Consider the following 72,089-nt stretch of genomic DNA (forward strand, 5'->3'; position numbering starts at 1 on the left):
TTACATATATAAGCAAAATCTTTTTTTATCTCCTTTACACTTCCATTTTTTATCTCCCCTACTTTTAGACTCTATAGCTCCCCTCCTGCTTTCTCATAACAGGAAAATATGTCTCTGTACATATTTTAACATTTACATTTAACACACACACATATATTATGTTTATTTAGATCTAGGTACTGCAATGAGAGACATGAAATATTTGTCTTTCTTACTTATGTTTTATTTTGCTTAAATTGATATATAGTTATATCCACTTTAAAATTTAAAATTTATTTATTATTGCTATTTTTTATTTATTTACCTTATATTCCACTCATTGTCCCCCTCCTGTTCACCACCCTTCACAGTCCTTCCTTCATCCCCCTCCCCTTCTCCTCTGAGCAGGTAGGGGCCTCCTGGGTAACACCCCACCCTAGCACATCAAGTCTCTGCGACACTAGGTGCATCCTCTCCCACTGAGGCTAGACCAGGCAGCCCAACTAGAAGAGCACATCCTACGTACAGGCAACAGCTTTTGGGACGGCCCCTGCTCCAGTTTCTCAGAACCCATAGGAAGACCAAACTGCACATCTGTTACACATGTGTGTGGAGGCCTAGGTCCTGTCTGTGTATGCTCTTTGGTCCTGCCTATGTGTGCTCTATCAGAGTCTGATAGCTCTAAGGGTCCAGGTTAGATGACTCTGTTGGTCTTCCTGTAGTATTCATGTTTCCTTAGGGACTGCAGTCCTTCCTCCTATTATTCTGTAAGAATCCCCAAGCTCCATCCAGTGTTTGGCTATGGGTGTCTGCATCTGTCTGGGTCAACTGCTGGGTAGAGCCTCTCAGAGGACAGCTATGCTAGACTCCTGTCTGCAAGCATAACAGAGTATCATTGACAGTGTCAGGGATTGGTGCTTGCCCATGGGATGAGTCTCATGTTGGGCTGGTTACTGGTTGGCTATTCCCTCAGTCCATTTCTGCTCTATCTCCCAATCTTGTGTTTCTTGTAGAGAGTATAAATTTTGGGTTGAAAGTTTTTGTGGGTTAGTTGTATCCATTTTTATTTTTACAGGTGCCAATTTTATTCTTTTTTATCATTTAAAATTTTTGCTTTATTGTTATTTATTTGTGTGTATGTAAATAAGAAGACAACCCATGAGAGTCAGTTCTTTTCGTCTGGCATGTATGTCCTGGGTATGAACCTGGGCCATCAGACTTGAAAAAAATCTACCTTGGCTGAGTCATCTCATCCTTGATAGTCCAATTTCATTCTTTTTAATGTAGCTTTGTTGAGAGATATAGGTATTATGGGGACAATAGACTGCTGGAGGAGGACAAAGAGTGTTTGTTGCAGGATTTTTCTGTCAACATAAGAAGATGGCAGTAGGAGAAAGTTCCTCTTCTTGCTGTTGACTTTGTTATTTGTCAACTCCGGCTTTTGGACACATTATCAAACCTGTTCTGGGAAATAGGTATCATCTCACTGGGATCCTGTGGAGATCAATGCGATGACACATGGGAGGTGTTGGAGAACAGTGGGTTGGAGGGAAAGGGCAGAGTGTATTTGCTCCATTAGGCTACATTGTGATGCAGTGCTTCAGTGTGTGACATCCTGTCAGCCTAATTTAGAATTGCTTTAGCAGAAGAGAGATGCCTTTCCAGGGTAAGGTATCTTTGGGGAAAAGTCTGATTTTTTTTTCTAAGAATCTAGGGATCCCTAGGACACCATGAATGGCACCCAGCTCAGGTTCTTCTGTCAGGTGAGTTGAGGACTTTAGGTCCTATCACAGTTTGTCTACCTCTGCTGTTTCCTGATTCCCTGTGTCCTGGTGTTGTCTGGGCTCTTGTAAAGGAACATCACTTACTTGCTGTCTTAAAAAATGGTAACGTTATTGCAGTTCTAGAGATTGGAGACCCAAGGTCAAGAATTCAGCAGGTTGTTTTCTGGTGAGGTCCCTTTCCTGGTTGCCCACTGGCAGCCTTGTGTCTGAACTTAACATGGCCTTTCCTCTCCATGTGTGCAGGAACAAGGATTCTGGCCTCTCTAGTTCTTATAAGAAGAGCAGTCTTGTGAGATTACAGTTATACTCACATTTAATCTTAATTCCCTTTTTAAAGATCCTATGTCAACACAGATCAGATGCGAGGTTTCAGCTTCAGGATATGAACTTTAGACCACTTCACACCACTTCACACATATAGATCCTTGAATAACTTCCTCTTACCATGCTTGCCTCAGCCTCTTCCTTCCAGAGAGTCTGAGATTTGCATTCTTCTAGACTCTCTCTCTCTTTCTCTGTTTCTCTGTTTTTCTCTCTGTCTCTGTCTCTGTATCTCTCTCTTTCTGTGTGTGTGTGTGTGTTTCTATACATGTATGTGGAATCCAGAGGTTAATGTTAAATGTCTTCCTCAACTTCTCCCAACTTTACTTTTGAGTCACGGTCTCTCCCTGAACCTGAAGCTCACTGATTTGGCTAGCCTGGCCTGGCTAGCAAGCAAGCTCCAGGGTTCCTCCCTTCTCTATCTTCCTAGACCTGGAACACAGATATGTATCATTGCAGTCAACCTTTACTTTTTGTTACCCATGGGTTTGAGAGAACTGACCTTCGCTCTCATGTTTGTATACCGTGCACTTTACAGGTGGGGCTACTTCTTCAGTCCCCGTATCACTTGTGCATAGCACTCAAGAGGTAGTACCCATTTACTGAATGGGGACTGTATGCATGGTTGCTTGTATCTGAGTTAGAGTATATCACCCATAACTGCTGTTGGCTGAAGGCTAGAGAGAACAAAAAATATTCCTGTGCCCTTATGGGCTTATGTTGAAGTGTACAGACTCCATGGACTTGAGGGCCAAGAACCTTTACTGATTTAAACAAGGACTCCTCTGATCATTTTAGATCCTCTGTTAAGAATGTCTCTATTGCTGGAGAAATGACTCAGGGGTGAAGAGCACCTAATTTGCGCCCACGTGATGACTCACAACTGCCTGCATCTCCAGTTCCAGGTTGTCCAGTGCCCTCTTATGGCCTCTACAGGTAGCTGCACTAATGTGCACATACCTGCATGTACATGCACACATCTGGTGAAAAATAAACATTTTTTTTAAACAAAGGAGAATGTCTCTAAAGATTTGACTATCAACTACCATCTGTGTCAGAATCTGTGTCGACCCCTTGCTGAGGTATGCCTTCCCCAACTGTTCTGTGAAGCACTCTTGTTTGTTAATCCCATTACATAAACATAGACACTGAGGCTTCCTGCACCAGCACAAACAGTGTCACCACTGAGAGTCCTATCATCCCATAGCCTCAAAATCCCTCAAAAGGGGGCATATCGTCTCTCCATCAGCAGATGCATCCTGCTTCCCTCTAGCTTCCAGGCCCCACCTCAGCTGCTATTTCCCAGAAGCTCTTGCAAGACTGAGGAAGCAACCTCTGGGGATATGGCTGACACTGGAAGTTAATGACTATCAGTTGAAACAAAACACTTGTTTACATGCTGCCATCATTAGAGGCTCCAGCCTTACCTCTGCTGGGCCTCCTGCCAGATGTTTAGAGGGGCTTTTCACAAGCTGTGCAGTTTGCTAAATACAAAACACACTTATTAAGGCCTTTTAGTATTAGGCGGTGCAGCCCTGATAACCGGTAATTGAATTTCTTCATCTGGGAGATAAAGGACCAAGACAACTCTCAGAAGCTGCTCATCTGGGAACACAGATGGTTGCTAGAGACATGGAGCTCCCCTTCTTAAACTCTCTGAGGAGGGCAGCTTGGTTCAGTGGTCCTTCATGGCATGTGGCTCCCGACAGCCATTCTTGAAGCAATCAGGGGGTAGTTCATGGGTGAAAGTGGCTGGAGTCCTTGATTCGAAGATAAGTGGAGATTCTTCAGGTAGAGAGAAGAATGAAGAAGATCACTTCATCCAAAGTCCCTCAAAAGAAGGCAGACTATACTCTATAGTCAAAGATGTCCTGCCTCCTCTTCCCTCAGCATCCCCTCCCGACCTTTGCCCCATGCTGGATGCTATTTTCCAGAAGAATTTGCAAAGCTGAGGAACCAAAAGAACATACTCAAAAGCACAGAGACACAAGAGGTGAGTGCAGAAAGCTCTCATGACGCCAAGGACCCCCTGGTCTCACTGCTTGCCACCTGGACCAGTGGCTCCCAGTTGTAGTTGTACACCAGAATTGCTCCAGAGACTAAAAAAGTTATTCCTGCCCTGGACTTTAGTTTGTAACCTTACTCCAACATCAGCATGTTTGCAAAGGTTTTCACACTGTCCTAACATACAGCACCAGTGAGGATGAAGCCTGGCATCTCAATGAATTCCTGCCCTTACAGACTTCGGACAAGTGCATCGGGGAGAAGCTTTGGTCAAGTCTTAGATTCGTTACCATGTGTGACTGCAATGCAAGGTGGAACTTTTTGAGTGCTCAGCCTTCAGGGCAAACATTTCCCTTTGGGCTAGTGAGGCGTGCGAGGCACCCTCTTTCCTGTCAGAACCTGTTAGGGAAAGAATTGTTTGCACAGGGAGCTCCACTTTGACCAAGTCCAGACTCCATCAGTCACAGCAGTAAACAAACACCAACAGGCCTGGTGTCTTTATCCGCATCATTCCTACTGCTGACTTTTCGGCTGAAGGAAAAAAAGAAATGGTGAATTATTCAAGATCGGGGAGATTGGATTTTGTAACTGTGAATTGTAAGATGGCTAAATAGGAAACTATAGTGGCCTATACATATTTTATTCCTATGTTTTCACTTTCTTACAGAAGATTTCAGTTTCGTTTCTCCCAAGCAAGACTGCTCACTTTGACATTCCCCGGGTGTCTGTAGTATGAGGCAATAATTAAATATCAGGTGCATAAGTTGGTCTTTAATTTGACATGTGTGCTCCAGGCAATAACGGCACGCAGTGCCATGTGGGAGTGTAATTGCTAAGGAATAAAATCTTGTAGCGGGTGAGATCATTGTATCAGGTACGGCGTGACAGCTCATTTGATCATTATGCCCAGGCTAAAGAGTTTGCCTAATTAGTTTCCATTAAAACTCACCCTTTAATCAAGAGTTATTCTTGCATAAAGAATGTCACTCGGTCCAGATGAATGAACAATGGTTTCCCCTTACGATGGACTCTCAGCTGCCCTGGGATGCCATATGTCTTTTCAAACAATCCATACCCTACCTTCAGCTGGGAACCCAAAGCTAGAATGGCTGGCATGGATGGAAGGGAGAAAAGGCATTGGCAGAAAAAAGCTGGAAGTTGTCAGTCTTGGTGGGTGAGTCTTGGGAGTGTAGAAGGCACAGTGGCCTGGAATTCCCTCAGTCTTCCATCTGTAGAGAAAACAGGGACCACATTGGAAAAGTGACTTGGTCACAGCTGCAAAGCAGGTCCCACAAAACTCCTGCTGGGAGTCGGTGCTTGTGGATTGCTGTCCAGGGCTTGCTCTTCCCATCCTATGCCTAGTTTGATGACTCTCAAGCTTCTTAGGATGATGGCATAGACTTTACCTGTTGACTTCTTCAGAGTTAGGCTTTAAGAGAGCAAGAGTGAGTGTGGTCACTGCAGAGTCATTCCTCAGTCTGGTCCTTACTTGGTCTCTACAGTCAATCTGATTTTCCTTGGAGTTCAGACTCTGTATCTTAATATCTACGTGATCTTGTTTAAGTCACTTGACCTCTAAGATTTAGATTTTCATCAATAATGTAGAAGTTGTGATGTTTCCCCTGTGCATAAAAGAATTCAAGGTTCCTACTCTTGACTTTGGGTTTCTATCCCGAGGAAATGTTTACCCAATGTTGTGTAGAGTGTTACTGTTACAACCCAATCACTCCCCCCAAATGCACAGGCCCCTAAATACCAATGAGGCTCAGATTTCTGCCTTTAGGTTTGATCTTCTTACTTTTAATCTCATATGACTCATTACCAAATGGATCATCTCTCTTTCAGAACACTCACATGAAATAAGCTCATAGCTCATCTATTCTCCATTCTTATTTACTGTCTTCATTATCATCATCATCATCACCACCACCACCACCACCTTCACCATCCTCATCATCCATCATTATTTTTATTTTGGTGATCAAATGCAGACCCTTGAGCATGCTGGTGGAGCACTTTACCACTGAACTCCACTCCTAATCTTTTGCTCTCAAATCTTTAAATGACCTTCAAATACTGAGATTTCCAAGCTTCAGATATCAGAGCCACTCTTGCATGGGGAAATGAGAAGTGGGAAGTCCTGGTATTGGGTAGGGCAGCTCACCTACCCTGTTAGAGTCTGGCTTGATTTTTCTCATAGTTCTAGTGGAGGAAAACATCCAAAACTTTCTGGTCTGATCCTAGCTTTCCTCTTGCATTTTGACATTGCCCTTCACATTGATCTTTACAGTCTGCTCTTCACAGCACAGGTTGCACACTCAGAAGACATTCTGTGTTTCTGCTCATGACTCCTTGATTGAGGTGTCATTATTACTTTTTTTTTTTCTGCCTGGAATGTGCTTCTTATTCATTCCATCCCTCCTGACCAATTCCTACCATCTTTAATGACTTAGATTGAATCCTTGCTCTGGTAGCTTAAAAAAAAAAGGCCCTCATAGACTCATATATTTGAATATTTAGTTTGTTATCCTGGATAGCATTATTTGAAGGGGTGATGAGGTGTGGCCTTGTTGGAGGAAGCACTTCACTGGGAGATGAGCTTTGGAGTTTCAAAAAGCCAATGCCAATCCCAGAGTCTCTCTTCCTCCTACTCGTGGATCCAGATAGAAGACTCTTAGCTATTTCTCCAGCACCATGTCTGTTTGCATACTAACATGATTGCCTCCACAATAATAGGAATAGACCTCTGAAACTGTAAGTAAACCCCAGTCAAGTGCTTTTTTTTTTTTTTTAAGACTTGTGGCCATGGTGTCTCTTCCCAGCAACAGAACAGTGATTAGTGTACTTGCTAAGGCTTTTTATTTTTTTTTAATTTTGAGTTTCCCAGAGTTAGAGAGTGATCTTTTTCTACCTACATCTCTGGGTTCCTTGTTTTGCACAAGGTCTATTCTATCTTTCATATCTCCTAGCCTCCTTTCATGTATTTGTCTGTCATTTCCTCAGAACAATATACTAGTTCATTAATTTGTTTTGCTTCAGTCAACTTCAGCTCATAATTTATTCCACTGACTGTCTTGTTTACTTTGAGAATTTGTATTGTTTACACGTACTATTTCTGCTTGGTATTGTTTGTTGATGCCTAACGCTTGCTTCAGATTACCAGTAATTCTCCCTGTGCATCTTTAAGTGTATTTACCACATGTTATACCTCTGACTCTTCTGCTTCAGGTGTTCTTCTATTTTTTTTTTCATTACAGCAACTGCATCTTCAAATCCACTTTTTAAAATGACATAATGTTTTCCCAAGCCTGTCAATCAAATACTTTGATAGTGTAAATTGAGGAAATGGTCAAGGTCAAGTGTCTGTCCCATAGGAGAGGATTCGAGTATGACCCGGCTATAGCATTATTTACCCTATTGATTGCCGGGGTCTAGTGAACTGATCGGCTAGGGAGGTAGGTGCCCCTTCTTTCCCTCACTGCTTAATGTGCTTGCCTCCTGAAGCTCCTTGATTGACTGAAGTGGACAGCAGACCTCCCCGATAGAGGAGGGCATTCTTCAACCAAAAGTATAGCACTAGCTGTGCTTGCCTGGAAGAACCCTCATAGATGTTCTCAAAGAAACGGGAGCATGGATCTCAGGGGAGAAATCCCAAGACCCCCAGGCCTATTTTTTGGGGGAGGGGTTACTTTTAAATTTATATGCAAGAGGAATGGGTTGTGTTCCAACAGCCTGAGTCTGAGAGGGTGTGTGTGGAGTGTGAAAAGGCGAAAACAGAGAGCCCATTTTCAGCCTCACAGTCTGGAAGGGCTTGCTTGCCATATGTGTTGGCCTGGATGAACTGGGAAAGGATGGGAATAGCTTGTCCAAGGTAGAGAAGGAGGAGGAGGAGGAGGAGGAGGAGGAGGAGGAGGAGGAGGAGGAGGAGGAGGAGGAGGAGGAGGAGGAGGAGAAGGAGAAGAAGAAAGAAGAAGAAGAAGAAGAAGAAGAAGAAGAAGAAGAAGAAGAAGAAGAAGAAGAAGAAGAAGAAGAAGAAGAAGAAGAAGAAGGTGGTGAAAGAACTCCAAAGCATCCATCCCAGCCCCTGGCTGGTTCCGCATGGTCCACAGAGATCTATGCAAATATCTTTCTCCTTGACATATGCCAGACACAGACAATATTCCCAAGGGGATCACACTGTATTCTTGGGACCTTGCTTCTATGGATTTTCCAGTGCTAACTTTGATAAAAGGAGAGAAAACTATGTAATACCTTGACTTAAATCAAAGCATTATATTTCGCAGTACCTGATACAATCCCTACAAATGTGTGCATTGCCCTAGTCTGGTGAGGCCTTGTTTAAAAGCAAAAGCTCTGAAGTTAGACTGCTTCAGCTGCCCCTTTGCATTTGAGAAAGGGTCCCATAGACAGAGAAGGAGGATCATCCCAGGCCCCTGGTATAGCCCCAGGTTCATGTCTAAAACCTATGTAAATATGGACAAGGAAATGGAGACTCACTTAAAAACAGCTGAGATGAAGAACAAAATGCAGAAAAGTTTTTTTTTTCCTATTTTAATCTTTTAATTACGAACTCTTTGTTTTAGTTATAAAAGGAGTGAAGAGTTTCCGTATGCTGAAAATCCTATGTGTGGTGGACTGGTCTGAGTGTAGGTTATAAAAAAGGCTTTGCCTGGAAAGCCTCATGGGGCTCACTGCCCTGCCAGATTTATGCACAGAGCCAGGAAACCAGGATAGGCAACTCTGGAAGGAGCTTTGGTCAAGGCCTCCAGCCTCCTGGCCTGTCATAGCCATTCCTGCACTTGTGTTCCTAGCTTAGGCATGTTTATTCTTTCTTCTCCACTGGAAGCTTTGGCCAAGGCCCTTTTCAGGCCCTCTCTCTCTGTCTCCCTGTCTCTCCCTCTGCCTCTCTCTGTATCTCTGTGTGTATGTCTCTCTCTCTCTCTCTGTTTCTCTCTGTGTGCATGCATTCATGTGCATGTGTTCATGTGTGTATATGTGTGTGTGACTGTGTGTGTGTGTCTGTCTGTGTTAGATGATGTAACCATTTCTCTCACTGACTGTACCCAGTGCTTTACTCCTATCCTCTGTGCACCCAAGTCCATGTAACTGCTGGAGCCTTGGGTGCAAGTCTCCCTCAGTGCTGAGAGGTTTATTGAACCTGCTGCTCCACTTGATTCTTCTCCCAGTTACAAGTGAGGAAATGGAGCTGGGGAGTTCCTGCTTTTCCCGGCACCAGCTGTGGTTTAGATGCTATTTGAATGAGTTCCTGAGGGTGAGAAGCTTGGTCCTCAGCAAGACGATGTAGGAGTTGGAAGAACATCAAGAGTGGAGGCAACGTAAGACTTACAGTTTTCCATCAAGGCACCAAATACCAAAGGTAAATAATTGGGAATGGCAGAGGGGTGGTGGTTCTTGTAACTCATCATTTCAGGCAGTAGTTCATACAGAGCAGGCCATGAACCTATCACATCAGGAAACAAGTTGGACGTGCAAGCCAACAAGAGCTATACCAGACCTACTGACTCAGAAACTCTAGGATGGGACCTGATACCTGATGAATCTGGAAAGCCACAGATGTAGGGGATTGTTGAACTGATATCTGTATGTACTAGTATTATTCTTTGTAGAACATATGTGCATTGAAATCATTATCTTTCCTCTAGCTCTATATGTGGTAGTTTCAAGTTTCTGTCACCTTAATAAATGTACATGGAGTGTCTATTCTACATCAGGCATTGTACTATATACAAAAGATATCACCAGCCTGATTTTGGGATATTCATAATCTAGTGTGTAAAGCATATATAAAAATTAATTCACCAGCATGCTACAAATCTAATAGGTTGTGGGAAAACATTATATAGGATAGGTGATTAAGTCAGGCCTGGTAGGAAAGGCTTACATTCTCAGCTCTTCAGACCTGGGTGTTGAGATTTGTAACCTCCCCTCCCCAGCCTGAAACCTGTTTGCTCAGGTTTCAGTGTTAGAGAGCATCGGGGCAGAGCTTGCCGCCCTATCGTCCTGTCACTCCCACTGCCGCTGCCTGCCAACTAGCTGTTCCGGAGCTATCATGTCTTCACCTGCAACCTTACTCCAAGATGATTTGGTGGGAATCAGGCCCCTTCCTCTCCTTCATAACTCAGTGCACGAATTAGTAAAATTGAGCTTTGATCAGAATTTTTGTCTTAGCTTCATCTTTCTCTTGTCTACCTAGCTCCCTCTTCTCTTCCAGATTCCAAGATGCCTTCCCAGAACAGAACCCAGACATGTGAGCCGCTGCCTGGACACAAAGAGATTAAAGTTCAAGATCAGCCTGAACTACAAAAGGAGTTCAAGGCCATCCTGAGTGATTTAGTGAGACCCTAGCTCCAAATAAAAAGAAAAGAAGAGGCAGTGACTTAGCTCACCAGGTAAAGGTGCTCACTTTATCTGGTGATCTGAGTTCAATCACACATGGTGGAGGGAGATAACTGGCTCTCGAAAGATGTCCTCCAACCTATGTGCACATCCTGCTACATGTACACATGTGCCCCACACAAATAAAACCAATATGATAAATTATATATAAAATTTAAAAAGTAGTAGAGATGTGGCACACATGCATGAGGCTTTAGATTGATTCCACACCAAGTCACAGACACACAAATACACAGGCACACAGACCCAAGACCCAGACCCAGACACACACACACACACACACACACACACACACATACACACACACACAGAGTGGGGGAGAGGGAGAGAAGCAGACAGAGATACAGAGAAAGAGAAACAGAGAGACAGAAGAGACAGAAACAGAGAGACAGAGAGAGGCAGCATGTTCATAATGCCTATTAGTTCTTGGCATCTATCATATGTTGGGTAGTTTTGTCTATGTTTTGTCAACCTTTATCAAATATAGTAAGGAAGATACAAGTTCCCTTGTCTAGGTACCAACATGATCTTTGAGAAAGGATTTTCTAAAATTATAGAGTGTATAAAGTGTCAGGAATGGGAATAAACTTTTGTTTTGCTGATGCCAGCAACCATCTTCGGGTTATGAGCCAGGCTCTGTCAAGGGTCAAGGTGGTGAGGGAACACAGAGAGTGAGTTGTTCCAGGCGAAGGCACTCACCTGAGAAAAAGCAAGGACCTGAAGGTGTGGAGCCTGTTTCTCAAAGGCAGGAGACCCACATGAGGCAGTAACAGCAGTGACTGGGAGTGAGGACAGTGCGGGAAGAAGCAGAAAGGGCAGGGAGGGCACATGACAAGAGACAGGCAGGACAAGGGGCGGTAAGGGATGGCTCATGACAAGGGTGGCACCTATGTCTCAGCATTCACTCCATTCATTCATTTGCCCCTCTTGCTGCTGGCAGAGAATGGGGCAAACTGATAAACCGAGAGGAAAAATTACTTGAGAGTCTTCCCAGAAGGAGATGGCACAGCAAGGTAACTACTAATTGTTTGGGACACCATATAGAGTAGGCTCACCCCTCGCTCGCTCTTCTGAACACTGAATTTTTAAACTTATTGATTTCCATTCACTTTCTTTTTTTTTTTTTTCCATTTTTTATTAGGTATTTAACTCATTTACATTTCCAATGCTATACCAAAAGTCCCCCATATCCACCCACCCCCACTCCCCTGCCCACCCACTCCCCCTTTTTGGCCCTGGTATTCCCCTGTACTGGGGCATATAAAGTTTGCAAGTCCAATGGGCCTCTCTTTCCAGTGATGGCCGACTAGGCCATCTTTTGATATATATGCAGCTAGAGTCAAGAGCTCCGGGGTACTGGTTAGCTCATAATGTTGTTCCACCTATAGGGTTGCAGATCCCTTTAGCTCCTTGGCTACTTTCTCTAGCTCCTCCATTGGGAGCCCTATGATCCATCCATTAGCTGACTGTGAGCATCCACTTCTGTGTTTGCTGGGCCCCGGCATAGTCTCACAAGAGACAGCTACATCTGTGTCCTTTCAATAAAATCTTGCTAGTGTATGCAATGGTGTCAGCGTTTGGATGCTGATTATGGGGTGGATCCCTGGCTATGGCAGTCTCTACATGGTCCATCCTTTCATCTCAGCTCCAAACTCCGTCTCTGTAACTCCTTCCATGGGTGTTTTGTTCCCAAATCTAAGGAGGGGCATAGTGTCCACACTTCGGTCTTCATTCTCCTTGAGTTTCATGTGTTTAGCAAATTATATCTTATATCTTGGGTATCCTAGGTTTGGGGCTAATATCCACTTATCAGAAAACTGGACATAGTACTACCGGAGGATCCAGCAATACCTCTCCTGGGCATATATCCAGAAGATGCCCCAACAGGTAAGAAGGACACATGCTCCACTATGTTCATAGCAGCCTTATTTATAATAGCCAGAAGCTGGAAAGAACCTAGATGCCCCTCAACAGAGGAATGGATACAGAAAATGTGGTACATCTACACAATGGAGTACTACTCAGCTATTAAAAAGAATGAATTTATGAAATTCCTAGCCAAATGGATGGACCTGGAGGGCATCATCCTGAGTGAGGTAACACATTCACAAAGAAACTCACACAATATGTATTCACTGATAAGTGGATATTAGCCACTTTCTTTTCTTTATCTTCAAAACGCCTTACTAGAGGCAGTGCTTGATTGAGCAGTTACCATGTGACAGGTTCTTTCCTAAGCACTTGTGGGAACTCACCTACTCTACTGCCATAACTTTCTTCAGTTATTTTTCAGCACTATATTTTTTTCCTGTGTTTTAAGGAGGAACCTGAGCCATGGATAAGACAAAGTCACAGAACAGTTGGACAGGACAGTAGGGTACATGTGATTCGAGTGTGAGCTGTCTGTCCCAGGAGCCGATATCTTCCTTAACTAGCTTGTGTGGAATTACTTCTCTGGCAGTATAAAAGTTCTGTGCAATTCATACGTACTTTATGAAAATGCTCAGTGCCAGTTTGTACCAATAGCAAGCCTCCAAGGACAGCAGCAGTGAGGAGTGGCCACTCATGGAAGGGGCAGGGCGGTGAACCTGTGGGGAGTAGAGAATTGTCTATCATCTCAAGTACCCTGGTACAGTCTTCCACATGCTTCAGGATTATAATTGCTCTTCAAAGGGTCTCCATGTAGCTGGACTGACAGAAATAAAGACATTCTAATCAGAATTTATGCCCTTCAATCTCTTGGACTGTTAAAACAATGGATCCAAAGAGGGAGACTTCCCCAGTAACTCACACTGGGCAAAAGAAATGACATCAACCAGAGGGGGAAACTTGTTTTTGTAAAAGAAATTTTACACAGTTTTAACATCTTGTCAGACCAACTTACAGGGTGAGTCTGAAGCAGACAGTCATGGGTCAGTGATGGGTGGGATCACACGTTGACCAGGACTGTTAGATGCACATGCCTTTGACCCTTGAGATTTGAACTTCAATCTCTCTTCAGGACTCCTGAAGTCACTGAATGGGAGCATCCCTGGGCCTCTTTGTCCCTCTTCCCAGTGTGGCCACATTGAGTAAATCTCCCTTTCCTATCTTTACTATTAATTTGCCTTTTAAAATTGGCTTTTGAGGATGGGTGACTGAATCTTGCTTCTGGTGCAAGCCCCTCCCCCTCGGATGAGCACTTTCCTCCTCCCCAGAGGTTTAGTAACATCCTGTCCACCCTGAATTGTTCAACATTGTGCGTCTCCAGGCAAAACTGGAATGTAAGTTCTGAGGAACAGTGGAGGAAGGAAAAAGTTCACCAAAGGAGTCAAGAGTTAGGAGATCCTGGTTCAACATCTGACTGTGTGTCTTACAACTGCACATGACACAGAACAAGGTACTTCTGCTACCTGGAGTTGGAAACAAGTATTCCATTTTGAAAAGGGGATACCAGCATAAAAATGTCAAAAATATCTAGCATGCTGCTTTGACACAAGACAGTGGTTTGTAAAGTCCCCCATCATAAGAAATTCACGTCCCCTTCTTCCATAAACCAGGACTTCCCCCTTCCCCAGTCTTCCTTCTTATTAGTTTAGCATACAAAGTGTTATCCAATGAACAGTTTGGGACTTGAGACTATGTGTCTCTTTCTCATTTTGGACTTGGTCACGTGGCAGAATGCCTGCAACTTCCCAGCTCTCAGAATTTTGAGACCAGCAGGGACTAGCTGTTAGTAAGGGTAAGGATGCCTCGTGCCTCTTGTTCAACAGTAATTCTGAAGAGCCCAAAGTCTTCCTCATGCTAAAATAAGCCATTATAATTTATTTCTTAAACCGAACCTCAGCTTCCCCATTCATGAGAAGAAGAGGTTGGACTTGTAGCTCTTATTTGTATTTTTTTTTACCTTTCTAAAAGCAACACATAAGAGCTTGCCCATGCTTATGGGGCATAATATGATTTTTTCACATGTATGCATCCCAGTCACATCCAACATGTCTACCTCCTCAATATTTACCTTGTCTTTTGGGTGAGAATCCTTTCTTCTAACTTTAAAAGCTATATACAATATATTACTGTCTTAGTATGGGTTTGTTGCTGTGAAGAGACACCATGACAACGGTCACTCTTATAAAGGAAAACATTTAATTGAGGCTGGCTTACAGTTTCAGAGGTTTATTCCATTGTGGTGGTGGGAAGTATGGCAGCCTGAAGGCAGACATGGTGCTGGAGAGGTAGCTGAGAGTTCTACATCAGGATCCACAGGCAGCAGGAAGAGAACACCATACTGGTCATAGCTTGAGCATCTGAGGCATCAAAGCCTGCCCCTCGAGGGACACACTTCCTCCAACAAGGCCACATCTATTCCAACAAGGTCACGGTCACACCTCCTAATAGTGTTACTCCCTGTGGATCTGTGGGCCATTTTTATTTAAACCATCACAATTATCATTAGCTATAGTCAAACTATATTCCAACCCAATGATGGAATGGCTTTCCTTTCAGCTATAATTAACTACCTATTAGCCAGTCCTCCTCTTCCTTTTTTCCAAACACCATGATATTTTCAAATTTTATAATGTCAACTTTGGATATTCTGATGTGTGAGTTTCTTCTTTCCTGTGAGGAAGAAAAATGTGCTGAGTGCTACTGGGTCCCAGGTGGATGTCCTCTGATGGTGGCATCATTGTCGAGGTAGATGCTTTCTCTGTTCTTTGGGAACATCTTTATTTTTGGATTAAGCACCATCCTTATCACATTTAATTATTGCTTAGGGACAGTCTAACAATTTGGCACCTTTCTACTGTGAGGCATATATGTAACCATACCAATGTTACTAATTGCCAGGCCTTACCAATTTGTTAACATGCTAATAAAGGCCCATTAAGAAACACCTTTTCTGATCAAGAAAATAGAATCTCAGGCCTGAGTGGAGCCCACTCACTATTCTATTAGGGTTGGGTCAATGACCTGCTCAAGTGTCCATGGCTGCACTTGCACACCTTTCGCCATGCTAGGGAGACGGGAGGGGTAACTTTCATGTCTGCACACCTTTTGTCATCCTAGGGAGATGGGAGGGGTAACTTGCACTTCAGTGAGATGCTGAGCTTGTCCTTTCTTGAGTCCCTGCCTCATCTCACAGTCTCTCACAGAGCACACCCATGCTAGCTTGTTAGTCTGACCACTTTTCCAAGTACGGCTTTCCATTTTCTTGCTATCACTGTTCTAATCATTTCTCTAACACTTGGGATGTTCCCACCATTTTGGGAATTCTTCCTCTTTCTCTAAGGCTTTTCCCATTCCATCACGTGGCTGCTTGTCTGCCATGCGTCTACCCTGAAGGTCAGCAGAAGAGGCATGACTCCTCTACTTCATCTTTCTCCTTCAGGCAGCTTCTGAGATTAGCAGCCTGCCTGCTCTGGGAGAATTTTTCTTTTAAAAAGAATAAAAATTTTCTCAAGCTTCTTAAATTCCTTTATTAATGAGGGTTAAGAACTCCAAGTTGGAATTCCAATTTCTCTGACATAATCTGATGTCCCAGATGGGACTTCCTAAAATTCCTATTACACATTTGGACTTAGATTCTAACTGAGTGAGAACTTTAACTTTAATAGTGCTAGGCTCATTCTGCATCCAGCTGCTTCTGAAGGCTAACCTTGGTTAAGCAAGGGAAAGAAGTGAAGAGAATCAGGAAGCATGGCAATGACTTTAAGTTGACCAGAATCACTGCAATCAACAGTTTTATTAATAATTGTCAAATTATCAGATTAATAAAATGTCAAAAGCCCCTTGAAATTCCTGTTTTAAAAGTGGGAGGAGATAATGGGATGGAGTCAAAGAGCTTATTGACTATGTCCTTGGTGATTAGAATGTCTTTTGAAAGGACCTGTGCTGGACAAGCTGCCAAGAATCTCAAGTCTGGGATTCCTTTAATATTTTGAAAGAAATAATGACAAATGCATCCTCCAAGACTCTACAGTTCCAACTGTGATTGACATAAGGACAGTGGTGATCCCTGACGGCACAGGCAATCTGAAGGCACAAGTCTCTGTCTTTCCTACCACGGTGGTCAACTTTCTGAAGGTTTTATAAAAGGCCAGGATGTTTTTCTTAGTCTCTTTGTGGCCTCCCAACTTGGGAGACCCAGCGGCCCCTCAGATGGTGGGAGGTGAAGGGGGAACAATTTTCACTCCATTTATCTCTTTAGCATCGCCATTTTCCTGTGTGTTCCTGACAGCCATGAATATCATGCTGTGTAATCCTCTTCCTGTTGAGAAGGGGCCTCAGCAATTACTAGTAAAGTATTCATGAAAGATCCAAGGGGAAAGGTATTTAAGGCCTTTTTATCAGCCCCCATTCATCCGGCAGTCTAGGAGGAAATGGGCTGTTCTCTTTGAGGGCACATCATGAAGGCTGTGTTATGTTTTGTGTATGTGGATATCTATGTTTGTACACTCTTATCAGTTGTAGTATTAACAATTCTACTTTCAGGGAAAATCCATCTTGTTCCAGAATTGTAGGAGAATAAAACTTACCAATCTTCCAATTTCTCTTATGTTTCCACACACACTGCTGTTTCCATCCTTAAGGAAACCAGAATGGCCACCTTCTAAATCATAAAACAGATAATTCCATATCCTTTCAGGTGTTTCAGGGGACCCAGGCCACGGGGTCAGGACATCCTCTACCCACTGGGTCTGGGCCTCATCATACTCTCCACCAGGCTGGTGGGATCTGGCATCTTTTGAGCAAGCTCCACTCACTTTCTGATCTTTAGGTATACCTGTGTGGACGTGAGCATCCTGGCAATCCTGTTTCTAAAGGACGAGCTTTCTTAGTTAACAGGCATAAAAATGATCTACCACGCTGTTCCTGGTCTCATTTTTCCCCTTTGGATTTGAAACTTCAGGCAAGACTGGAGAGATGGTTCAGAGGTAGAGAGTATTTATTGCTTTTGCAAGAGGACTCCTACCAGGCAGCTAATTACCACCTGTAACTCCAGTCTCAGGGGATCCAGGTCACAGGGCCAGGATACCCTCTAGCTTACAGGCACACAGTGTGCATAACCTCATGTAGGCCTACACATAGATGAAATAAAATAAATCCCCCCTATAACAAACAAGCAAACAAACAAACAAAAACCTTCCAGCAAAGTTGGTCTTGGTGGTATTCACATGCAATCCTGGTGCACAAGAGACGGAGATAGGAGGAATGTGAGTTTAAGGCCAGTCTGGGCTACATGGAAAGACCTTTTATAAAACAACAATAAGTAAACTAATTAATTAATTAACAAGATTTATGAAAACAATAATAAAAGACTTGGTTGTCTAACAACTGGCCAGCTGAATATGAGTGAGTATGTATGAATGTACCTGGAAATCTGTATCAGAGGCCAGCAATGAGCAGATGGGCCAGGTGAAGAGGCATTTGGAGCTCAGAGCCTTATACAGGGTATGAAGAATTCTCTGAAACACAAATATAGCTCACAGGTAGTATACTTCCATGTAAAATCCTAGGTTCTATTCACAGGACTACAGAAATAAAGAAAATGAATGAATGAATGAATGAATACAATTAAAGCAAACTTTAAAAGGGCATTGGAAACAGCCCAGTCAAGGAAGGTGCTTGCCTTTCAAGCGCAAGTATCTGAGTTTGATCACTAGACCCACATTGAAAAAAAAATCAGGTAAATGATAATGTGCACTGAAAATCCCAGCCCTGAGGAGGTAGAACTAGGGACATTCCTGGGACTCACTGGCCAGCCAGCCTATCTGGTGAGTTTCAGGTCAGTGAGAAACCCTGACTCGCAAAGAAAGACAAGGTGGATGGACCCTGAAGGTATTCTTTGGTTTCCACATTCACACACACAAATGTGCATGCATATCTACACACACACACACACACACACACACACACACACACACACACACACCACATACGGGGAGAGAGAGAGAGAGAGAGAGAGAGAGAGAGAGAGAGAATAAGGAAAATAAGGTAGAACAAAGAGAAGTCACCTTAGACAAGAAGAAAGGTTACAGAGGATCGGGGCCCAGGAGTCGGGAATTGATCCAGTGTGGTACAGACCCTGTTCACCTCCACAATCTCCATAGCTCTAGGCTACTGTCTGTGTGTTCTCCATGGAGGAGTTCATGGGCTCTTCACCTCTACACCATCTTGGAGAATGACTCCTCAGGATCTCCTCCAGGAAAGAGATAAATGAACTGTAATAAAGGCAGAGAATAAAAAGTGAAGGGGAAGAACTGTTGATCAGACCTCATTATGTGAAAATATGTAGAAGTGTGTAGTATTATATTATTTGCATTATGTGAGAAAGAAGAAAAGGGGATTTCCCCCATCTGTCTCCTCTTCCACGTACTAGAATTGAGCCTAGGACCTCTTCAAGTGCTCTCCCTCTGAGCTACATCTCCAGCCCCTCTTTTTTTTCTTTTTTTTTTTTTTTTGAGACACAGTATTGCTAAGCTACCTAAGCCAGCCCAGGGCTTACCCTGTAGCCCAGGCTGTCTATGATCTGAGATTGCCCTGCCTAGCTTTCCAAGAAGGTGAGGGTACATAAAGGTTTGTGCCACCAAGTCTTACACTGCAAGTTATTTGCTTCAGTGCACACATTACAAAATCTACTGACTTGGAAGAATTTGATATATGATTGGTGGGTGTGGCCAGTGCACACTGGGGAGGGATCTCCTGCAAATAGAAACATTTCCATCCATCACTCACTGCTTCTTTTCTTTAAAGAAAAGAAAACGAATATTTCTAACTTGGAGATAAAGTACCCCCTGCCCCCCAGATGCTTACATTTCAATCTAGTTACTTACTCTCCCGTTTCAGTTTCCCTTTTGTTGTGGATAGCCCTGGGGCTAATTATGTTTGATGTCAATTCCGTTCTCCTGTAAGGGGTTGTGAACAAGGAATGAGTCAGCACTCAGGTGATTCCCTGTAAACCTTCTTCTTCCCACCTTAATTTGTAAAATAAAGGAGAGCTGATGATTGGGTAGAAAGAGGGAAGGTGGAGCAGAAAGAAAGAAAAGAAGGAAGTTTGAGAGAGAGAAGGCAGAGGAGGAGGAAGAAGAAGAAAAGTGGAGCAGAAGCACATGGCCTGGAGAAACCGCAAGTTCTATGGGGTCTCATAGATGTGGAAGATGATAGTGTAGTGGTAGATCTGCCCAATCTAGGCACACAACATATATTCATATTAATTGTGTTGTGTTTTCATTGCCCGGGCATATTTGGGTTGGAGATTTACCGCAACACCCTTTTGACCTTGTTCAGTATGTTGTAATGCCAATTCTCCAGAACAACTTATTTTCTATACCTCAGTGTCTAAGGCAGTACCTTCCCTGGTATGCACACTTTCAATTCCTAGATCACCATTACAGTGCCCAGTTGACTTCTTTCCATACCAGGGCTCATCAGGGCCATGTAATAAACCCCAAGACCCTTCTTCAACAGCTCACTTCCTCTAGGTAGCTCCCATCTCCAAAAACAGTATGCTTGGCTGGTACCAAGTATCTAAACCCATGAGCCTGTTGGAGGCATTTTAAATGTAAATCCCAGCATACATGACTTAAATTGGGGGACTATGGCTAATGAAAGTTTGGCTGGAGTTTAAAGTGATTCAGGTTTTGTCTTTAGCCTCCTCCCCATTTTGGGATTGATGGGATCCATATCCAGTTATGGATAAAGCACCTTGTTTCTGTTTGGTTGTTCCAAGCACTATCTGTGTGGATCTGTGTCCATGGTGTTTGCCCGACTGCAAAGCCCCTTCCTTTGCCATGTCTGACTAAACTGTAGGTTTGTTCTTCATTGTAGCAGCCAGGGTGTTCTCAGTTGCAGAACCTTCTGAATAAATTTCTGTGGGGAGCGGGTGTGGCGGCAGTCCCAAAGGCGCCAGGGACTGCCGCTAAGTCATATGACTTGGCGGCAGTCCCAAAGGCGCCGGGGACTGCAGCTAAGTCATATGACTTGCACCTGACTTCCTCATATAAGACACAAACATCTTGAGTGCTGCGCAGGTGTACCAGGATACAGGTGAATCCAATTTGGTGGAGATTTGCCCCTGCTGCCCTGATTAGCTGAAGCCTCGTGACTGGCGAGGGGGCGTGGCCTGCGGTGCATGGATGAGAGAGAGTATAAAAGGAGTGAGAGGCCCAGGGTTTGGGGGAGATATAAACAAGAAGAATCAGGACTGAATAAACTGCTGTTAGAAGGAAAAAAAAAGGGGGGGGGAGATATAAACAAGAAGAATCAGGACTGAATAAACTGCTGTTAGAAGGACTGGTGGTCGCGTCGTTCTTGCTTGTCGAGAGCGGGCGCGACAAATTTCAACTACAGAGTTTATGTCTCGCTTACTGTTTCCAGTTGTTCTGTGGATGTCCTTACTCTGGACAGTTCAGCTACACAGATCATGTGTTCCAAGTACACCCATTGCTCCTCAGGGCTCTCGTGAACATTTGCTGTCTCTGCCTTCACTGATCTTCCTTCACTCCCAGATAGCACTATCTGGCCTGAGTTTGGGTTTGCTTCTTCTATTTTGAATCTCTACATGAGGCACTGGAGCTTAGATGACTTATTGCCAGTTCCTAGGCAGAAGATCACCCCTACCAATGTGGAGATATTTGAATAATTCTCCCCCCACTCTGTAGATGCCACAGGCTATGACTGTTGCATTATTAAATATGGTTGCAAAAGCAGGCGCTCGGGCTGCCCTTCTCTGTTTAACACTGTGAAAGCAATCTCTACTTGAACTGCTTAGATACTGCTAATGAGCAGGATGGGGAGGAGATGAATCTGCTGGCGAAGGTGCAGGCCTCTGGTGTTTACACAAACCTCTGGATATAAAATAGGTTAGTTAGGTGCAGCAGGTCCTACCTAGCAGAGGAATATTAACACCAGAAAATAAATGATCAGAGAAAGTACAAGCTGACTTAGGGAAAATGACCACTCTGGTTTACTGCATCAGGAGTCAGCTGTGGAAGATGCAGGACATTAGCAGTCAGGTATTGAAGGATGGGGCTGGCTGATGCTAGAATGGCCACAGCATGGGGGTTTGAAAGAGCTGGAACTAGAAGTTGCTCCCACCTCAGACTTGCAGATCATCAAACCCACACCTCAAAGACACTTCATCCCAACATCTCCTGAGACCTTCCTCTAACACACTGGATGGTGTCTGGATGGCAATGAAATATACAATGGCTAGTACTTCCAGGGGGCTTGGATCATTTGAATTCCTATTTGTAGCTTCTGTGATACATGCCTTTGGGCCTGCAGTGTGGTTCAGTTGGGGTATACTGTGCCATGACAAACAGCTGCTTTCTCTTTCTAATCCTCCTGTTCCAGATATAACATAGACCTTTGTTTGCATGGGCCCCTTTCTGACACCAGTTTCTCTGCTATAAAAGAGGAAGTGTTGGAGAGGTGCTGTCTGAATTTCCTGTTTCCTCCTTTTGGTTTTAATTTTTTAGTGTGTTGGTACCCAAAGCCAGAAAGGACTTGAACACCAACAAATTGGGAAAATATTTTCTCTGTCCCTGTACTTGCTGGAGTTATCATAGAGAAAGGAGCCTCCCTTGAGGAAATGCCTCCATGAGATCCAGCTGTAAAGCATTTTCTCCATTAGTGATTAAAGGTGGGTGGTGCTATCCCTGGGCTGGTAGTCCTAGGTTCTTTAAGAAAGAAAGCTGAACAAGCCAGGGGAGGCAATTCAGTAAGCAGCACCCTCCATGGCCTCTGCATCAGTTCCTGCCTCCAGTTTCTGCTCTGTGTTAGTTCCTGTCCTGTGAGTTCCTGTCCGGACTTCCTTTGGCAATGAACAGCAAAGTGGAAGTATAAGCTGAGTGAACCCTTTCCTCCCCAATTTGCTTCTTGGTCTTGATGTTTTGTGAAGGAATACAAATCCTGACTAAGATAAACTGGCACCAGGAGTGGAGTATTTCTGTGACAACCTGACCATGTTTTGGGGAGGACTGTGGAAGGGCTTTGTAACTTTGAACTAGAAGAGCTTTTAGGATGTTAAGATCTCTGTGGGATGTTCTGTAGGGGCTTGGAAGATAAATGTTGAGAACAGTGTAAATGATGGAGGCCTGGCTTGTGAAATTTCAGAGGGAAGATTAAAGACTCTTATCAGGGCTGCTGCTGTTTTGATTATGAAGATTCTGTGGTTTTGGTTAACGGGGGGGGGGGGGGGGGGGCGGGGGGGCTGAGGAATCAGCTGTGATTAACAAGATAATAGAACTACTAAAGCAAAACCTTTGTATTACTGGGATGATTGATGCTAGTTAGCTGGAGCTAAGAACTTAGCAGTGATTAAGAAGAGACCAGCATCACTAAGGTGAAATCTTCTGGGAAGTATTTCCTGAGAACACAGAGAAACTGTGTTCTAGAGGCAGCTATGGTTGTACCTTGTGTTGGCAGCCAGACTTGGTAGTGTATAAGAATCACTCAGGTCATACTGGTTTTGAAACATGAAGGTATAGCAGCAGATGCTTGGTTGGCACCGTGAGAAGCCAGAAGAGGACATTAGTGAAGATGCAGCCTCAGTGGCAGTTGAAGGCCAGGACTGAAGGGGTCATGCAGGGAAGTTGAGGCATAGCACCATGAAAAGAACCTATGAGAAGCTATTTGTTAAAGTTCAGTCAAGATGCAGCAGAAGACAGCAGTGTTTTGGAGATGCTAATACCATGAGATGACCACCAAGAACAGCAGCAGCAGTGTAGTACAGGCAGCTAGAACCTAGAAGACAAGGTGTGTGGTATAAAGGACAGAGCTAAAGAAGTGACCTAAGCCCTTGGAGGAGCCCAGATGATCGTGAGTGGATCCCAGGCATTAGCTAGTTAGAGTTTGATTTTGCTTTTGATTGTGACTGTGCCATGATATTTTTCCCTCTTGAAGTAACAAAGTATTTTAGTGGAGCCCACAGTTAAGAGACTTTGAGTTGTAAAAAGACTTTGAATTTCAAATGAGATTGGATATTTTAAAGGGATTGAAATTTTAATATGTAGGAATTTGTAAAGACTCTGAGACTTTTAAAGTTATTTAGATCTTGAGGATGAATAAGAAAGTAAGGGTTGAGGCTTAATAGTGATGTGTTTGTGTGTCCAATTGAAAAGGGGTCAGTTGTACTGGCTAGCTTTGTGTGTCAACGAACACAAGCTGGAGTTATCACTGAGAAAGGACCCTCCCTTGAGGAAATGCCTCCATGAGATCCAGCTGTAAGGCATTTTCTCCATTAGTGATTAAGGGTTGGTGGTGCCAGCCCTAGGCTGGTAGTCCTGGGTTCTATAAGAAAGCAAGCTGAGCAAGCCAGGGGAAGCAATCTAGTAAGCAGCACCCTCCATGGCCTCTGCATCAGCTCCTGCCCCCAAGTTCCTGTCCAGACTTCCTTTGGTGATGAACAGCAGTGTAGAAGTGTAAGCTGAATAAACCCTTTCCTCGCCAATTTGCTTCTTGGTCATGATGTTTGTACAGGAATACAAACCCAGACAAAGACAGTGCCCATTTATTTACATTTTGCCTTTCTGAGAACTGATGTGTTAACTTCAACAAGTAACTGCATTTAAATTGGCATTATTTTCTTGGGACCTGTACTTTGGCACAGAGCACAGTCACCCCAATTTTCTTCATAGCCTCTCTGCTGCTGACTGGGTTGTCTGGAGATAGCACTTTGAATGTTTCATCCAATTCAGGTACTAGAGGACTAATGGGAGTCTGTGAACTTGCCTTTGGATGTGCTGTGCACACCAAAGGTTTCTCCTTAGATGTGACAGGGAATGATCTGTGAATTTGCTGGCCATTCCAGTTTGGCTACGGCACCCGTCATTAATGGATGGATAGTGTCAGCTCTGGAGGATGCTAACAGTCTCATCCAAGTTTGAGTGCACCCAAGATCACTTAGAACAGATGTACATAGATTATTATGAGCTTCAGTGGCCAAGGGAGTCTCCCTACTAGATATTTCTTGGAAGGAGTTTTTCCTGTCTGTTGAAGGTAAAACCCTGCTAGTGCAACTTGGACCAGAAAGCATCTTTGTAAATGTGGTTAGTAAACTGTGGATATCAAGTTCCCCAGCGAGCAGTGGCTAAAGCTGACAGAACCCCTTTAACTCTAACCAAAACCATGTTTTAGTTAACTCTTCCCATTGCTATAACCAAGCCCCTGTCAAGAAGCAAATTCAGGGAGGAAGGCTTATTTTGCCTAATGCTTTAAGAAGGGATGCAGTGTGTCATGATGGAAGGAACATGGAGTGGTTGTGTAGTTGTAGTTCTTAGGGGGTTTCCTATATCTGTTTTGCTCCCAAATAACTGTTGGTTGTTTCTATATATCTGCTTTAGCCCAGTTTAGTTTCTGAACAAAGACACAAAGACCAGGTATTTTTATTAACAAACTGCAAGCACTAATAGCTGGACTGTTTCTGAGCTATTCTAACCTGGCTAAGATGCTACTACCCAGACAAATGGTCTTTTATCTGCATCTGGTCTTGCCCTGGCTCAATATAGTCCATGGCTGCTCTCTCATGGTAACCTCATGGTGAACCATAAGTCAAGAGGTAGAGAAAACAATCAGTTAATAGGGAGTGAACATAGGAAAAAAAAACCATAGAGAGTAAGAGGGAATCAGGAGGATGGCTAGAGAGATGCACAGGAAGTAGAAGGGAGGGATGTTGAGTTTAAAGTGTTTTTGCAATGGCATGGAAAAGGAGAGCTACCTATTAGGATGTTGGCTGATGAAGAAGGTCATCTGGATGCTTTCTCTGTCTGTCTGAGCTAGCAGGCCTTCACCCCAGCATCTGGCTCCCCAGTTTTTATCCATAAAATCAAATATTTGAGATTTTGTTAAAAACAACAGGTAAAGTGACATTGCCATGGTAAAAAGGAAATTGCAAGAAAAGTTAAATGATGGGACCAAGGTCACCTAGTTAGAAACAGACAAAGCATTACATTAGGAAGGAACTCCATGAGGTTGACAACTCTTATAAAAGCATCCCACCATGATAACAATGGACTAAACCTCTGGAACTGTAGCCAGCCCTAATTAAATGTTTTCTTTTATAAGAGTTGCCATGGTCATGGAGCCTCTTCATAGTAATGGATACCCCAATTAAGACAATCACCAACCATAACATTATTTTTGTTGCTACTTCAGAACTTTTGTTTTATTATTATTATTATTATTATTATTATTTTATTTATTTTGCTACTGTAATGAATCATGATATAAATGATAATCCAATAATCTTAGATGGCCCCTCTGAAAGGGTCATTCAACCCACAGAGGAGTCACAACCTACAGATTGGGAAATGCTGATTTAGACAGTTCCCCACAGAAATGCCCAAGGGCCAATCTGATATAGGCAATTCCTCAAATGAGAAATTTCCTCTCAATGATTCTAGCTGTATCGTGTTGACAATGGAAGGCAAAATGCACAGTCAGACACAAACATGGGGTGTGTTAACAATGATGACTAAAGATGAATAGAGCTGCTAATGCCTGAACAGAATGATCATTAGTTATGATCGATAGTGCTGTAAAGATTCTACCACTGGCTCACTGCAGGGGCTTACTGTATAAACATCTGAAAATTTATAATGTAATAGTACCAATTTCCAACATACATTACATCAAATTCACAGTCCTCTCAAACTGTGGTAAAGGGGGAGACTGATTTCCTAATAAGATTGACAGACAACTATACATTCCTTCAAAACTACCTGCTCTTCACGAACATCAAGCAATGGAAGCCAGTGAGAAACTAAATACAGGTTTCTCATATCCTTGTTGTTTTTTCCTACTAAGACGTAGTTTATTGATAGGGCACTATGATGCCACAATTCTGGTTAAGAGGAGCCGGGTGGTTGTGGCACACACTTTTAATCCCAGCACTTGGGAGGCAGAGGCAGGTGGATTTCTGAGTTTGAGGCCAGCCGGTCTACAAAGTGAGTTCCAGGATAGCCAGGGCTATACAGAGAAACCCTGTCCCATAAAAACAAAACAAAACAAAAACCAACCAACCAACCAAACAAGAGTGAATTGGAGAGTGGTCTATCAAAAGCTCTCAGAATGGAGGAACAGGACACTTGATATACTGAATAACTGGTCAATAACATCCATATCTACCTTATTCCATTTTTGCAAGTAGGCATGTAATTTATACATTTATATGGTCATTCATTTATTCAGCAAATATCTATGGAGTGTCAGTTATACAGTAGGCCCTCTTCTTTCCTAATGATCACAGAAAGGAGAATTCTATTCATTCAATTCATCTCCAATCATCTTTCCTTTGCATTAGCTTTCCCTAAGGTTTCTCAGGCAATACTGGCAGTAAGTGACAAAGGTACAGCTTAACTGTCACTATGGTGAGCCCCTTGGTTCCTCTTATATAATCGCCTTATCCATGCCCCCAACTTCTACACATTTTCCTCTGTCCACACTTTACTTTTCTTCACTAACTGCTTCTGGGATTGATTACAGACCCCTATTTCAAAGAAAGAGACTAGGATTAACTCCTCGACCTTACTGGGGTAGCAAACGAACTTTCTGGATTGTACATTTTAGGAAGCAGGATGGGAGTGGGGCTGGGGAGAGGGCTAGGGTTAACAAAAATACCAGAAGGATCTAGCAACACTCACTATTAATTTCTTTTCTTGTGGCTCAAAAGGGCTATGAAAAAGCAGCGTAGTCTGTCTTACATGTTCTCAGGATAAAGGCTGATGAAGCCATGGCAGTCTTTTTCCATTAATTCTTAGCGAAGTCAGCCATCTCCCCTGATTCTCCACAACTCAAGCTCTTTGAATAACATTTAGCAGGATAAACATTTTCCTCCCTGTGGTAGAATGTGGTGAGGAATAATAGTAATTTACAACACTCTAATCCAAGCAATTAGTTGTAGCATTTCATTAAAATGCAAGTATTCTCTGAGTAGAAACTTGGGGGGCCAAGGGAGGACTTGGTGGGTCTTGTGTAGTCACAAACATGCTGCTGTCTTAGATGGGTGGAGAACATTTCTGTTTGCTCTCCTCACTCAGCCTGGCACACAGAACAGCCTGGGCTAGACCGACTCTGCATTTAGCTTTAGATAGTGTTGACAGGCAAGGCTTACAGTGGAGACACCCTAGATGGACACCTGCTATTGTTCAGTTTTCAACTATGTTTGAGAGCTTCTGAAAAGAAAATGCATGTTCTTTTTCTGGAAAACTAAATCTTCAACTTGCTTGCTGAAATTAAATCCATATATGCATGTATGTCTGTACATGCACACTAGTGTTGTAAACACACACACACACACACACACCAGAGCTGTTGGCCCTGGAGAATGTCATTAATAATATAACCAAGTCTGGGTGCTTTTTAAAAGTCTATTTCTTGCTTATAAATAAATGGTAATTTGTTTAAAAGCATCATTACACACAGTGTTCAGTCAGATCCCATGCATTCGATTATTTTAAATAAATGGACCATAAATGGAACAAGTTCTTTCTAATTTACAAATGATAGGAAACATTTTTCAAGAAAAAAAAAGGAAAAAGTGTAAAATTTGTTCTTAACTACATCTCATTAATGTGGAACTGTTCAATGACCTGTAAAGATTAAAGAATTAGTGAATTGGTAGAATTATCAGAATGAAAAATCTGTATAATTTTGGTTTCAATTTAAAAATCTACTAAACAGTCTAGCGACTTTAGTCTTGGATATTACTTTTTAATATCGGCTTCTATAAATGTGGTGACATCAGGGTTACAAATGAACAGAATGGAAAACAACCAATAGTGTTTAAATTCCCAGCACAACAGTGGAGCTAAGTGGGAAGGAGGGATGCTGGAGGTGGAGAGATGGTTATTTTTTCTCTAATAAAACAACTGAAGACATTTAATTAAGTGACCACTCTGCTAAGTAGAGCAAAAATTAATATACATAAATGCATTTGCGTCCAGGCAATGGTGCAGAATTAAGAAGTCAGTTTCAAATGGAGAACCAGAGACAGAGCTATTTAACCAGAATTGCCAGAGCATCTTCCCAAAGTTGTTTCAATGGCCACACACAGAAGCAAGACCTGCAGGAAAGGGTGGGGAAAGTCTAACTCATTAGATGGAACCCTAAAACCCCATCTTTCTCTACTGATGATGGTCTGCTCACACAAGGACCACATATTAATTAGCTTTCTACTTCTGAAACAAAATATCTAAGGCAATCAACTTAAAGAAGGGAAGTTCCTTTGTGTCATTATATCAGAGTGTTCAGTCCATCATTACAGAGCTCCATTTCTGTGGGCTTGTGGTAAGGGACAAACAACATCATGGTGGAGCAAAGCTGTTTAAATCATGACACCCAGGAAGCAAAACCAGAGAGAGTTAAAGGGCCAGAATCATTTATACTTCCCATGAATGATACCTTCAGGAACACATTTCCTTCAACTAAGTCCCACCTCCTATGTTTCTATCTCTTTCCATTAGCCCATCACATTATGAACCCCTCCGTTGATTCATCCAATGAAGAAGTCACAGTTCCCAGGGGTCAATTCCTTCCTCAATCCTCCCTTCTGAATGCTGAACTGGTGAGTGACCCTTTAGTACATGAATCTGGGGGATGTTCTAGATCAAAACTGTAACGTGATTTAGTTCCCCCACTCACAGTGACCTTCATATCATACTTACAGAAAGCATTGTCTTTTTTTTTTTTTTTCTGAACTAAGCCCATGGATCCATCCACTTCAGATCACATAAGATGTGATTGAAATAGGATGTAATACCTTTGAAGTGATCTGTTATTTCTGAGTCTTTCAATGACTATCATCATAGAAGATCAGAATAGAAGTAGAATGTGTGTGTGTGTGTGTGTGTGTATGTGTGTGTGTGTGTGCATAAGAGAGAGGGGGATTGTGCTTATCATGTATGTGTGGAGTGTGTAGAGGTATATATATATATATATATATATATATATATATATATATATATATATATGTGTGTGTGTGTGTGTGTGTGTGTGTGTGTGTGTGTGTGTATGTGTATGTATATATATGGAGAGATAGAGGCCACACATTGACTTCAGTGTCTTCCTCTACCTCTTCTCTGTGTTTTTGAAACATGTTTTCTTGCTGAACACTGAACTTATTGATTCAGCTAGACTGTCTAATCAGCAACCACCCTGTATATTTGTCTATACCTACTAGCATTGGGATTATTGGTACATGCTATCTTGCCTAGTTTTTGCATGGGTGCCAGGATTGAAAATCAGATCCACGTGCTTTTTGCTTCATTGACTGGACTACCTCCCCAATCTCAGAAGCAGATTCATCTAATACAAAATTCCTGGACACATCTACTTTGAAGAGACTGGCTAATGTTGGGCCTTTGCTACTTGCCTAGAAGAAATGAAGTTCCTATAGGCATGGTCTCTGGACAGCTTGCTTGTGGAATGAGGAGTGGTTGGTTTGAGGCTAGGTATATTATAATAGTCTAGACCATACCCATACTATATAGCAAAGATTCTGCTCTGTATAAGGACATGGAAGAATGGAAGACCCTCTGACTTGAGGGTAACTCTGGAAATTCTTCTAACACGTGATTGTCCCATGGGACAGACAAGCAAAACTAAGGTCCATAGCTTTAGGTTCACATGGTAAATCTCCATGGATGCCTCTGGGCATACACTAGGGATATGACATACAGTGTTGCTTGTCAATTTGATAGAATCTAAAGTCACCAAGGAGATAAATCTTTGATCATGCCTCTAGCAGATTATCTAGATTGTTGGCCTGAAGTCATAGGACTATCATCATAGTTAACTGTGGACAGCAGCATCTCATAGGCTGTGGTTCTGGACTGAATGAAAAAAGACAAAGCAAACTGAACATACACTTCTCTCACGTTCTTCTAAGGGTGCAATGTGACCAATGGACTCAAGTTCTTGCCATCTCCCTGATGGACTCCTTGAAACTGTGAGGCAAGTGAACTCTTTCTCTTTTGAGTTGCTTTTGTCAGGGTATTTTCTCATAGCAACATGAAAGAGGCCAAGAGACCAGGCACTGAGAACATGTACAAACAGTCCCAGAAAAAATATCTGTCTTCAGGAGGTGTTATGATAATCTGAAAAAGCTATCATGGACAGAGTTATAAAACAGTGTCAGAAAACCAAGTCGGCAGCCTGAGAACTTGGGCTGGATATGCCCTTCCTCCATTCTGACTCCTTCAAACAAACCTTTGTAGCTAGTGCAACGACACTATTACCATTTTATTTTCAAAGTTTTCCAAGGACCTTCCTGATGCTTGATTCTGGCTGTTTCCTCAGCTCTCGTCTTCCTGGATTCTTTTTGTACCTTTGACTATGTTCTGACCAGAGGAGGAGCCCAGAAACCATCTAACAGATGTGTGCGCGCTCTCTCTCTCTCTCTCTCTCTTTTTAAATCTTGATTGACATTGCTTTTTGTCCTGCCATCTGCTCACTTCTGTTTCCATTCTGCTCTTGCGTCTGGGGTCTGACCCATCACAACTGTTTCAGTGTCTACCTTGCTTCTGGAGGAAGGATAAGGCCCACGAGGGAGCACAGTTCAGGGATTAATTCCCTGCTCCCTCCTTTCCAAATAGCTGTGAGTTGGCTGAGGATCACAGCCCCCCTCAGAATCATCCCTTATGAAGCTATACTGTGAGAATAGCTCCTGTCTTCCCTTTGCCTTCTAGCCCAGGAGTGATGGATAGCTCACATGTTTCCAGGCCTAAGTGTATCACTTTCTTCTTTACTCAAACCTAGTTAAGGACCAAATGGATCACACTGCCTTTGAGACATAGTTGTACTTCCCACAGATTATACTCAAGCTGCTAGCTCTTTGCCTTCAGGTCCATGACTCTCCCAAGACAATTCCTTTTGGTAATTCTTCTTTACTCTTGCAAACCATAGCTCTGGATAAGAGGAACATTTATTGACTTACCATATATATTGGATCTTATGGAAAAAAATTACTAGATTTTGTCTTGTATAGTACAACAAAATCAAGTTAGTTAATGGCATATACCATGAGAAACATCACATCTCTTGGTATCCATGGAGAGGGACTTCAATAGGTAATATTGATTGTTTGTTTAATAGGATTTAGAATCATCTGTGAGACACACCTATGGACATGTCTGAGAGAGCTTTTCTGGAGAGTTTTAACTGCAGTTGGAAGATCCACCCTAAACGTGGGTGGCATATGTGTGTGTGGGGGTCCTGGACTGAATTCATCCTTGCTTCGTGACAGTAGAGACAATGTGATCAGACCTCTCATGGCCCTGCCTCCATTACTTTCCCACCATGATGGACTGTATCCTTAGGGCAGGAATGGTCCATGTGTTATTTCTAGAGATGTAAAAACTCCGTGCCCAGAATTACAAAAATCATTTGCCTCATCATGTAGACAGACATCATTGCCTTTTATGGAAGGAGCATCAGAGTCAAGGAGGCCACTGAGATAATAGTAAGCCTAGGGCAAAAGGAGTCAAGAATGCTCATGTAGAAACTGGTGACAATGGGATTCATCTGTGGGTATTCTCATTTCTACATACTCAGTGGTAAAAAACAGAAGAAATCACAAAAAAAGGAAGGTTGAGACAATTTGGCTGGGAGAACTTTAATTTTGATGGGATAATCGAAGGCAGCAAGATGCCTTTCAGTTGGGCATAAAGTATGCCTAGAAGACTTTGTTCAGCTTTGGAAAAGTCAAAGGCAAACATTCTGGAGAGTTTTTCAGAGGAGGCTGGATTATACAGTCAGGCTGGGGTTTTTCTGTAGCCTGCCATTCTTTAGAACAAGATGTTGGTGGGATCTTCTTGTGACCAGATTGTCACGCTGGCCCTTATGGGAAGGGAGGACTGATGTAGACCTCAGTTTCTCATCACCAGGAGGTCTCCACTGCTCCCTGGATCTTTCTTTGAAAGTAGCAGCTCCTTTCTTTAATATTTGTGTAAGCTTCTTGCCCTTGTGGAATGAGCCTGGCAGTCTTCTGTCTCCCTGCCACATTCCGTAAAAAAGGTCTGCTTCTTGATGAGGCCTGATGGAGCTATAGGAACTTAAATAGGTCATCATTAAAAATATGTATAAATTCTTATAGATGAAGGTGGCTTAAAAAGTTTTGTTGACCTGGAGACTCTATCAATAAAAGGAAGATTTATTTATTATCTTTCTTTTGTGTGTGCAGCTCAAATGCATTCTTGCAAGTGCTCATGTACATGTGGAGGCCAGACTATTGAGCATACTATTCTATCACTCTCCACTGTATTCCCTTGAGACAGGGTCTCATATTGAATCCAGAGCTAGACTGCTGATAGAAGTTCTCCTGAGCCTCTTCCCTGGCAGTGCTGGTGTTTTAAGTATACATAGGCATACCTAGCTTATTTTAGGTCTGGGGATGCAAATTTAGGTACTCTTGCTTGCAAGTGGTCTAACCAATTGAGCCATCTCCCAGCCCTAGATGGTATAATTTTAAAGGCAGATATGGAGAGTCTGAGGAAATGGAGAAGACTAGCCCACTCTCTCCTCCTTCCTCCTCTCTCTCCCTTCTCTTCCTCTTCTCTGTCTTTGTCCTCCCTCCTTCTCCTCTGCCCATCTTTCTCCATGTAGCCCACCTATGACTGGTCTGGAACTCAGTACACAAGCTGGCCTTAAACCCAGACATATGCTTCCCTCTGCTTCCTGAGTGCTGGGATTAAAGACAGATATGTAGAAACTACATAAAGTATAGGAAGCAGCACACACGGTGGTTGAAAAACTAACTACTGGGCCTTGTTGGCCTTTAGAAACTTATTTTAACCTTTATAAGCATTGTTTTCCTATTTTGAACACTAGAGATTATAGCACCAGCTTATCAATGTTTCTAGGAATAGCAGAGTTGCTGCTATGAAGTGAGTTTAATTTAATACAGTAGTGGTAAAATCAATTACCAAAGGGCAAGGAGAATGTTGAACATCCAAGATACAAATGTAAGTCCATATTTCGTTACGTTAAATGGGAACATGGGGGACATGGGGGCCAGATGCAGTTGCCTGCTATGTAACTTTGGACCCAGGAATGGGGAGAGTAGATAAAGCTTATGAAGCATAAAGGGAGCTGGGAACATCAAGAGGTTGTGAGGCCATAACTGACTAGGAAATTCGAGTGGCTTGGAGAGTCTAGAACAACCATTTATCAATGTCTATGAGGATCTGGCCAGACTTGCCTTGGTGTTACAGACATGCGATGTGGAGGTAAAGCAAAACTAGATTCCAAAGACACAAGGAACAGTCTTTTTTTTTTTTTATCCCCCTTCAACAATGAAGATGGTTCTTTTGAGGAACTTCCCTAGTGGATACATGGTGTCTTAGGAATTGATCATAATTATGCCCAGTAGAGTTGAGTGCTTAGAATGGGTTGACCTGGAGAATGGAATGGATGAAGGTCACAGCAGAGGAGCTGTAGACAAATATATTATCTCCCTCCAAGTGTGTAAGGCTTTCCAGCATCCTTTGATATCAGTCAGTGGTCTGCCTGCAATAATTGATGTGCACAGCCCCCTAATCAGGGACCAGAGTCTGATGCCGATTGTTTCTTTTACTTTTTAATGGATTCGAACTCTATACCCAAGCCTAGAAAATCAAAGCACTTCTGGAAGATATTTATTAGCGGCCAAATTATAAAAACACACAGCAAACCTTTAGTTTGCATTATAAGTGTTAATATATGCAGAGCCCCGTGAATAGCTCGTCTTTCTGCCTCTCTTGTATCTTAAATTTTTCATTACAAATTTCCAGGGCTTCAAAGTAGACTCTCACAGCCAGCGCCTTTTTTCTCCCTTGCATGACAAAGAGCTGTCAAAAACGGTTCCTGGGCCTGTGAGTTTCTTCTCCTTTTTTCTCTCATCTAAATGTCAAACAACTTAGCTTAAATAAAGCCCAGCATTCTTCGTCTGGTGCTTCTCAAAAGAAAAACACCACCACAGAAGGCATCTACAAAGGCCCTAATTAATGTTTCTCATTGATTTGGTTTTAGTGTGATGTATTTTATGAAAAAAATATGAATCCAGAGGCACTCTCATTAAAATCATTAGCGGGTCCACACTGGCTGCAAACAGGCTGGTGCGTGGTAGGGCTTCAGAACCCAGACTCACATAAACATGCAGACATTGCACTTCCACATGTACTTGTGCATGCACGTCACATGTTTGTAGATCATGCTCACCACACCTGTGCACACATACGGGATCATATGCAGGGTAGGTACAGAACACCTCCCACATACATGAATCACTGATATACATATGCATAATCATAAGGATGATTACTTGCATATTGTACAAGCAAGCATATCAACATATGTGGATCCCGTGGTTGTACAGGATGCCTTTAGTGTCTAATCAGTATGATAGTGCATTCCTTTGACTATGGTTATGAATATCCATCTATTAGAGAGATTAGAAAGGACTATCTCAAGTTCCTTGGCTTTATTAATGGGGCAAGGGAATCTAGAAATAAGAGGCCATTGGCTTTCCATACCAGCGCATTGTTCCTTATTAAAATTTTCTTTCAACTTTTTTTCCCAATGAGGTCTTAATGCTACAGGCCAAAGCTACTAGGACATGTGAGGGACACGTAACTGTCCCTTCTTCTATTGATACCATTTAGATGGTTAGATTGCTTCATGGAGCACTTTATTCTGATTGGTCTTTTGGTTCATCCTCATGAGGATTGAAAATGGAGAAGAGAAGAATTAGAAATCTTGATTGGGCAGTGGGAGGAATGGCCTGACCTGGGACTCCTGAAGATGACATTTAGGCCCAAAAGCCTCCCTGGTATCTGAATATCATATCCTGTTTCTGTTTGTCAGCTCCTTTCTAATCTACCTGCTTCTGTTTCATATTCCACTTTAAGTACCTCCCTTGTTTTCCAGGAAGGACTCTTGATTTTACTGACTTGCAGAGAGAGACAGGATGCTCTCACCTCAGCTTGCATCTGTCTGTTCTCCCATGACCTGCCTACAGCTACTCCTGCCACTGGGTAGTCAGCAGGAGACTGTGGCCCTCAGTAGTCATGCTTGGCAGTGTAAATATGGGGAAGTTGAAGCATGAACCTTAGGGAATGGATCTCTTTCCCTCAAGGCAATTCAAGTAGGGTTTAGCACTGGGGATTAGAGGCACAGCCAGTGCTGATACAGGGGAGTTAATTTACTCTCAAGTTCAGAGGCATTGTGTTCCTTGGTGGTCATGGATTTCTCTAAAAATTTTGCAGGGAATCAGTGCTGGGTTTATGTATTTCACAAACTGTGTGGCCTGATTCCCCACAGTGTTCTATGGAACTTAGACTAGGTAGTGGAGAGTTGTGTTCAAAGTCTTCTGAAATAATGAGATTCAGCTTTCCACCTCCCAGGGTATTTTCTTAGTAGCACAGGAAATACAGGCTTTCCTTTCAAGGACCTTCTGTTTTCCTTCACCCTGGGTTCTAGAGAGGTCCTGGTGCCCCCTGTACCATGGATACATACATCTCTGTTACAGAGAAGTTGCTTACCCAAGTGTAGAAACTTTATGTTTCAAGGCCATGACACTGGTGCAGAAGACCTCTGTGTTCAAGTTCAGAGGTCATTGCAATGCCCTCCTGACCCTGGTTAGAGATTAGCCACTCCTCTTCTTCATTCCATCAACACATGGAAGTCTGGGAACCCATGGTGTTTTAAATTTGGAAGAAAGAAACCAGTCCATACTGCCTTGGTAGTACCAAATTGGGGGGCTTTGGCTACTCATGGGCCATTAAAATATAATTGAAGTCGTGTTTTCCATTTGGAACATGACCATAGCACACCATTCTTAAGAACCACAGAAGAGAACATGGTGAGGGAGTTTTCATACTCACAGCACTTGCAGACATAACGCTCAATGGTGACACATGGAGGAAAATAAGTAGCGGTTACTTTAAGCATTCAAGAGAGGGTAGGCAGGGGGAGTTATGCGCCAAAGCTCTCCGAGTAATTAAAGTGCAGTCTACATGTCTTGCCATTTGTCAGAACAAAGTAAATATTGGAATCTTAGTGCTTGCATCCTCTCGGCTAAATATCCTTCTGTGGCTATTGCTCAAATATTGAAAATCCTCATAGAAGTTCTAGTGCGAAACTGTCACTGGAGTAATTTATGTGGAGACATAACCTGCTGCCTCCCTGAACTCATGCATCTACCACCGGGGCTCATATCAATTTTGCTTTGGTCCCCATTAGCAATGTTGTCAAAAAAATTCACAGAAAAATAATGACCTTGCAAGCCAAGAAATTTAGATCCGGATATGAGCCATAAATCTGCATTAATTTAATAGTTAAAGTGCGTTAATGCTTTGTAATATTTTTTCTTTATAGAGAACACAATAGTGAGGTCATCTGTAATAAAGATGTTAGTTCTGAAACACCTGCTAGTTTGTTTTGCCTCTTGGGGCAAGAGGACATTAATGGATGAAATATGGCCTGGAGCTCCTTAAAATGCTGTTTTCTGGCAACCTCTATACAGAGCTATAAAACACTCACTCTGAGTGATAAAGGGTCTGGAGAAGGGATATATGCTCTCTATCATGCTTGATCTGACGTGAGCTTTGTTAACCTATCACTCATCCAGTGACGCCTACTGAGCAGCATAGGAAGTCAGGGACAGCCCCAGGGCTCAGTGAATAGAGGGGTCTGCCTTTCTAGACTAGTTCCTGGGGCTTGACTCCAGAGAAGGCACCCATTCTGGAATGTGTATCTACTTTTTCTCCTGTCATTGTGGTTCAGGAGAGTGGCTCACTGCCTATCACTGAATCTCTGGGCAAGTTTCAACATGTGCACAAAACAAAACAGTCAGACCTGTCATTTCTATAAGTAATTACTTTTCCATATTGGGGAAACATGTTTTGCTTCAATTTTATTTATTCTTCCCATAATAAAAGCTCTAAGTCATATATATATATATATATATATATATATATTCTTTCATATTCCTTTTTAATATTTATTTTTTTTCTTCTTACTGGAATAAATCTCTTGCAGAAATACCCAACAACCTACATAGATTGTGCCAACCCCAACTGAGAAATCTCTACAAACTCCATAGGATTCATAAAATTTGAGGTCTATAATTGACTTTGGAATCCAAGAGTCTTGTATCCTCCTGGCTAAATAGCCTTCCATGGCTATTGCTTGACTATTGAAAATACCTGCATAAGTTCTAGTAAAAACTCATTAGTGCTAGCAGTCTATTCAAGCAACAGCTCCAGGTGAAATGACTCACATATCTGACCTAAGTTTCAGGTTGGTGGAGCTGAAGGAAGGGCAATGCTGTTCAGAGAGCAAGTGTCAATGGACTCTCAGGAGGCTTGTTCTATAAACCAGCTCCTTAGGAACCATGGGGTATCAGGACAGAGGTACAGCCCTGTCGGAGGAGGAAGTCTATACTAAGACTTTCAAAGGGAAAGCAAGTCATTCTCTTGTAAGTAGGAGGCAGGCACAGGATGATCTTTCCTCACTCTAAGACCCCAGCGCTGAGAGCAGAGGGCAGGAATGCTTAGAGGACAGGTATCCTGGTAGGATGAGGGGGACAACCTAGTGTGTTCCAGAGGGTACTGATGAAGTACACTGTTGACCAGGAGCCTTAGCACTATCTCCAACAATGCTTATACTCTGCTTGAGAGCATGGACTTGAGGAGTTCATGCAGGGACTGTAGGAGAAAGCAGAGAAATATGTCTTTGAAACACTGTAGATGCCTAGGCAGGACACAGGCCAGGTGTGTGGTCATAGCCCCTCTTAGTGGAAAAAAAAAGACTGGACTTTTGTCAGGACACCAACTTCTAGGCTAACAGAGCTTCTTGGCTTAGCTCTCTTGGCCTTGGAGTGTAGACCTGCAATCAGATTAGTTGATGAACTCCTAAAAGAATCTGAACATAGAGATGTCTGGAGCAGAGGCTATCTTTCCAGATTTAAATCATTTTAGCTGCCTCATGTTGTTCAGTGACTTGCCAAGTCATCAAAAATAGGACCTTGAGAATGATACTTTGAGCAGATTTCTATTCTGATATTTTCCAATGAGGAGTTTAAAGATGAAGGTGAATGAAGTTATCTGAGATTACAGCCTAAGTCAGTGGCAGAGTTGGATTCTGTTCTGGGTTGGCCTGATCCCCAAACTATGATCAGACCTACTAGTTTTGGCAACACTGTCATTTCCTGTTCAATAACTAAATCAGGAAAAACAGATATCTTCCTTAGGTTTATGTGGTCTCTTTAATCTATAATGTAGCTTAGATGATGGAGGCAAAGACCTTCTTCCTCAGTGCCTTATGACTTTAGTCAGTCAACAGTTGATACAAATGCATTTGCTGAATAAAATAATATTGGGTGCAAATATCAGTATTGACAGTACCCATAATCCATAGGTCATAACATCAGATGGATTTCTATCTTCTGTCTCTCATCTCCCAGTACTGAGTTCCTTGGCATGCCAAATTTGAGAGAGTGGAAGCTCATGGAAGACCTCCAGCAGAGGTGCTGGTTCTCTGTAGCCTCTTAATAATAATGTAGTCTCTGATAGCAGTTGATTACGTATCCACCTCTAAGTTGCAGCTCAGTTTCTAGTCTGAAGAAGGTGTTTTATTGTGATAAATAAATGTCACCTCACCATTTTTTATCAAAAGCCAAGGAGTCATGGCCAACCTCCAGGTTATACTGTTTACTGTGACCTCCACCATCATTGAAGCTACCAAATGAAGACTGATGTTTGGATTTCTGCTGACCTGGGGGGATAGAACTGTGAAAGTAAGCACTTGAGGATCACCACTGTGTGCCGCATACTGAGCTGGTAGCTTGGCTTGTATCGTAAGCCATTGACGTGGGTCTACTGAGCCTGATTTATGATTAGGAATATGAGGTTCAGAGAGGTTTGTCACACATCTGTGATCACTCATAGTAAGTCAAAACCAGTCTTTGAACTTGGGTTTTGAACTTGGGCTTGACCCTGAAAGACAAATGTTTTAGTCTACAGTGCTGGGAAATTTGCAATAAGTTAAAAAGATAACTGGCTGAAGGCAGTAGCAACTCTCTACTGTTTGAGCATAATCTTGAAGTTAATCTGATTTTAGCCTTTCATTGTTCCCCTCTGGAGCTGTCTTACAATGTAAGTTGTGTATAAGTGAGGGCCATGCAAAACAATTCTTGTCTATAGAAATGCAAATTAATTCTGTCCAGTCCAGGCTTAATTGACTCTCCCCTTCCACTCCCTCAGCAAAAACAAAACCAAAATACCAGTTTTGCATCCATCTATAAACTCGTGTTAGACTTTTTGATTTCTCCTTTGAGCAGGTTATAGCATATTTTCCAATTCTTTTGCTAACAGATGTTCATTTTATGCTTTGCATTCATTTAAATATCTGAGTCAAGATTTTTCTTTGCTTTTTTTTTTTTTTTTTTTTTTTTGGCTTTTAAGAAAGTTGCCTTTCAACATCCATGTAGAAAAAAAAAAAATTCCGCTGGCTACCAGCATGGCCAGTTTCTATGTAGTCACAAGTGAAATGTAGACCTATACAACTGGGATATTGGCATGAGAAGGTCTTTGCCTCCATCACTCAAGCCTGGTTATTGATTAAAGGGACCACATACCCCTACTATTTATAAACCTAGGGCTCCAAAGAGGATGTTTGTTTTTCCTGCTTTTAATTATTGAACATGAGATGCCAGTGTTGTTTTGCCAACAGCAGCACAATAGGTCCCTAATGAAACTCACTGAGCTACTAATAATTAAACCAGCGAGCGGAAGTAACCAGAGCTGTGAGATATCAATTAACATTATTCAATAGTCACTCTTATTGTCTTGATTGTTTTAAGGAAAACTGATTTTGATGTTATTTCATGAAATGCACCACATAGAATGTCCATCTCTAAGGAAACTACTGTAAGGTTTGAACTCCAAAGTTGCCTAATCCCTGGTTTATATCATTGTCTTGCTAATACCTTTTAGATGACTGAGTACCTGAGTGGATTTCCCTGAGACTGAATCCTTAAATATGTAAGAACAAAGATTTGGAAGGATTGTTCTGAGGCTAAAATAGGATTGGGAGACTAGGAATACATTCAAAAACTAAACTTGGACTTGGTACCAGGTTCAGCACATCTTCATTTTATTCCATCTCATCTCCTTCTTCTCCTCCACCTCCTACCACCTTAGAGTCGGAAACCCATCATCTCCTTAGGCATGCCTGCAATATCTCAGTGTGTCCATATCTTCATCTTTGTATCACAACCTGGACTTTGAATCACAGCACTTCCAAAATGTCAGATCTAGATATCATGGCATCTTACCAGATTGTAACAGGGGCTTGGGTCAGTGGTAGTCAAGTCAGAAGGAAAGTCAAGCCTATGGGGTTTGTTTCTGGAAGCTGAAGAAATTAATTACTTTCCCTTCTCAACTGATTCCATAAGTTCATGACAGAGAGCATTTAGGATCTCTGAAGTAATGGGATTTGTGACTTGAATATGTTTCTCACTATGTAGCCACAGTTGGTCTCCCTCTGTTACCATGTCCCCATTGCAGGAAATTGGCTTAGTCACAGCTGAGGGTTCTTACAGGCCTTATCAAGCTGATGTAGAAACAGCAGAAGGGCCTTGATCCCTAAAAGTGATTCTGATAGCTCAGGATTTTCAAGTACTTAATTACTAAGAATTTTTGATGCATTCTTCTCATTTAGTATTGATCTAGGATACTCTCCTGTTACTTACCCATGTGTCTACTTTTGACCACTCCCAGTCTTGGGTCTATCATCCAGCCTCACATCTCTGATCCAATTTCTTTCTAATTCTAAACCCCTTGCCTGCTTCATTAAAACACCATGAAGTCAGCGGACTGAGATGCCAAGTACTGCTGCAAGACCAGCCTTTAGCTCCCAATTCAAACAGTCACAACACACACACACACACACACACACACACACACACACACTGTATGAGTCTAAAGAACCAGTGCTTTTGTGAGTCACCAAAGACATAAATTCAGGCTTTAGGTGGGTATTGTTAAAATATTTGTGTATTATTAGCTTAATAATGAGAGAGCAATTAAAAATCAATATGAAGATATCTCAAGTAGAGCAAAAGTATTTCAATTTTAGGATCATAGATTTGGGCCTGTAATAAGGCACATGGTCTCTATCTTTTTTTTTTTTTTTTTTTTTTTTTGGTGGTTCTAGCTTAGCACATCATAACAGTGCTAAAATGGTATTTTAAATGTTGACTCCATATGCTGTAGCAAATCACATTTATCAGCAACACTCCATACCTACACCCTTTCTGTTGTATGTGAAGGATATAGAATTTTTATTGTTATTGTGAGAAATTGTTGTGTGACACTATTCCTGGGTAGATACGAATGAATATCTACTCACTCCAGATAGGGAACTGCTATAGACCAAAGTACTGATACTACCAAAGTCCAATTTGGTGAAACAATGAATTATGGAGACTACTTGTAGGAATAAGGGCAAGAGGTTACTGACAGGAGCAGAAATAACTCAAAATAGATGCATTACCAAAAGCCCACCCCAGCAAGGGTGACAGTTTAAGAATGCTAGACACCTGGAGCATATTGTGCAACCTGCAGGCAATTTGATAGGTGGGATGGTGTACTTTTCAGGAAGTTCAGTTGGTTTGAGCATCTTCCAGGCAGCTTAGTTGCCCTCTGTTTCTTCCAAGTAGCTTGGCTTGTGCCTTAGCTTTTTTTTCTATTGCTGTGAAGAGACACCATGACTAAAGCAACATATAAAAGAACACATTTAATTGATGCTTGCTTATAATTTCAAGGGTAAGTCCATGACCATCATGATGGGAAGCATGACAGCAGGCAGGCAGACATCACTCTGGAGCCGTAGCTGAGAGCTTATATTGCAATTGCATCAACAAGTTGGAGGCAGAGGTAGCTAGCTAGATACATAGGTAGATGGATAAATAGATTATAGATAGATAGATAGATAGATAGATAGATAGATAGATAGATAGATAGATAAAGATAAATACAGAAAGAGAAACAGAGAGATGCAGAGAAAGAGATATTCACACACACAGATGGGGGTGGGGGGATGGGAGAACTGACAGTTCTTAAACTTCAAATCTCACAGCTCTACTCTAAGGTCATACCTCCTAATCCTTCCCAAACAGTTCCAGTAACTATGTATGAAGCATTCAAATATATGAAGCCCTGGAAGCCATTCTCCTTCAAACACAACAGCTGGTTTGGGCTTTATCTTAGTAGTTCATATTGTCTGAGAGTGTACCTCAGCAGTTTGTACTACTATGTATATGCTTGCTTATGGAGGGGCCTGGGAATCTGGTCATTTTCAGGGACTTCCTGAAGATTTTTCTTTGTTTACTTGCTAAGCTTAAAGAGTATCCTTGTAGGATGAATGTTTCACCTCTACTTAGGATATTCAACGTCTTAAGAACCTTTATCTAAGAAGAAGATTGTATCTCAGGGGAAATTGTTACACAACAAAAATTCTCAGAGTACTGTGGTGGGAGAGGAGATAATATGACCTTGATATTTTCTGTTAAAGTGGGGAATAGACTGGCCTGAGGACCTTGGTTTTGGATGTGGTATAAGGAATCCGAGGCTTACTTGGTAAAGGCACTCAGGTCATAGAGTTGTGCACAGGCAGGCTATGCTGAGGAGAGGAGCCAGTGGTGTGGAGGAGGAGACCATGAGAAAGATAGCCCTGGTTAATATTAACACCAGTTTAACATATCTAAGCTGGTGTGATGGTTGAGTTCATTGTCGGCTTGACTGGTATCTCGGAGGTGTTTCTAGAGAAGCACTTTGATTGAAAAGTGGGGGCACCATCTCATGCGCTGGGGGTCCTCAACTGAATAAAAAAGACAAAAGGCAAAGCTGAACATCCGCATTCGTGTCTCTGCTCCCTCACTATGGATACGATGTGACCAGGTCCTTTATCTTTCTACCTTCCTGCCCTCCCATAATGATAGACTTTAAACTGTGAACCACAGAAACCTATCCTCTAAAAGGTCCTTTAAAACACGATTAATTTTTTGTTTATTTACTTGTTTTCATGTGTATGTGTGTGCCTGCACGAGTTTATTAATGTACAATGGCCCACAGGGTCCAGAAGGAGCAGGTGTTGGTGTAAGTTTTGGAACAAGCCAGTAAATGCTTTCAACCACTGAGCCATTTCTGCTCTTCTTCAGTTGCTTTTGTCAGTTACGGGGTTGGGATAACTATAAAAACTAACCACTGCTATTGACTTCTCCAGAAAGCTATGCTTGAAGGCCACTCCCTGAAAAACAATCTGAGGGTCTGAGGCCCACAGCCAGGAAGCTCTGGACAAATATTCAGGTTCTCAGATCTCAGACTTGGTTTAAGCGTGTTCCACTCCAGTTCTGCCAAAGCCGTGGCATGAGGTTTATTGTCGGCCCTAGGAGGAGGGGTTGAGCATAGGTTTTCAAGCCACCACCAGGTTGATTGCCCACTGGACATTTTTCTGCACACAACTCTGAGCTTTCTCAGGAAATCAGCTAACAGCTTTTCCTTGGGCCGCTAATGTAATAGTGCTTATTTTAGGGATCTTTGTAAGGCTGTGGAAAGCATCAGGGTTTCCTTGTAAATCCATTATGTCTTCTTCAGTTAGAAATTATCCCTGACAAGCAGTCCCACAGCAAAGAATAGTCACCATTTCTTTCTTTCTTTCTTTTTTTTTCCCCCTAGAATAAAAAGGAGGGTTGGCTTCTTCTATTATTTTTTTATTATGACTGTCCTCCTTTTGGTTGTGACATTCGATGTATTATTTAGCGTAAGTGCTTGATTAAGGACAAACCAGTGCGGGCAGAGTAGGAAAAGAAAGGGAGAAATCACAGATGCTCTGGTCCTCCCACTCCAAACTTAGTGGCTGGGATGAAAATCCATTGCAGGACTCTTTAGGGATCCAACTTGTTACCCTGGGCACAGGAGAGCGCATTCTGGCTGAGGGACCTTCTGACCGTTTCTGGGTCAGCAAAACCTTGGTTGCCTTTCTTTCACGTACTGCAACTCTTGTGCCTTTATTAAATATTAATTTGCTGTCAATAATTAAATGCTGATTATTTGATCTCTAATGGGGTCAGGATTCCCACAGTCCCATATTAATGTAATAATGCAAAAGAAAAAATTGCCTTTCAGATGGAAAAAATGTACTTATTATTCTTTCTTTGTTCAGAGTAAAATGGTTTGTCTTAAATTAAAAATTAAAAGCAGGATTTTCTTTAATCTTCGAATTAAATTAGTGCTAATTAGTTCTATTTTCTGTACAACATTCACATGCTAAAATCTCGGCCATTCCTTCAGCGTGTTAATGGTGCCCTTTGGCTGTAATCAAGATTGTCTTACATTAAAAATGATACAGTTAACTCAATTATATTAAGATTCATTGTTCTCAAATCACAGGGTTATGACTAGAAGCTGTTGGAGCTGTTGGAAGGGCTGAGATTGCCAGGGTGCAGAAGAGAGTCAGTCACCATTTTCAGTTCAAAATCCTGGTTGCTAGAGCAAGACTCACAAAGCTCCAAGTGCTCCGGGTTCCTGGGGGTAAGTGGTGGGCACTGGGATTGGGTGCAGATTTCTAGCAACATGGTAGCACGCAGCACTATCCCTGAAAGAGAAGGGCTCTAAGAGAGTCTGCCTTCTGTGTTGGCACTATATTTAAGGGCAGCCCATACCTCCTTCATCCTTACTCTTCAAGGATGCAGGGCCTGGGTTCTAGGTCAGGCAGCATCGAGTGATAACAACATCTGGTGTGTGTGTGTGTGTGTGTGTGTGTGTGTGTGTGTGTGTGTGTGTGATGCTGGACACTGTTTAAGCAATAGCCCTAAAGAGTTGATGTGTTAGTCTTAAATTCCACACTTGGCCAAGGCTCTGAGGGTTAAATAGTTGTTCTAATAGCACTTGACTGGTTAAAGGGCATAGTTACCATTCTTATCCAGATATGATGAATTCCAGATCCCTTACCTTCATCTATTAATATGTATCACTACAATTCAAGAAGCGCTTTTGTTTCTGTAACCAAAAAGATTCTTGCAGTGTCTATGTGCATTTTTAAGAATGCTTTTTCTTTTTCAAAAAACATTATTATTTTCTTATTATTTTATGTGTTTGGGTATTTTGTCTGTACACGTGCCTGTATACCACATGTGTACCTGGTGCCTATGGAATCCAGAATAGGGTCTTAGATCCCCTGGAACTGGAGTTACAGATCATCGTGAGCCAAGGGGTGGCTGCTGGGAATTGAACCTGGCTTCTCTAGAAGAGAAGGAAGCACTCTTAACTACTACTGCCAAGGTAGCCCAATGTGTATATTTTGGTAGAGGAATGAAAGAGAGTAATTCTAGAACTTTCTCGGATGGCAGTATAGGGAATCATAGGCCTGTTCCATATTTTCCAACAGAGATATCATCTTTGTGTGAAGTTGTGTGGGAAGAAGAGAGAAAGATCTCCCTCTGAAAGCTTCATACTGTCTCTCTGATGTGGTACTCACTGGACTGCCCCAGGAGGATATGCGGAGCACTTTTGCTGTATCAGCTCAGAGGCTGCCACATAATCCAGGCTCATCTTGTAACCTTGAACAGTATTTTTTCAATTAATTCTGTCTTGGATCTGAGGAAGAAAGTGGAAAGGATAAAGACTATGGGAATAGAGAATAGAGATGGCGATATAGGGCAGGGAGAAGGACACACACAAATACACAAACAAGAGAGAGAGAGGGAAAGATAGGTAGATGGGGGAGGGGAGAGAGAGAGAGAGAGAGAGAGAGAGAGAGAGAGAGAGAGAGAGAGAGAGAGAAGAGATCTCTGTAGACAACAAATAAGAGGCCGTATAAGAGAGAAAAGCCTCTAAGGTCTGTTTTGCCATAGTAACAATAACCAGCAAAATGAATGTACATTAAATGCTCATTAAACAGCTTTCTGAATATTTCTAACATAAACCATCTCCATAATACAAAAGTTTCAATTTTCAGCTAAGTAGCTTCACAATGCAACAAATGATACTTTCACACAATCCGAAAAGAGGAATATATATATGTGTGTGTGTATACATAATATATATAATATAATATAATATAATATAATATAATATATATATATATCTTTCCAGATGCATTATCAACATCCTGTTTGCTATTATTAATTCAACAGCAATGTATATTTATGGCAATTTGCTGCAAGTTTTCACAAAAATGGGAATTTCTTCTCTTGTGTTTGTAGTTCATTGACGCTAATATTTTCAGTTGTTTGCTGTGAATAATATTTCAAAGCAGGTAGGCTTGATGTAGAAAGATCTGTGCATGAGCAGAGAGCAAGAAGAGGGCAGGCATGAGCATGGCAGGTGGCCTGTTGGGTTGAGGGATGAGAGGGTGTAGAAGGAATCAGTCAATATCTCTCAGAGGGCCAGAGTCTATCTTAATCCAGCAACTCAGCTCAGTGGTGGTCATGACAGTTTTGACACATGGTGTCCAGCTGGCTGGAGTCCTGGTTGGAGGTCTGGGGAGCTCTTTTCAATGTGACACATCACATTTTTGTCACAGTTACCACAGTGGTACTCCAGGCTCTCATCTGTCACCACTTCTTTTCTCTTCCATCCATGCTTTCATTTACCTGTGCTTCAAAGCAGAGCACACTTCCTGTAAGAACAGACTCAGAGACTCGGCACTGAGTGTCCTATTTTCAAATCCTAAATTATTTACAAAATATTTTAATGGCTGAAAAAATACTGAAAGAAAAGTCTGTACATGGAAACTAGAACATAGCACCCATGGTTTTGGAAACACTAGTTCTGTGGACTGTGCCTGTGGCTGGACTGGAGCAGGGCATCAAAGACTGCCCCCCTTGTCTCCTCTTGAGGCAGTGGCATGGCCATGGACAGGAGAGCACTGGGCACTTTGGTGCCTCTTCAATTAGAGTGTCCATGAAGGAAAGTTCATCTGCAGTCACACATGGCTTCCACAGGCAGAAAGCCGCTAAGTTTCAGGGCCTTTTCTGGTTCAAAGCCCAGACTCAGAAGATACTTGAAAATCTACAGTTTAAAAAGCAACCACAGCACAGATAGGTGGCTCTACATAAGTGTGCTCACATTCACCCTCTCTCGGGACACACTGAGGCTGTGTTCTTATTGCTTGAGTCAGATTTTGTAGTTACTATAAGGAAATACCCAAGGTACTTTCTAAAGATCAAGGATTATTTTGGCTGATAGTTGTACAGGTGCAAATTCTAAGAGCCTCATCTGGCAATGCCTTTCTTGTTGGCAGAATCCTGAGGTGATGCAGGGCATCAAATTGCAAAGGACAGGGAATATGGTGTGCATAGTTGTGTTTGTCTGATCTCTCTCTCTCTCTCTCTCTCTCTCTCTCTCTCTCTCTCTCTCTCTCTCTCTCTCTCTCTCTCTCTCTCTCTCTCTCTCTCTCCTCTCTCTCTCTCCTCATAAAAATCACCAAAACTCAATTATAAGGTCTTAACCTGCTGATCTTATCTAACCCTAATCACATCCCAAAGGCCTAATTTCCACATTTTTTAGAAGCACAGTCAGATTGTATTTCTATCATATCCAGATGGTGGTACCCGCTCTAAGTCTCTCAGGCCCCTTTACCAAATCATGCAAAACTCCACCTGTAATCTGACCAAAGCAGGTATATGATAAGGCAATAGAGAGGATTATTTTCAACCTTCTCTTTGATGGATATCTGGTCTTGAAATAGCATTCATCATTCAAAATTAGGAGCATAAATAAAGGGATGGACCACATATGAATAAAACAAAGTATAAGCTTGAAGCACTAGACAGAAGAGAAAAAGCAAAAATGGGAGCAAATGTTTCGGTCTGTGTTTTGGGTCATTAATAAATACCATATGGTAAAGTACAAGTAAGAGAAGCTAATTCCACAGAGAGGAAAACTGTGAAAGGGAACTAGATAGAGCAACAAATACAGAGAGAACCATGGCAAAGAACAAAACAAATACCATAGAAAATTTAATGAGTGGTTTAGAAGACAAATTGGAGTCTTCTCTAAAGTATGAAATATAAAGACATTAAAGTAATAAACCACAAATTGATAGGTATGCATGGCCAAGAATAAAATCTGAAGAGTAGATCTCTGGGCATCCTAAAATAGGGACAAAAATTGTGTGTAGGGGAGAGGGGACTGAAAAGAAATACAGGGAAAATTAAATTTGAAAGTGATAAATATATTTGCCTAATTTCATAATCAGCCAAGTTGTCCTTCACTCCAGGTAAAACAGAATTATCAGATGTTGATTTATGTGAGGTCTAGTCAGTAGTAGTCTTCCATTATTCTTTACCCATCAGCCATCTAAAACAAAACAAAACAAAACAAAACAAAACGCTGCAAAATATCATTATGTTCTTTAACTTGCCCTTAAAGTTCTTCATCAAAAGCAATAGTTTCAAATGATAAAGTAAATTTTTCGTAAGAGTCAGCTTACAAAAAACTGAAATGCTAGCATGAAATAAACTTTCTTACATATACAGTCTACAGGGCTTTGAAAAATGCAAGCAGTCATGCAATCACTCCCCAGTGAAGATGCAGAGCTCGTTAGTTACCCAGGTAGTTTCAGCAGACACCTCTTTCTACTTCGTCTCCTGGAAACCACTGATCTGATTTCTCTTTGTATGGTGTGTCTTTTCCAGGACGGTGTATAAATAGATTTTTGCAGCAAATAGTCATTAGTTCCTGGCCTCTACCACTCTGCGTAATGCATCTGGAACTTTCTTGTTACACATCTGAAGAATTCTTTTTATTGATGAATACTATTCCACTGTGTAGATATACCATAGCTTCTATTTATCTCATGAGAACATTTTTCTCAAGTTTTGACTATTTAAAAAATCGCTATAAAGTGTAGGTCTTTATATGAAGAATTTTTATTTTGGGGTAAATTATAAGGAGAGGGATAAATCCCTTTACCCTTTAAAATGCATCCTATGGAATGGAAAAATCACAGGATTTTGTGACCCACTCTAACTTACAACTAAATAATAATCAAGAAGTCCTTTACTATAACTTTGATCTTATCTCTCTTCCCCCTTGTGTCCATCCTACTTCACCCCAGAATTATACTCTAATATTAATGTAGTCCTGTACTTGGAAGACTTTACTTCCTTATCCTTTTTTGAATAAAAAGATGTATATAAGTATCAATTTGAAATTTATTTTTAAAAATTATCTTTAAAAGTATTTGGTTGTAGTTGATTCTCCTCCCCCTTGACTCCATCTCTTCTCCCTGACTCCTTTGCTCCTTCCACATCTTTTAATCCCCAATATTCCTCTCCCACTTGGAGTTCTTGTCACCCTCCCAAACCCCCAAAGTGATCAATATTTCTCATGTAATTGTGCAATCACCATCTCAATTGAGGTATCAGAGAAATGCAAATTAAAACCACTATGGTCAGAATCACCACCATCAAGAAAGCAGACAAAAGAAAATGCCCTCTGTGATGAGTGATATAAGCTTGAATATTTAGATTCTCCAGTGGTTGACTGTTGATTTGGTTCACAGCTCCCAGTCTTAGAGTTGGTCCACAGAACATCTTTCGAAATCCCTACTAGAGTATCTGAGACTTTTGACCGTTAAGGCCTGGCAGCTTTCTATAGATTCTCTTCTTTAGCTCTTTACAATCTTCTCCCACTGAAACACTAACCTGGATTGACCCTGCTTAACTTTTGAGTTCAAATTACAATCAGATAAGACACATTCAATGTATGATTATAGAGTCATCACAGCTTCTTGTCTTTCTCCAACCTCATCTCTCCATATTATCTCCACCCCCAACCCTCACCATTCCATTTGTATTTTTCTTAGCTGTATTCTTCAACTTTTCAGAGGCTTCTCCTCATGCTAGCAACTGTCCTGGCCGCTTCTCCAAGGATATTAGTCACCAACATTATTTGCTACTACTGCTGCTCTCTTAGCTCCCACTGCTGCCATCTGCACAGGCTCCCCCTACACCACCACCATTAACCACTGTGACTGCTTTCAAGGCTCTTGACAGCTTCTGCAGCTCTGAGGTGTCCACACTCCGCTGATGCTGCTTCTCTCTTTCTGGCAACTCAGCCATCTCTACTGCTGATGGGTGTTAAGAGTAGGCAAGAAAAGACAACCCAAGATAAGGCTTCTGTGGAGCCTAAGGTTGCAACATCAGGGAGGCAGCATGGGAGAGTTTCTCCTGGCAGGCTCATACAGTAAGCTCAATGGCCTGCTTACAGAGCTGGAAAGGAACTGTTTCCACCAATTACAGTGGACCTTCATGCATATGAAGGATTGTGTTTACACACAATCCCTGCCTTTTCTGCTTTGTCTGAGTTACTAGTCTTTCTGTCACATCCCAGACAAGTGCTACCTTTCTTGTCTGGGTGAAAGAGGCTGCAGATCATTTGAGTTCATCAAGGTTTGAGCTGACACAAACTTAGCCACAGTTGTACTTCAGGGAAGGAGTTGTGTTTTGTGTTTTGCAGCAAGCAGCTGCAATTGGTATGTAACTTCCTCAAGGCATATGCAGAGTTTGAAGTGACCTAAGGATAGTCTGACTTGCTGTTTAACTGACAGTCTTCAACAGGCAGGGAGCTGGGGAAGGGTCTAAGAGCTGGTAATTATAGAACCAAAGATTCCTATCCGCAAACATCTATGCTTAGTTACAAGAAAGTAAACACCAGAAGGGATGCTTTCATTAAAGAACTATTGTTACTTTCAATGGTTATTGTAACGATGTTAAACAGCATTTTGACCATGCTTAACACTTGTCTAGCACCCTGAGGTGAGATGGATTCTCCTCATCTGCCTTAAATCTTAAAAGTTCTGATTAGGATGAGTAGGTCAACCCTCCCATCCCACTTTCCTATTACAGTGATAAAAGAGAGTCGTGGGGTAGGGGGATGGCTCAGTGAGTAGACTACTTAGCTCTTAAGTTTGAGAACCTGAGGTAGAATTTCCTGCACCCATGCAAAAGATGGGTATGCTAGCAAGTGGTGAGATGAGAGGCAGAGGCAGGAGAATCTCTGGGAACTTAGGTAAGCAACCCTGGCACATGTTTTGTAAACAGGAGGCCCTGCCTAAAACAAAGTGGGAGACAAAGACTGACACTAGATCTTGTCTTCTCACAACCACACATATGCTGTGACATTTGTACACACACACACACACACACACACACACACACACACACACACACACCGAAAGAGCAGCAACTAAGGACTACCAAAATCAACAGGGGAGACTTGAAAAGCATTCAGAACAAAATCCATCTTAGTTTGCTTTCTATTGCTTTGATAAAGATCATGACAGAGTTTATTTCATTTCACATCTTAAAATTCATCATGCCGGGGAGTTGAGATAGGAACTGAAGCAGAGGCCATAGAAAAGGAAGAAACATTGCTTACTGGTCGGCTTGCTCATGGCTTCCTCAGCTAGCTTTCCTATACAACCCATGTGTACCTTCCTAGGAACTGCACTGCCCACAGTGAGCAGAGCCCATTCACATCTACCACTAATCAATACAATGCTCCCACAGACTTGGCTACAGGCCAATCTGATGTAGGCAATTCATTATTTTAGATTCTCTTCGTAAATATATCTACGTTTATGCCAAGTTGACAAAAACCAACCAGCACAACATTGGAAACAAATAAAAGGCACTTTGAATATTAATACTTTCCACTGTAAAAATAGAGACTATTTTCAAAACATGGAAAGATTATCCATCAACATGGAATTCTAGATACATCAAAACTGCTATTCAAAATGAGGGCAATATGCAAATATTGTAAGAAGGAATTAAGGCAGATTTTTCCATAAGTGTTAACAGCCTCTTAATGTAGACTCTAGTGAAGACCAGTAATATGGCTTAGTGGATGAAGGTGCCTGTAGCCAAGACCCATGACCTAAGTTCAATTCCTAGGACCCACTTGACCGAAGGAGAGAACTGGTTTTTCTGAAGTATTTTTTGACCTCCACATGAGTCAGTGTTCTGCTGCAATACCCCCCAGATTCATACAAAATAAATCAATATTAAACAAATAAATATTAAACTCTGTTTACAAAGAACTGGTGAAGAATGAACTCTAGGAAGAGGGAAATATAGCTAAAAAAAGTATGCAATCACAATAATTTCTGTTACTGAAATAAATTGAAATTTTTACCAAGAGAGGTGAGGATGGGAGTAAATGGTATCTCATCATATCATGGAGTGACAGTGCTGTTGTGGGGTAGGTGTCAATCCACAGTCATCCCAGCCTGGGGGCCTTATAGCTCAATTGGTGGCAAGGTTTTGACATTTCCAGTTATCTCTCTATTACATCAAGTTTTAGGAAACTTCACTCATTTTCTTAAGCCACAATGCCCTTAACTTTGTATCAGGAATGCATGTATCATTTCTATACTTATGTAATATTCAAACATATTCTTTCTTTATGTCATTTCTATTATGGGGTTTTGAAATACTGACAAGAGCAGATCTTGATCCCAGCTTTTCAATAGGAAATTAAATTCTGTGTCACTTAGAAAAATCATTTCAGAAATGATTGGGAAAACTAAAACATATCTGTCATAGAAGCCACACTACATGTCTGTTGTCTGGGTTATTCCTCCCATGTAGCCTTGGGCCACCAGGTGACCAGCTTTTCACCTTCTTTCTGAGAAGATAGATGGGCCTTTGTATTATGGAGCCTCTGGTTCATTTGGCTACTTGTCAGGAGGAAAGCAATATTTTGGCTGTTTTAAACATCACTTTTCTTATATGGTGAATATTTTCTTTAACTATAGATGGACTGAAAAACTTTCACAACACATCCAAGGTCATTCCCAATAACTATAAACCATAAAATTTGAAATTCCATGCTGTTATTACTGAGTAAGTGTGGGGATTTTTAGACTTAGAATGAGAGTCCTCATACATGACTTACCTTGTGACGTGTAACTTTATTTGATATCCATTTTAATCAACACAGTTTTTCACCTGGTTAGGTTTCATACAGGACAAGATTATTTTAAAAAATCACGTTTGTTTCCTCCATCTCCATTTTTCTAACCCAATCATCCTTCTTTATGTTACTAAAACAGGTCCCCAGACCACACCGGGACTTCCTACCTCAGAATCATCATCAGATGGGAAGTCAAGTTGGAATTTCTGACAGAGGAACTCAGAAACAGAGACCACTGTTGACTTCATAAAACTGATAGGCCTGTTATGTTTTCTTTGTATTTTACCATTTTCTCTGGATGTCCTCTGTGCTGCATAACTTTTTTTGTCAACGTGACACAATTCCGTGTTCTCTAAGAAGAGGAGACATCAGTTGAGAAAATGCCTCCATCAGATTGGCCTGTGGGCAAGTTTTGGGGAACATTTCCTTGATGAACACTTGATGTAGAAGGGTCCAGATCACCGTAGGTATTGTCACCTTGTGTAGGCTATTCTGGGTCGTATAAGAAGGCAAGTTGATGAGCAAGCAATGGGGAGCAGGCCAGTGAGCAGCACTCCTTCATGACCTCTGCTTCAGCTCTTGTGTCCAGGTTCCTGCTTCTGAGTTCCTGCCTTGACTTTCCTCAGTAGTGCACTGTGATGTATAAGTATAAGCCAAATAACCTCTGCTTTCCTCAGCTGCTTTTCGGCATGGTGTTGACCATATCATCAAAAAGCAAACGAATGCGTCCCCCAAGCTTGAAAATCCTGTAACTTCTGTCACTCTCCTTCAACTGAGGTGACAGAAGAGTCTTTGGAACTAATATTTCATATCTTCCCTATGGCCTACCCAGATCAACCAACTAGTTCATGAAGTTCAATGTTTATTTCCTTCCTTAAATCCACTTCAGTTTCTATCCAGGGATTTCCAGTACCAGAACTGTCCCTCTAGATCTTTTCTGCCATCCCACCTCCATCTCTACCCTCCCCTTGGATGCTTGTTACATCTCTCTAGTGGAAGTCCACAAATCAACTTCTCCTAGCAACAAACTCACTGAATACATTGCTGTACCCAGGATCACAGCCACATATGAAGAGTATGTGAAGGTCCATCACTTCCCCTTGGAAACTGTCACAAGGCTCTGCCATGAGATGTGTTCAGCTTGCTGAGTTCTTTCTACTCAAGATCAGTTGCCTCTGCAACATACTGTCTAGTTTTGCCTAAACCAAAGAAGATGTAGCATTCCAAGTCAAAATTACAATTTGTCCTTGAGATATGCTACTGATAGTTTTAAATGAAAAATTATTTTAATATTCTTTCATTTTCTGACTTGAAGAACTGTACTTCTTATAGAACATGATTTTTGTGTATGTAGTATTTTAATATTTATACAGTTCTACTTATAATTATCATTTTCTATTACTGAAATATATTCTCACACACTGAGAATTTTATTCATGCATATAATGTGTTTCAATCAAGTCTACCTCCATTCCATTTCTCTAACTCTTTCTTCTTCCTTCTTCTTCTTCTTCTTCTTCTTCTTCTTCTTCTTCTTCTTCTTCTTCTTCTTCTTCTTCTTCTTCTTCTTCTTCCTTTTCTTCTTCTTCTTCCTTTTCTTCTTCTTCTTCTTCCTTCTTCCTTCTTCCTTCTTCCTTCTTCCTTCTTCCTTCTTCCTCCTCCCCCTCCCCCTCCCCCTCCCCTCCCCCCTCCTCCTCTTCTTCTTCTTCCTCCTCTTTCTTTCTTTCTTTCTTTCTTTCTTTCTTTCTTTCTTTCTTTCTCTCTCTCTCTCTCTCTCTCTCTCTCTCTCTCTCTCTTTCTTTCTTTCTTTCTTTCTTTCTCTCTCTCTCTTTCTCTCTTTCTTTCTTCCTTCCTTTCTTTTTCAGTTCACTTAGTGTTTCCAGTATGTGCAAGAGTATAGATAATCTTATTATTGTCAGAAAGCAGAAGTTATAGTTGTCTTGGCAAATTCTCTGCCACAATAGACATGGATGTGTGTGTGTGTGTGTGTGTGTGTGTGTGTGTGTGTGTGTGTATGCCTCCCATTTTCTAAATATGTGGCCTCAATCAAATGACCTGACTTCCTTGAAGCTTGCTTTTATTTTTCTGAAAAGGAAGCTGCATGCATCATCTTACAGCATTTCCACAGATTTGATGGGCAGTGTCTGGGAGGGCATCATTCTTAGCACAGTTATTGCTAAGTAAATGGATCCTGAGTCTAGGATGGTTGTAATGTCAGAGCTACCTTGGAGATTTGCCTTCGGTGGTTATGACCTATGCAATTCAGTCACTGGTTGGAGCCTGCCTATTAAGGGTAAGAAGATGTGTGGCACTTATCTCTAGTGTCAGTAACATGTGAATTTGGAAGGGTACACATTGGGAAAGCTTAGCTAAATGTAGAGACTTTGAACTGCAATAAGTTAGCTAGGCTTAGTTGAATTGCCTAGAAATTTTGTTTAATTAGGTTTACAGTTATGATAGTCTATGTGAGACATCTCTGTACATAACCAGCATTTTATAGCTTATATTCACTGGAACGTATCTGCTAACTCACCTATTCACATGTCAATCATTGCTCTACCTGGATTTTTCTTTCACTTGTCTGACTTCTAAGCCAGTGGATATGTTTTACTCCTTGATATAAAAGGTGGTGATCAGCAGACTGTCCACAAGATCAGAGGTCATGAGAATTGGAATAGTTGTGAATTGACTTCATGGGCCAAGCTCATCCTGTGGGCAATGGTTGGTCTTTCCCTCTCCCATATTACATTATGCTCCCTTCCATATTGTTTGTTCTGCTATCTCCCAGTTCTGGCATCACACATACAACCAGCAGCCTTGTAGAGAATGTCTATTCAGTTCACCAGGTTCCATGTCTCTGAGTAAACCTCCACAGATATGTCTCAGAAGGAAGGCTGTGAAGATTAATCAGAGAAGTACCCTAGGACAGTCAAGGGCCTCCTGACCAACTCTCAGCCTACATTCAGCTGGTGTTCTCATCTCAGTGGAGACTCTGGAGAAAGATACTAATCATAGACTTTCTGTTACTTTAAAATCTTGACTTTCAACTTTATTTTAGTTGTATATTGTTTATTGAAATGAACTTTAAGGCTAGTGCTCTATATGGTAGGCAGTTGTAAGGGATTGAACAGTGTCTTCCAAAACCAGACTTTCAAGTCTGAATCCTATGAGCCTGAAGTGAGATCTTATTTAGAAACAGAACCCCAAAGAGGCACTGAATAGAGGTTAAACCATTTGGGATCAGAAAAGTCTGAGACCCAAAGATGACAATGCAGTAAAAACAACCATACAGGGACAGGTGGAGGCTGGGCAAAGCTCCTATAAAATGAAGGTTTTGGGTGTACTGTACACACCAGAAGCAGATGAAGGTTTGGGGTGTACTGTACACACCAGAAGCAGATGAAGGTTTGGGGTATACTGTACACACCAGAAGCAGATGAAGGTTTGGGGTGTACTGTACACACCAGAAGCAGATGAAGGTTTGGGGTGTACTGTACACACCAGAAGCAGAAGAGGGAAGTGAGCAAACTTTTCACTCAGAACCTTTAGGAAGAATCAACTCAGCTACCATCTGAAGCTTTGGAATCCCATAACTTAAAGGCAGTAAATTTCTATCTATTTTAAACTTCACCAGACTGTGGTTATTTTGTACAGCCAGCTTTGGAAGCTAAAACACATGCCAAGTGTGAGCTGACCTCTCTTTCCAATACCAGATCACTCTTCTCCCCAAACCTAGAAGTCTGTGGAAATTCTGTAGTCCCCCCACCACAGAAAAGCTTTAAAATCCTATTTGAAGCTTTCTGTTGGGGGATTGGTGTGGTCTCACATGCCTATAATCCCACTTACTTAGGCTGGAGAATTGTAATTAGTTCAAACTCAACCTTGGCTATATAGAAAAACTTTGTCTCAAAACAGATACATGCCAATACAAACTCACAAGTTTTCTGGCTCGCCAGCCCCCACCTTTAGGGTCACTTCTAAGCCCATCTCAATAGGAGGACCAGCTTATCCCCACACCACCATGCAAGTCAAATTTAGCCTGTATTTCTATAAAGTGGGGCAGTTACTTGGGCAGCCACGTGTCTAGAGCAGGCCTGAGAATCCCAGAGTTAATCAGCCCTCTGTAGACCCCAGCCTGGCTGCTCCCCAGGCCTGGCAAGCACCCCAAAGGCGTGATTATCTGATGGTTCTAACACAACCAGCACCAGGGCCTTTTGCTTAATTAATCACAGAAATGTTCCTGCCTAACTTCAGACAACAAAATAATGAGCAAGCCTGTGAGTGGTTCAAAGAGTGCAGAAAAACAAGCTTTCCCTTAGGAAAGGGCCCACTGGGACAGGGAGGTCAGAAAAGTCACTATGCTCCGCTGATGCTACTGTATGCATTTGGCTGTAGCCCCCTTACTAGTCATACAGTGATACTGTAAATGTGTGGTTATAGCATTAACACACAGACCATTTGGGTTTTAGGAATAGGAAATGTGAAGATGCACACAGATGTCAGAGACTACTCAGGTTGACCTGCTATTTGATCAATGAAGATGAGGAAACCCATGATAGTTTTACAGTGTGCCAGGGCCATGAGGTTGAAGCATTGCCCTGCTATTCTAGGGCCTGGAATCTGTAAACGTGAACAGGTACATCATAGAAAGTAGAGTCTGCTTGAAATCATAGAGAAAAGGGAAAGAAAGTAGAATCAGGAGGGAAGAGATGAGATCCAAGCTTATAGGATTTGGTAGAGAGATATGAGCCTAGGGCAGAGAACACATGGGACAGTACAGGTCAGCTGAGAGATCGTAGAATAGTCTGGAGGTAGAAGGTAAATTTGGATATCTTGACAGTTTATGAGATCCGGGGTCCTATAAGTATCGTTAGATAGGAAACCTACTTTTTAAGGAGCTCAAGACAGTTCGAGTGCTAGGGAGAATAACATAAGGTATGGATGAGCATTACTGGAAGAAATGCTGAGATTGTGGAGAAGTGAGGTGTCTTTGTTGCTTCCTTTTGGCTGTGACAAAACACTATGACCAGGGTAACATGTAAAAGAAAGCATTTAATTGGCTTATAGTTTTAGAGGTCCACGAGGGTGGAGCAAAAGCAGACCTGAGAGTTGACATCTTGATCGACAACCATCAAGCCAAGAGAGAGCACTAGGATTCAGATGAGGCTTTTTGAAACCCCCAAATCAAATTAAAAAAAAAATTGACCCGCAGTGACACACACCTCTTCCAACAGACTGTATCTTCCAATCCTTCCACATAGTTCCACCAACTTTGGACAAAACATCCAAATTATATGAGCCCTTCAGGGCCATCCTCATTCAAGCCATCATAGGGAAAACTGTCCAGTTTCAGTTTTAAGGAAGAGTGTATCTGTTCATACAAGGTATATCTGTACCTCTGAAGAAAGGTGTCAGACCAACTTCTGAAAAGGCAAGGTTTGATGGGGAGAAATCCTAGAAAGACAGAGAGGGCTGAGAAATTCAGATCAATGGCGGAGAAGACACATGAAGAGAGGACCCAGTAGGTAAGGCAGCTAAGGAGAGCTTCACTAGGATTTTGTTTAGGTGGGAGCAAAGACCACTAACCAGAACCACTGAGCATTATTTTAGGGCTTTAATGCACATAACTTATTGAGAAGCAGCGGAGATACAGGACCTCCTTGCTGAGTTCTACAGTGGCAACAGAGAGCTGCTTCCTACACTCACACTCAGTGGTTCCCAAGGCAGGGTCCATAGACACTAGCATATGAAGGTTGAGCCTAAACTGGCTGTTTGATGTATTGCAGTTTCTTCTTAATTGAGCTATTTTCTCCAGGAGAGGAGAGGAAGGTCACGACTCTCCTGAGGTAAGCAATGCATGAGTCTACACAGTGGAAGCTTAGTGTAGACTCTTGAAGGTCCCATGCAAGCATGGGGACAGAGTTATGGGCAGCTGAACAGCAGAGGAGAGATTTCTGAGACCTGCGGAGCTACCTGTAAGTTGTGCAGACAGCTCAAAGGATGAAGCTTCCATCCATGAGCGGTTACTTGTGTTTGGATTGACTTTTCAGTGGTTTAGCTACATTTGGGTCATCTCTGCTCCTTAAGTAGTCCTTCACCCACACTCCTGTAAGTAACCCCAATAAAACCTCATTGGCTCATAAAGGTGGACCTTGGTACAGCTGTTACTTGGGTCTGTCATTGGATCCTTTTCTGGGGTGAGGAGATGTGTGTGTGTGTGTGTGTGTGTGTGTGTGTGTGTGTGTGTGTGTGTGTTGTTGTTGCATCTCCTTTGGAAAAGTCTCTCACATAACACCATTTTCTATAATTCCCTTGAAAGTTGCTTCTTAAACCTTTAATTTTGGAAGGCCAGGTTCATCCTCTATGCTCCAGCAAGCAGGACTGGGAGAATGCTATGGCTACATACTGTGAACTTTTCTCCTTAGAGCCAATGCTTTAGCAAATATCTAGAGGCACTGACACGAACAGGTGGTGGCGATAATCTGAAAGGCTTCTGGGGGTGCTATAAGAAGCAAAGGGGATAGCAATCTCAAGGTGGGTAGAAGTGCAGACTTCACACCAGGCAGGATGTTCTTGTTGAGGCTCTTGGCTTATGTCCCTCACATGTCCCCCTTGGCTTGCCCATGGAGCAAGCAGAACTGCTCCTTGGATGTTCCCCTCAGCTACATGAGATTTTGAGTTTCTGTGAGAAGTTACGTGCAGGCAAGCTTAACTACAGTGTCTAAACCACATGCTATAAGTTACAAAATGTTTAGAAGATGAATCTGATCCCATTAGAAATGTGATATACAGTGAGATCTATACCTCCTTAAGGAAGAGGGAGCCAGAGGCAGATGGGAAGAGGCCTCCTCAGCTTGAGACAGCTTTGGGTGAAGTAGATGTTTTCAGCATCTGAGTGACTAGAGGTGAGTTGTGACTTCCATGGGGGCACATAAAAGTGACCCGTGCATACTCTTCAAGAGGCCCCTGAGTGCAGAGAATACAGCCTGGAGCCATGCCTGTGTTGTTGGGTGCATCATGTAGATGAGAGGAAGCAGGGAGGAGCCCGAATTGGTGGTCAGTGGGTGCTGGTACCACTGTATTTTGCCATTGACCTTGGAGAAAAAAAGCACCTGGCTTTGTTCTTTGTAAGAGTATAAACCCCTTTTCATTTGATCTCTGATCCTATTGCTTAGAATTGGCAGGTAGAGATGGCATTTGGCGACCTCTGAGGTCCTTTCAGATTAGTAAGATCGTGGCGCTTTGTTTCAGATAAAACACATCTCTTACACAGCACCATTTTTTTTCTCTTTCTTAAAATAATATCTTAAAAGTCGTTGTCCACAGATTTATCGTCTATCCTTTGTTACTCTAAGAGTTACGAATATGCTGTTATGATTTGGACCAAGCAGTTAGTAATGGCACTAGAGGCCAGGTCATCTCAACATTCTGTGTTGGTGATGTAGGTAACATTTAGAACTTCTCACTTTGGCTCTAATGTTAAAATCACCTGGAAAGATTAGCTACACTCACACCTGGGACTCACTTCAGCCATGTAGACCCTGACTTTACTGGTTAGACTGAGGAACATAGTTTTTAACTTTTTTGCCTAGACTTCTATGACTAGAGTATGCAGCTGAGTTAAAGTCACAAATCACTGGTGACCAGTGGTTACATCTGTCATGCTCATCTTGATGAGTTTTGAGTTATCTCTCAGGGTCTGAGTCCTGTCTGCCATGCTGCTAGGAGGGAAGATCAGTGACCCAAAAGGATACCTTTTTGAACAGGAGTATCTGGGAAGAGATCTTCCATTTTGTATCAGACAGAATAGTAAAACCATTATTGTTAAGTACCTGGTTACATATTATTTTGTTTTGAGAAAACAGCACTGGACACCTACCTCATATTCAACAGCCTATAAAACCTAAGTACTAGAACAAAAGAATTGATTTAGATTAATAACCAGAATATCGGGACATCAGTCATATCTTGATCTGCCCACAAGGATATTAATAGGTAACTATTTTAACCTAGCTCTAGAAAAACCAGCTCTTAAAAGATTGCCATCTAGCTAGAGATGTTCTGGTGAACAAAGGCACGTCATTGCTTCTTCTTGTGTGAGCTCCTCCAAACCTGGTCAGGACTAAGTCAGAAGAAGCTACTTGTTCTAAAACTTTAGAAAGTAAGTTAAGGCCTATCCAACATGTAGTTAGGGTAATGGGTCCTTGGCCATTGTCTTCTATACTCCCTTGAGAGTGTGCCTTCCTCTACTTTGAGATAAACTCTATGTGGCTAGGGGTTGGCTCAGTTGGTAAAGTGCTTGCTTAGCACATGTGAAGCCCTGTGTTCTATCACCATCACCACATAAACTGGGTGTCATGGTACATCCGGGACAATCCTAGCTCTGGGGAAGTGGAGGTAAGAGGATCAGATGTTCAAGGTTAGCCTTGGCTACATGGGATCCTCTAATGTTTAAAAAGAAAAAAAAATGTAGTCACCTGATTATGTGACTGTTACTGAGTGTTATGACTAGGAAAAGGACAGGGTTTTGTTAACATTATGTGTCCAATGCTCAGGGACCCAATAAGCAGGTGCTGAGTAGAAGAGGGAATGAAAACATCGCCTCAGACTTGCTCTCATTTTATTGACCTTCTGTCACCATGGATCAGAAATAGACTCTACACTTCCTGCTGTCTGGCCTAGTGAGATGCTGCAGCTGAGAAAAGGTGGCCCTGCACATAGTGACAACTACTTCAGGCTTCACTGAGGACATGAGCGACAGTTCTCTCAAATAGATCAACAGTGTGGAAGACTGGAGGAGGAGGATTTGCGTGCATATCTCTGTTTGCTCTGGCCTCAGGATACATTGTGGTCTGCTAAATCTCTTTAACAGTGACTTCTGAGAGCAACCATCAGGAGATAGCTTGGCTGGGCAGCCTGCCCTGTGTACTTCATCAGTCGCCGCCTTTGCCAGGGAAGAACAATGGAGCCTTTATGCCTCCCACACCCAGGTCCCAGGGTTGCCTTCCAAGGAAAGCCTTGGGCATGGGTTTGCAGCCCTGTGGGGGTGAGGAGAAAGAAAAGGGTTTCCCAGAGCAGGTATCAGTTACCCGACCCCCTAAGAAAGTTTTCTCACCACATCTCCCTTGTTTCTGTCCAGGAACATGGGAGGCAAGAGGGCTAGGGTTTCCTGGTAAAGGACTACATTCAGGCAATGGATTCAAGGGAAACCCAGAGAAAAGGCTTACAAAGCCTTAATGGCTTTCTCACAGTTGATGAAGAAGTCGGGCTAAAGCCTGAGTCTCTGTCAGGGCATTGGAAGAGATATTTATTCATTTATTCCCCTGTCCCATCCCCACACAGAAGACAGCTCATGCTTGTCAGAGAAAGTCCTGGACAACTTGCCTCTCTATGTACTTCTGCAAAACAACTCTCACTTAATCAAGGTTTTTTGTATGTATATATATATATATATATATATATATATATATATATATATATATATATATATATATATATACTGTGATATATACTGTGAAGGGTGAAGGATGTGTAGGTGATATACCATTCAAATATTATAAAACATACCCAACATGTCTCTGTTGATTTTTAGCAAAACCTATCAGCAGTCTTATCAGACAAGTACATTCTTAGAAGTCCAGGTGGAATGACACCTGTAATGAAGATGGTGAAATCACACCATGCAACACTTTGTTATCATAGCATTATGGTTAGTTTTGACTGTCAGCTTGATACAACTTAGATTCTGGAGAAAGCATATCAATTGAAGGATTGTTTAGAATAGGTCAAAATATGGACATGTCTGTTGGGGATTGTCCTGAATGCCTTCATTGATATGTGGAGATACAGTTGACTGTGGGTATCACCATTCCCTAGGCTTGATAGACTGACAGAGTTCTCAAAGTATAGGTACAAACCAATTGTGAGTGAAGGATATACAGAAGTTAAGGAGATGAGCAAGAAACTGTTTCACGACTATAGCAGGGCCAACTCAGTCTCTAGAGGGAGAGCTGGTAGGCACAGTGCCCGTGGGCCTATAAGAACCTTTCCCCATCCCTGGGAGCAGCAAAAAACTGCAGAAGCTAGTGGTGGGGCTGAGAGATTGTGCGTGAACAGCTGGACCTAGGACCATCAGCCAAGCCACTAAGTACTGCCAAGAAGGGAGATGAGGCATGGAAACAGGAAGTACTTTCAGTACTGGAAAGTCCTGAAAGGCAGGATGACCAGACAAATAGTTGGGTGTAGGCAGAGAGGACACTCCAAATTCTAGGATTTGGCATGTAAGTAAAGAAAATAAAAATTGCTAGTTAATTGTCAGTTTTTTTTTTCTTTTTAAGTCAAGGAAGTCTTCCCAGAGAAGTTAAGTCAAATGCTATTCTGTGGAGGGGGAACAAGTCAAAGCGTTGTCAGAAACCTACAAGCAGGGAGTGTGCTCTGCTTTCTACATGTTGGTCATGCTGCAGAAGGGAAGGCTGAAGATAGCAGGATGGAGGCAGAGGCTGTGGGGTTCTCTGGAAGAAGTGCTACAAGCAGAGGCAATCTCAGAAGTTCAGGGAACAGCAAAGAGGCTAGTGCTGCCAAGTCAGGTAGTTGTACGGCTGGAGAGGCCACAGGATGTGCCATGAAGACAGGCTTTGACTCTGTAAAAGGTGCTTGAGACGCTGGGGCATTGGGGTGGAAATGTATAACAAGGGTTTCTCAGGACAATTTCTCCCCATCACTACCACACTTCAGGTGGAATCTAGATCAACAGCCACTTGAGTTTATATCACTATAGTTTCCACTTGAGTTTAGATCACTATAGTTTCCACTTGAGTTTAGATCACTATAGTTTCCACTTGAGTTTAGATCACTATAGTTTCCACTTGAGTTTAGATCACTATAGTTTCCAGCCTCTACAAACTGTTCAGCCTGAATGCTTCATCTTGGCTCACAAACCTCAGTGATTCTGCATCTTTGAGTCTGCACTGTATCCCAGGAGACTACACTGAAGACACTCTCTTTCGCTCTCTCTCTCTCTCTGTGTGCGTGCACGTGTGCGCGCGTGTGGGTGTAGTATACATGTGTAATTTTGTATCTAAAAGAGTATGCACATGCACATGGGGGTCAGAAGTCCAAGCCACTCTCCACTAATCTTTTGAGAAAAGGTCTTCCAGTGAACCCAACAGTCACTGACTGGCTAGGACTGGCTGTTCAGTATGATCTGGGTCTCTAATTATCTCTGTGTCTCCCTGTCCCAGTGCTAGGATTACAGAAGGATGCCACCATTTTGGGGATCCAAATCCAGAGCCTTATGCCTCTATAGAAGGAAATTTACTCACTGAGCTATCTTCTCCCTCCGTAACTGGAGATTCTTTAAGAGCACTTGGAAAGAACCCAGGAAGAAAAGGATGAGAAGGGAAGCCACCACCTCTGACACTGATGAAAACACCTTCTAATGTGATGCCTGGATGGGTTGGGATTGGCATGAAGTTTCTCTTTCGTGGAGCCAAGATTCCTGCTGTGTATCACACACTCCAGGGGAACATGGTTTCCTATGAGAGGTTGAAGCTTAAGGGTGTTACCCAGCACTCTGATGTGATTCTGATACTGTGCATAATTATCTTCCCACTCCTTGTGATGTTCATCTTTAGGTTGGACCCTTGCCTTTAGTCTCATTGGGATCCCACTGATGCTAGTGAGTGTCGGTTGGTCCTTCTGCACTTCTGTCACTCAGGCTCCTAGGAGAGTCCTAATCTCCACTAGGATAGCCCATGTAGTAGAGCTCAAGTGCATGCGTCAATTCCTTGTACAATTCAGCGTAAGTCCACTCAGAGGAAGGAAAAGGAACCTAGAATTCATTGGCTTAGGTACCTGAGTATATCTTCCTTTAATTTAATTTTTTAAAAATATTTTTATTAGGTATTTTCTTCAATTATATTTCCAATGCTATCCCAAAAGTCCCCCATACTCCCCCCCCCCACTCTCCTACCCACCCACTCCCACTTTTTGGCCCTGGCATTCCCCTGTACTGGGGCATATAAAGTTTGCATGTCCAATGGGCCTCTCTTTCCACTGATGGCCGACTAGGCCATCTTCTGATTCATATGCAGCTAGAGTCAAGAGCTCCAGGGTACTGGTTAGTTCATATTGTTGTTCCACCTATAGGGTTGCAGAACCCTTTAGCTCCTTGGGTACTTTCTCTAGCTCCTCCATTGGGGGCCCTGTGATCCATCCAATAGCTGACTGTGAGCATCCACTTCTGTGTTTGCTAGGCCCTGGCATTGTCTCACAAGAGACAGCTATATCAGGGTCCTTTCAGCAAAATCTTGCTAGTGTGTGCAATGGTGTCAGCGTTTGGAAGCTGATTATGGGATGGATCCCTGGATATGGCAGTCTCTAGATGGTCCAAACTTTGTCTCTGTAACTCCTTCCATGGGTGTTTTGTTCCCAATTCTAAGAAGGGGCAAAGTGTCCACACTTTGGTCTTTGTTCTTCTTCAGTTTCATGTGTTTTGCAAATTGTATCTTATATCTTGGGTATCCTAAGTTTCTGGGCTAATATCCACTTATCAGTGAGTACATATCATTTGAGTTCTTTTGTGATTGTGTTACCTCACTCAGGATGATGCCCTCCAGGTCCAACCACTTGCCTAGGAATTTCATAAATTCATTCCTTTTAATAGCTGAGTAGTACTCCATGGTGTAAATGTACCACATTTTCTGTATCCATTCCTCTGTTGAGGGGCATCTGGGTTCTTTCCAGCTTCTGGCTATTATAAATAAGGCTGCTATGAACATAGTGGAGCATGTGTCCTTCTTACCGGTTGGAACATCTTCTGGATATATGCCCAGGAGAGGTATTGCAGAATCCTCCGGTAGTACTATTTAATTTAATTTTCATCAAACCTTTGTGACCTATAGTAGGCTCAATGGCAAGGTATTTACGTGCTTTTTATTCTCTATAACCTTCCTTCAAGATAGAAAAATTAACATCTTGAGTCTGTGGCTGAAGAAAGGAATCTCAGAAGTGTAAATAGATCTTGTTTGGTTATACAGAGTTAAATCAAAACCTAGTGTCCACACCTCACAGTGAAACATCCATGGGTCAGTGTTAGTGTTTGCCTGTGAGCTCATAGCAAATCAAGCTGAAATTCAAACCCTTACTTCATGCTTTCCCAAATGACAGAATCCTATGTCAACATCTCCTGGTGATTGGAAATGAACCTGCAGTAGTTTCATCCTGTAGCTATGATAAAATACTCAGGGGGGGGGGGGAAGCAACTTTGGGAGAGAAAAAAGTTTATATCATCTTTTTTTTTTTTTTTTTTTTTTTTTTTTTTTTTTTTGAGACAGGGTTTCTCTGGCTGTCCTGGAACTTACTTTGTAGACCGGGCTGACCTTGAACTCAGAAATCCGCCTGCCTCTGCCTCCTGAGTGCTGGGATTAAAGGTGTGCACCACCATGCCAGGCTAGTTTATATCATCTTATAAGAGTCGAGAAACTGAAGGAAATCCAGGCAGGAACTAGAGCAGCAACTCAAAGAAGAAACTCCTGTTTATGCTTGCCTAGCTTTCTTATATAACATAGAATCACCTGTCCAGGGAATGGTGCCACCCACAGTGGGCTGGGTCCTTCTATATCAATGAAAAATCAGGATAATATCCCACCGACAAGACCATCTTATATAGACAAATAGCACAAACCTCTTCTTCTTTCACCTTTTTTCCAAATGAAGATAAAATATCCCTATCTCCTCCCTCCTCCAGAGTACAAAAAGGAAATGCCATATCAGACTTGAAATGAATGACTGGCATCTTGATCTCAGGGCCCTCCCATTCTCCTAAAAATGTTAGGTGTATTTTTATGTTCACAAATTTTCCAGCATCAAGTATTTTGTTATAGTGGTAAAAATAGACTAAGAGATCTGCACAGTAGCTCAGAGTAAGTAGAGTAAGGAGCAGGTTTCAAATCTGTAAGTCCTCAGAGGATCAAAGGACCACTGAGCAACCAACCCGCTATTTGAGTTCTCGTCAGAGTATCACGCCCACTCTATATTAGGTCCTATTGCCTTCCTCCTTACTGTGAGCAACTGGTTGTTGAGTGGTAGAGGTGAGCTCAGCTTCCCATGGCTTCTAACTCTGTTAGCAGGATCAATCTGCCTCCATCCTCTTTTACTTCCTCTAGAAGTGTTGCGTGTAGTTTTGAAACTACTACTGACTGTGCTCTTGCCCTTCCTGGCTTTACCTTGGTCCTATCCAGCTTAGCTCTGGGAGGTGACCATGTTACCAGCCTCTCCTGGCTTCAATCTCTACCAACTTTGCCCAGGTTAGGCTGCCACTAACTCTAACCTGGCTTCCCTTTCTACCTGCCTTTGCCTAGGACCAGCAGAGCTACCAGCCCCTCCTGAGTTCGGTGGATCCATTGATAAAACACACACACACACACACACACACACACACACACACACACACACACACACAGAGAGAGAGAGAGAGAGAGAGAGAGAGAGAGAGAGAGAGAGAGAGAGAGAGAGAGGGAGGGAGGGAGGGAGGGAGGGAGGGAGGGAGGGAGGGAGAGAGAGAGAGAGAGAGAGAGAGAGAGAGAGAGAGAGAGAGAGCTTATTTTACAACTTGCCTACTAGATATTGCTGGGCACAGATATCTCCCACCTGGAAAAGTTTGCCTTTACTAGTTTATTATCTCCATATCTCCACCTGCTCTAAACTTAGTTCTTTCTAGCCCTTGCCAACATCCTTGGCCACCCACCGGTAGTGGAGGCTACAACCCCATCTCTCCTGGAGACTTCACATGATTGCTGCCCTCTTCTTGTTCCAAAGAAAAGGCCTTCACTCCTTCCTTGTGTCTACCTTTCCCCCCTGGGACCCAGAACCTTTAGTCTCTGCCCAGCAATTGCCTCCCCCACCCCAACTTTCTTTACTGACAAATCAAGAGCCAGTTGGGGAACAACGTTAATACACTTAAGACTCTCTCTTCATTTAGACTCACTGTGTGTTTTCTTATGTGAGTTTCTTTAAAACTAAGACCTTAATTGATATTAAGAAATTAAAACTTGGAGAGGAGTGTAGAGATAATTTACTCAGGACGAATATTCAAATATGAATACATAATTACTATTTTAGAATAGGGTGTCAGGAAGCAAGATTGATTTAAAGCTGACATCTGTTTACACACAGTGAGCTGTCATCGGAGGCACATGCAGGATCAGAACTAAGTTCTGTTACCATGACGGTCTAGCTTTGGCTTCCTTGTTTCTTCAAGGCAATAGCAAAACACCTAAATGTGGCTGTGCCTTTCTCTCACTACTGCTACTGTCCATGTCCCTAGTGTGCACTTAGTGCTATTCTAAGCTCATTCAATAAAATAGGATCTGGGAGATCTGGAAAAAGGTATGACAGAAAACAGATCAGATACAGTGTTTATATTAATTGTGGAGAGGAAGGAATACATTAAGTTTAGAGCAGCAGGAGCAGTGATGTGTCTCTTGGGAGTGTGTCAGGACTTCAAAATATAAATCCTAGGTCTTGGAGTTTGGAAGATTTTATTCTAAAGCCCATCTCTGTCATTTCCTATCCAATATGTCACTTCAGAAAGGACTATCCTCTCTTATGACATTGAGATTTAGTGTCATCTACACAATTCACACCAAAGAACCAGGCAATTGTGTTAAAAAATGGCAAAAACTTTAAAACCATATTTTAAGTAACTTTATGATGGGCAACATTCAGAGAGGTCACATGTGGTCTTCAGGCTGTAGGGTGGCCATGAGTTTAAATCTCAAATTCTTTATCCATAAACGTTCCCTCTAAGGGAGCTCTTAAGTATGTATTCCAAGCACTAGCCCATGGTCAGGATAGAACAGATGCTTGACAAATGGTGGCAATGGCTATTTTAAATATCAAACAGAAAGTCTTGAACCCATCACCCACGGGATCATGTTAAGGAAGGAAATTTTAATTAGCAAACAATCTGCTAGATGCTGGTGAGTATCACAGTCTATACAATCTAGAGGAGAGGAGAGCCTCTTTGTGTGAGACAGAAGTCAGTTATGTGTAAAAGAAACGAAGTTCATGGTATTAGAGCCCTGCTAGGAAGACACGTGTCTGTCATGTGCTCTATGTGCTCTCTGTGCTGAGTCCTTGCGAATTTTCCCTGTCTCCATCAGTTTTCATTAACCCTTTCTTAGTCTCATAATGTGGCCCTAACTCCATGTTAGCATTCAATTACCTCTACTTATTTTGTAACTGAGATATTTATTTCTACTCTGGGTTTATGTATGCATTGTTTGTGCATGTGTGAACACAGGTGTGTGCATGTCACAGAAGACATGTGGATATCAGAGACTGACCTCTGTGTCAGTCCCCGCTTTCTACTTTGTTTTTGACAGTCTCTTGTTTCACCTTTGAAACACCAGCCAAGTTGTCCTGTAAGATTCCAGGGATCCCCGTTGCACCATTCCCATCTCACCATAACAGTACTGGGATTATAGATGGTCAGTGTAGTACCAAGCTTTTCTGTGAGTTTGGAGGCTCTGAGCTCAAATCCTCAGTTCTGTGCCTAAGGCAGGAAGTACTTTGTCCACTGAGCTGCCTCCCCAGCCCAATATAATTGATTTCCCCTTTTTTTGTTGATACAGGGGTCTCATGCAGCCCAGGGTGACCTTCAGCTGACTATGTAGTCAACACTGGCTTTGAAGTTTTTATTTTCTTGCTTCTACCTTTTAGGAGTTATGATCATATATTTATACTCCACATGGGGTTTATAATCAATTTCCTTTAACTCTACAGATATTTTCTTAGTGTGTATGTAATAGTATATATTATACATGTATATGATTTATATTACATACATTTTTTTAAAATTTAAAAATTAACATGTGCCCACCTTGTGTATTATATGAAACATCATTTTATTAGCTTTCTACTCTAAGGCCCTTTTGGGAAGCAAACATTCCCCTTCTCTAGAATCCATGGCTGCATGGTTTATTCTTGGATCGTTGGCTCTGTCCTTATGGCTCAATATTCCCTTCGTTATACAGAAGTGGAGCTTAGCTTCTTTCTTTCTAAGCCTCACCACTATCTATACTTGTGTACTTCATGATCTCCCTAACCATCCAATATAATATGCTATAACTATGGTTAGCTGAATATTAGGACATCTTTACATGATAATAAATGATGCCTAATTTTATAATGTAAACTGAATTTTGCATGAAAACCTGCCCAGGAATGCAGACATCATATCAAATACCAGTCTAATTGTCTCTGTGAAGTTGTTTTTGTGGGTGAGATTAACATTTAATCAGTGGACTTGAGTAAAATAGATTATCCGCTGTGGAGTGGGCTCCTTTTTAATGACTTAAGAAGTATTTAGAGACTAAGACAACAACACGTCATTAACTTAAGGACTAGGTCTGTGTGCACTGCAGAGGTGTCCATGCACTCAGTCTCCTTGAATTCAGACCCACTTCAGGAAGACAAAACCCAGAGAGTGTTCATGCTTTCCAACCAGCCGAAGGCCTTCATGGAAAACTACTGAGATCTTCCTAAGAGGAGATTCTGCTCCAGGCTACTCTCAGACCGCAGCTCTCACACTCACTGGTCTCTTGTTCTCCAACCTGCTGGGTCAGCCCTGCATAGTTTGAACTTGCTATTCTATGAGCTAAGTCTTTAAAACCATCTTTCTCTTTATGTGTGCAGCTAGTTCTGTGTCTCTGGAAAGTCCTGCTAATAAACTATGCAAGTGACATTCAAGTTGAGACATCAATGTAAACAAGTCCTGGTCTTTATTCTTCTTTATCCAACTTATTTTTATCCCCACTACCAGTAGTTGTCTTATTGTGCTGTTAATGTTCCTTTAGTTTTCTACTTTTCTACTGTCTAACTCAATCCTAACCTTGGCTGATTGGATTTCAGCAGAGAGGGTGGTACTCTCTCTGGGTTTTGTTTTCCTGAAGTGAGTCTGTATTCAAGGAGACTGAGTGTGTTGACACCTCTTCAGCACATAGAGACCTAGTCCTTAAGTTAATGCTGTGTTGTCTTGGTCTTTAAATACTTCATAAGTCATTAGTAAGGAATCCTCATTTTCATTTGGCAATAACTTACAAGTTATGCAGTCACTCTTCACTACCAAAACCTTTTCAGTTAGCTCTAATCTAGACAGGTGCACAAAAGCTACCCTAAGAACACATATGAATTCCCTTTCCTCACCATAGATGTTTATTTTCTCCTCTCCTGTGTTGGTTCTCCTGTCCTTCAAACAAAAGGAAACCTCTTGAAAGCTAACCATACTTTCTCATTCATTGTATTTCCCCAATCCTTCTTAGAAGAGAATGCTAAACATGGTGTGTGTGTGTGTGTGTGTGTGTGTGTGTGTGTGTGTACGCCCACGAGCATGTGTATGAAGTAGATGGAAAGAGAAGAGGGATGTGGTGATATACTGCAGGAAGGAGCGCATGGATAAGATAAGAAGCAATTAGGGTGGTGTTAGTATGTCACTGATGGGTGGGAAGCATGAGGAAAGTACCATCTGTATCAGGAAGGTTCAGATGGACCTGGTGAGAAATACTGCAGAGAGTTAAGTGGGTTCCAATTGCAAAGTGGTTCGGGTGCCAGACTAGGAATTTTCTAGAGACTTGCAGGC

At 42.1% G+C, this 72,089-nt stretch overlaps 1 long non-coding RNA gene across 2 annotated transcripts; it reads left to right on the top strand.

Annotated features, from left to right (window-relative positions):
- The first annotated feature begins 19,571 nt into the window (after positions 1 to 19,571).
- On the top strand, positions 19,572 to 54,889 carry A730082K24Rik (RIKEN cDNA A730082K24 gene). Of its 2 annotated transcripts, NR_040319.1 has the most exons (5): positions 22,196 to 22,278; positions 28,949 to 29,049; positions 44,915 to 45,055; positions 45,912 to 46,078; positions 53,589 to 54,889. It is a non-coding gene; the product is annotated as an RIKEN cDNA A730082K24 gene (long non-coding RNA). The 2 variants fall into 2 exon arrangements; NR_040317.1 differs by lacking the exons at positions 22,196 to 22,278; positions 45,912 to 46,078 and adding an exon at positions 19,572 to 19,843.
- Positions 54,890 to 72,089: the final 17,200 nt, after the last annotated feature.

The sequence above is a fragment of the Mus musculus genome, chromosome 7 (genome assembly GCF_000001635.26).
Source record: "Mus musculus strain C57BL/6J chromosome 7, GRCm38.p6 C57BL/6J".
NCBI classification, from domain to species: Eukaryota; Metazoa; Chordata; class Mammalia; order Rodentia; family Muridae; genus Mus; species Mus musculus.